The sequence below is a fragment of the Convolutriloba macropyga genome, chromosome 4, assembly GCF_964194025.1.
Source record: "Convolutriloba macropyga chromosome 4, txConMacr16.3, whole genome shotgun sequence".
NCBI classification, from domain to species: domain Eukaryota; kingdom Metazoa; phylum Xenacoelomorpha; order Acoela; family Convolutidae; genus Convolutriloba; species Convolutriloba macropyga.
This window is the reverse complement of record NC_134471.1, coordinates 28,620,770-28,692,858: the sequence shown is the minus strand read 5'-3', so window position 1 is coordinate 28,692,858 and position 72,089 is coordinate 28,620,770. Positions and strand designations below refer to the sequence as shown.

At 35.9% G+C, this 72,089-nt stretch overlaps 1 protein-coding gene across 1 annotated transcript; it reads right to left on the bottom strand.

The window, feature by feature from the left end:
* Positions 1-41,989: 41,989 nt before the first annotated feature.
* LOC142338366 (perivitellin-2 67 kDa subunit-like) lies at positions 41,990-71,773 on the bottom strand. The gene is made up of 5 exons (XM_075388078.1): positions 71,664-71,773; positions 70,988-71,214; positions 66,875-67,017; positions 46,841-46,976; positions 41,990-43,474 (listed from the first exon to the last, which is right to left on the bottom strand). The coding sequence occupies exons 1-5, from the start codon at positions 71,695-71,697 to the stop codon at positions 42,155-42,157; spliced, it is 1,860 nt and encodes a 619-aa protein (XP_075244193.1). The 5' UTR covers positions 71,698-71,773; the 3' UTR covers positions 41,990-42,154.
* Positions 71,774-72,089: the final 316 nt, after the last annotated feature.

Sequence of the window (72,089 nt, the reverse complement as noted above, 5' to 3'; positions counted from 1 at the left end):
ATAAATACGAACAAGCATTTGAGTCATAACACGTGACTGGTTTTTTGTTTTTTTTGTGAAGATGTTCAAAAACAGTTTGTTCACTTTGCTGAAATGCTGAATCAAGAAATAGCGGTTTTAGACGTTGAAGATTTTCGTTACAAAAAAACTGATTTTATTATAAAAGAGTTATCCTTTTGTTTAAAAAAATATACGGACACATTTCGTTTCCTTCCTCGAGTTTCCTACTACTCTTTTTTCGCTAGTGACGGCAGATCTCATAAGTGGTTTACTAAATTATTGCATGATTTGCCGTAGAACAGTGGCACCTATCCCTACTGGTTTCTATCACAAAGTTTTGTCGCCATGAAACTTCGGTTTCCACATGGAAAATTTTTGGCCAACGGGAAAAAGAAAACAGAATCACTTCAGTCACTCTTGCAGAAAGATGTAATGGATTTGGAAACCCTTCTGTGTCCGAAAGTTAAAGATATTAAATTTCCAATTGATACAATATTACTTTCACACTGCACTCCTTCTACTTACTAGAGAAGCAAAGGAGAAAACATTGTGCTGAATGGAAAGCACAGTTGTAGTATTTTTGGATCTCCCTGATATCCAATGATGCGTCGATTGGAGAAGGCAGCCCGTCAGTTCCTTAAGTGAATTTATCTCCAAGTTTGACAGTATGCAGTTACATATAGAATGATAATCAGTCGACAGAAAGTAGACTAGAAAATAGAATCACGGGAATAGAGTATTCTGCAAAAAAAAAGAGATTCATTGCAACATTAAGGAAATTGAGAGGCTGAAGAAAAATTGTTCCTTTCTTGAATATTTTCAAATTTACCACGTCGTTACAACAGAAAATGAGAAAACTGAAACTAAACTAAATCAAGACAGGCGTTCTTGGACGTTTTTCATTTCTCGGCTACCACGTTCCGAAGTCGTTTATTTTACTCAAATTTTTAAAATACTTTTTCTTATTGTAGTGTCTTTAACCAAGCTTGTTTTCAAAATTGATTATGAAGAATCAACATTTTGGTTTTCTTTGCCTTCGTGCAAAATTGGCTTCGCGCTTCCAAATCAAAAGCTATAAACAAAATGATATCCACTAGCAATAGGCTTTTCGTAGTTGTTTGTGGTCCGTCGTGTTGTTGGAAAAACAGAACTTATATTTCAGATGTTATTGAGAAGCACTTTCTTTCCGACCTTTAGTTCTGTTTAATACTTCTATCAACAAGAGCAGCCGAAGTTCAGCACAATAGAGCGTTAAGCGAATATTCTTTTTACTAAGTTTTCTGGATTCGAATTCATATCTCAGCTGTAAAACTGTCTGCTTGTGTTTTAAGAAATTTTCAATGACAATGAATTTTCAAAACATGCAACAGCCAGGATGCCATAGAAACATTTATGTGATTTATTTTTTTGCATAACTTATTTCAACAGAGTAAATGGTCGCGAGCAATTGATCTCAACACAACTCATAACATTTTGTTCAAATCACATAGAAACACACAGGAGATTACAAAAGTGGGAACACAAGTCAAATACACAAAAGCTATGAAGTTGCAATAAAACAACCTCTTGGACACTTACTCATTGACTTAGATTCAAAAACATCAGACTCATCGCGTTATTGACCAAATACTGAACAACCAGGTCCAAAAATTTTTGTATCTACCTTCCTTCAAAGCGATTATCACTAATTTGACAGAATAAAGAGAAAGAGCTATTTATGTTGAAGCAAATGCTCGAGCTGCCCGAGAGCAATTTCAGAAAGTTCCTCAAACAAGCACCAAATATTTTTTTGTGAGTGTTTGCTTAGTGTGATCAATGGCAAAGTTCCAGTGAAAAAGCAGTTTGCTGAAAAAATTTGGAGAAGTCATTTCAACTATTATTATCACAGGAAACAAGTTTGAAGAAAAAGTGAATTGTTTCATTCAAAAACCAGAACTCATTCGAGCGCTGGGATTGCCGTGTTATATTTAAAGATCGAATAATGCAAGCATTAGAGTTTGTTCTGGTCCCCAAAAAATGTTCCTTCTGAAAAACCAACGAAGAAGGAAATATTTCTTAATACAATTTACCAGCAAAATGCAACTCAGTTACAATTCCTGCAAAGGATTAATCCAAATTTCGAGCGAAACATTGAGAAAAAATACAAGAAAAAAGTAGAAGTGCAGACACTAACATTGATTGATCGATCAAGAGCAAAGAGTAGCCGCAACGCAGCAAGTGATGCAGACGATGTAAAAACCGACTCGTTTTTTAGTGGTGACAGTGAAACGGAAATAGTGATAAAAAAGGAAGTATTCGGCATTTGACTCAATAATTGGTGGTTGAAAACAAAGCCAAAAAGGCTGCAATTATCCTAACTAACATTTCATTTCAAATAGAGTTTCTATTAGTGAAGATAATAACATAGTCTGCACTGACTACGAGCCTCGAGGAGTAGAGGTAACCACTTTTTTAAACAAAATACAACAACCTACAAAAAATTTAGAAACCTAATTATTCCAAAAGCTTTATTGAAGTTGATATATCAGCCGTTTTGGTTCAAAATACCCGCGCAAAAAAAGTTTTGGGTCGTTTTTATAGTGAAGATGAAAACAAAACCGTATCAAAACAACCGAAACAAAAAAACAGCAAGAAGGAAAACGATCTGCACGCAAGGAAAAAAAACACCCAGCCAAGAAAAAAACACCTAGCCAAAAGTAAAAAGAAGACAGCAGAAGAGGCACGTATAAAAGACTGGGATTCCTGCTGACGATGTGAGGAAACTTTACAAGCTCTATTTAAGCGGTCCTGCGTCATTTCGAAGCGCAAAGAGATTTCAAATTTTGAATAAGTTAACAATGAAGAAAATTAAAACGTATCTGTAAACGAAATTATCTTTCACCAAATACCGTTCACGTCGCCTCGGGTTTCCAAGGCTTAAAGTTGATGTTAACGACATTAGTGAGATCTGGTCCGTAGATCTAGCATATGTTGATAAACTTGCAGAAACAACAGTAGTGGAAGATATCTGATTGGGGCTGTTGACTGTTTGTCAAGATATCTCAGGTTTTAGCCACCGAAATATGCCAACGAGACAGCACAGACCTTCAAAAAGATGATCAAGCATAAAAAACTGAAGTTTGGGTTGATGGTGGTACAGATTTCTCAGGGTTGAGCCGCTGAGATACGCCACCGAGACGGCACAGGCCTTCAAAAAGATGGCCAAGCATAAAAAACTGAAGTTTGGGTTGATGGTGGTACAGAGTTTTCAGGGTTGAGCCACTGAGATATGCCACCGAGACAGCACAGGCCTTCAAAAAGATGGTCAAGCATAAAAAACTGAAGTTTGGGTTGATGATGGTACAGATTTCTCAGGGTTGAGCCGCTGAGATACGCCACCGAGACAGCACAGGCCTTCAAAAAGATGCTCAAGCATAAAAAACTGAAGTTTGGGTCGATGGTGGTACAGAGTTTTCAGGGTTGAGCCACCGAAATATGCCAACGAGACAGCACAGACCTTCAAAAAGATGATCAAGCATAAAAAACTGAAGTTTGGGTTGATGGTGGTACAGATTTCTCAGGGTTGAGCCGCTGAGATACGCCAACGAGACAGCACAGACCTTCAAAAAGATGATCAAGCATAAAAAACTGAAGTTTGGGTTGATGGTGGTACAGATTTCTCAAGGTTGAGCCGCTGAGATACCCCACCGAGACAGTACAGGCCTTTAAAAAGATGATCAAGCATAAAAAACTGAAGTTTGGGTTGATGATGGTACAGATTTCTCAGGGTTGAGCCGCTGAGATATGCCACCGAGACAGCACAGGCCTTCAAAAAGATGGTCAAGCAAAAAAAAACTGAAGTTTGGGTTGATGGTGGTACAGATTTCTCAGCGTTGAGCCGCTGAGATACGCCACCGAGACAGCACAGGCCTTCAAAAAGATGGTCAAGCATAAAAAACTGAAGTTTGGGTTGATGGTGGTACAGAGTTTTCAGGGTTGAGCCACTGCGATATGCCACCGAGACAGCACAGGCCTTCAAAAAGATGATCAAGAATAAAAAACTGAAAAGGTTGGGGCTGAGGATGGTACAGAGTTCCTTGGTGCCTTCAACGCCCTATGCACCGAACACGGAATTCAATTACACGTAGAGTTCACTGAGAAAAAGTCTGCTTTTGAGGTAATAATTATACGCTCTTTGAAAAATGTAATCTACAGAAACTTAGAAAAAAAGTTGACTGATTCACATCTAGGCAATTTGGATGCATTTGTTAAAACAATCAATTCTAATGTAAATGGAACGATAAAACTTGCACCAAACAAAGTCACAAAGAAAGACGTTCCAAGGTTTCTGTCTTTTTCTGGAAAAATAGCAGTTCCTCAAAAATCCAAACTTTTGTTGGTGATTTTGTGCGCATTTTCAAAAAAGAGGACTCGTTCGGGAATGGCTACAGACAGTCGTTTACTGACGAGGTTTTTTGAAATCGCATCTATCCCAACATGGCTTCCTCCCTCGTATTCTCCTATTGATGCAGACAAAGAATTTATCCAGAGTAAATTCTATCAGCCTTGACTTCAACTAGTACAAGAGTCTCCTCTGAAAAATGGGAAGTGAAAGATTCGAAGACGAGCTTACGGTACATGTTATTTCTAGAGCTTCGATGAAGATCTTTGATCAAAACACACTAGCTTCGTTCCGAAACTTTTTAGCTGATGAATTTCAACTGTCTGGCGACTGGAGAGTAGCTCCTATTGAAATTATTTTTCCGACTAAAGTTCAGCATGTTGTGAATGGATTTTTGATATCATATAGTCTTACATTTTACGAGGACTCAAAAAAATCTCATCTGTAGCCAATGTCTTTTCTCAACGTTACAGTGAAGACAAATTCTCTTTCATGACTGGAAACTTTAACACTGTTGCTCAACTTCTGTTTACTATCAAGCAACCAGTTGGACTACCCAATTTTTTTGCAAAATCAAGATCGCTTGAGAATACAAAAAACTTTTTGATAAAAATGAGGGAATCACTTTTTTTAGTGTAGAAATACCCAGTATTGTGAGTTTTACCGGAATTCCAGATAAACACGTTGTACATATTGGGTACCAAATGAACAAAGCTACATCAAATAAATTAATGAAGAGCAAGGAGACAAAGCTTATTTTGGAGAATATCATGCATTATTATTGAGTATCAGTATGTTGGTGACGCTAAGGCTCCATTATTACGGGTCCTTGATTCGAAACAACGTCTGAAAACGGTAGCGTGTGTGAACTTGAACCAACGCATAGAATAGTTCAATTAGAAACGAAAACGCTATTTGAATACAATTCAATCAAATTATAAAGCTACGTACCGAAACAGGTCAATTTCTGGGACTGATAGTTTTGACGTTACAGTTCAAAAAGTTTGGTGAGTAAAACAAAGGAATCGTACTACTCCGATCAAGCATCTTCGTTGCCTTATTTTTCTGGACAACATATACAAAAAAGAAGCGGTTTTGGAGCTTTAGGAGCTTTAGCAAGTGGCATAGGTCAAATTTCCTCACCGCTTGCACAAAAATTCATTCAACCCGCGGCAAAACGAGAAGGAAAAGACAAAGCGTACCAGAGTTAGTGGAAGTTGTCAGCAAAAAAAATCTGCAAAGCAGGCGCTGAAAAACACTATTTGAAATGCAGTCAAAAAGCAAACAGGAGGATTCTTAGCAGTGCAAATGAGAAGACAAAAACAAATGAATTGGAGACAGTCTAGAAGTTCTGGTTCAAAAGCTAGAAAAAGTACGAATATGAGAAAAGCATTCATTTTATAATATAACAGCCAAAACAAGTCGGTCGGATTTCTTTGCTAAATGATGTTAAAGATGATCAGTAATATGTTACAAGAGAGGTGAAAGATAGTTCCCTGGATTTATTTGAAATATCAGCGCTTCTTGTAACTTTTGATGGCAGCTTTTGTCAACATCCCTAACGGACTTATGCTTGAGTTTGCGGTTGTTGGAGACAGAAATAGTTTTTTTACCCACAAAACATTTTTTGGAAATCAAATGCATTACAGTCAAGCTCCTGCAGCCGATTTGAAACATGACGCTGTAGCTGCAGCAGCATTTACTTCTGCAAAATTTTTTTATTTTCGCTCTTTTTTGACAGCGCGGTATCTGTCAACGGATTAAAAATTTCAATTCCAAATGGAAATTTTGCTCAAAAAAGCATCACTGAAGCTGAATTACTCATAACAAAGATGCAAAAGACACTTGCTTGGCTTGCCAAGGTTACTCACGCGAAGTTAATCCTGGGGCAATTCCAGCAGCCGAAGTTCACAGACAATAAGCTTTGGTTAGACAATCTGCCAAATGGACTTCTTATGGAAACGGAGCTGTAAAGTTTTTTACTTGCGATCAGCATATTTTGAGTTGTGTGACGCAGCGAAGTTCTTTTCGACAATCAGAAGATGATTTTGCTGCAATTTCTGACGATGATGCAAAATCCTACCGAGTAGAAATTATAGAAGCTATTTTTTATGTGAGAAAAATGACGTTGAACAATGGCGTAGTTTCTGCAATTGAAAAACTTTACTAAGAAGTCCATCATTCTCTCCGTATTTGGAGACCATGACTAAATCGTTTCTTGCTTTCACTGGCTTGTAAAGCTGGAAACAGTGGGTTCTTTTCAGCATGGAGCCAATTCGACGTCTTGTTATATGCCTTAGCAAAAATGAAGCCTTCTTAGGAAGCAAACCACTCAATCCTTTACACTTTTGTAAATTTAATCTGGAGCATATTTGTAATTACCGAAATGGACTTCTTCTTGCAGACAGTCCGATAAACAAAACAGATGAAAAACGCTTATATTTCAACACAATGTCAGATTTAGACTATATTGACAATGGTCATGCAAATAAATTGTCTGAATACCCGAGCCATTTTATTATGGTGTTTGATCTCACTAGCACTCATTAGACATAGCATGATTTTTTTACCCTAAATTTACCAATTCTTCTATTTCAATTGAACTAAAGTTTTCAGCTGCCTTGCCAGGTAATATAAAAATTTTCATTATTGGTGAGAAAGCGAGCATTATTTTTATCGATTTGGCTCGGGTTTCGAAAAATCACAATCCGACAAACTGATGGACGAGGATGAAATAAACAGCCTGGTCCAATTATGTAAATTTCTAAAATAAAAATTTTGTGATGTCTTTGCATGTGATAATTTTTCCTTGAATTTACCTCAGAACAGATTCATTTTTGTGAATGTATCCAGCTGTGATTCTGTTGAATTGCATTGGACACCTTTGTGTAGGAAGAATGCAATTACATATTTGCTGATCCGCTCAGACAGAAACTAATATCATACAATAGTTTGTACAATAGACTGGCCAAATTTTTATGAATTGTTTAGAAATCAACAAAGACAAACACAAGACTCCATTTTGGGTGGCTTAATTTATGTTAATGTTGCTCATCACATTTATAACAAAAAAGAAGTTGTTAAAATGAATGATACTGATGAGATTCGATTTGCGCTTCACATGATGCTCTAACTCTAGTAAAACTCTGCTTAGTTGAGTAATTTTTTTATTTTATTTTTTTTCTACTCTAGGAAAACAAACAAAATATCAGAATCAACAAGAAAATTACCATTTCCACTCAAAAACGTGTTCACTATGTGGCAGAAAGCACCTGAGTGCGGCCCAGGCAAGATATTTTTGAATCTCTTTAAAGATTGACTTGCAAAGCTGTCAATATGAGTTTGTTGGTTATTGGACTTCATAGTACAATTTTGCAATGACTTTTGATGGACTTGAAACTGTGAGCTGGTTCTATGCTGTAATCGTCTTTGACTGTCGTCATTCAGCTTCACGTTGTTGTTGTTGACCTTCTGATTAGCAGCTACGTTAGAGAAGTTTTGCAACAGTCTCTGAAATGAGTGGGAGTCTTCTCAATTTGGAAAATTTCTCCATTCATTTCTAGGGTTTTTGAATTGGCAAACAAAATCTTGAAAGTCGTGTAGAGACAAGACAATGGATCTTTTTAACTTTGATTTGTCTGAAGACTTTGTCACGTCTGATGTATCAACCAAAACACGGTAATGGTTAGTTTTGAAAGTGCAAAAAAAGTTTTCAAAATGAACACACACAGCATAATTTTTTCAACAATTAACTCCGGTTTTCATCACAAAATGAAAAGTTGAACACCTTCCGAAATTGTTTGAAGTAACTCGACGACCGTTCAAACATTGCTTCAAACACTCTGATTAAACTGCGAAAGCAGCTGAAGATGAGGACAGTGATTAGTATCCAGACTCTTTTTCCGCTTTAGTTTAGGCCTTTAGCGATCGGTTCTTTAGCAACAGACTTCTCTTTTTCCCATTTAACTCTAGCAACGAACTTGGTATCCTGCCATTTTTTTCATCAAGTTCGTCTAATTACTCTTTTGTAAGGAATATTCCCTGTTCAGTTTCATGTTCATTGTCTTTTCTCTTTAAAAAAGTTTTAAAAAAACAAACGTCCCGACGTTTTAATAGGTTTTGAGAGTAACTCTTATCAACCTCTTTTCTGTTTTGGACATATCAATATAGCAATCACTGCACTCTTTTTTTTTCCTACTGTGAAAGGCATTTGTGTCAAATTAGCTAGGAAGTTTTTGTTGTAGAACGTAGTCAATTGTTAGAGAAGGTTTAATTTTTTCAAATGTCCAGTATTTATTCCCAAAACGGTACTGATAAGGGTGTTTCACCTGATTTACATATATCATTTTCTGCAGAGTTCCGTGTAAATTCCTTATAAGGTACTTATCGCGGCGCTATATTTAGAACAACAAGAGCAGTTTCGGGGTGGGTCAACATAGCTTTGCTAACCCAAACACAACCAAATACACACACAAATACACACTGGTAATTATTTATCCATGAGTTTTAGCGAAGATGACTGATAAGAGGGGTACTAATTGTTATGTTTGGCTGTCATGGTAATTGCATCGTACAGGGAACCACAGTGTGATCTCAATAACCAGCAACGTGCTCCCCACCTCGGGCACTCGGCATGCCTGGGTTACACGTGTGTGGTCTGCTTATCCGACTCGAAATCTATTGCAAATTAATGAAAAACACCTGGCGTTCAATTAATTTTTGTTAATACATGTACAGTTTCAAGGCTTCTGCCTAACTAAATCTGTTATAGACAAAGCAATAAAGCACAATTTTTGAAAGCACGCATGAAACGACAACAGAAAATGAAAGCAGAAGAACTGAGGCCGGTTCAAGATTCATAGCAACTACAGCAATACAGGACAACTCCCAACAAGACGCGAAAAGTCACTCTCGCCGCAAGAAATTGAAGTTCCATTGGACCCTGTGAAAAACTCTTCGATTAAAAATTCTCAGTGAAACTCTGAATTCGAGGTTGTTAAAAATCGCTTCATTAGAAAAATCAAAATTTGTTTCTATGAAAATCCATTTGTTGAGTCAATTTATTTGGTAATTTGTTGTTTCAATTGTGTAAAGGTGAATAAATTTTTCTCGTGTACAAAATAAAAACCTAACATGATTAAAAATGTTTTAATTTTTGAAGTTTTCGAAGGACTAAAGCCAAGTTGAAATAAGTTTTTTTCGAAAAACTATAAAAATAGACAATTATTTGCAAAGTTTTTGTTGTAGAACGTAGTCAACTGTTAGAGAAGGTTTATTTTTTTCAAATGTCCAGTATTTATTCCCAAAACGGTACTGATAAGGGTGTTTCACCTGATTTACATATGTCATTTTCTGCAGAGTTCCGTGTAAATTCCTTATAAGGTACTTATCGCGGCGCTATATTTAGAACAACAAGAGCAGTTTCGGGGTGGGTCAACATAGCTTTGCTAACCCAAACACAACCAAATACACTCACAAATACACACTGGTAATTGTCCATGAGTTTTAGCGAAGATGACTGATAAGAGGGCTACTAAATGTTATGTTTGGCTGTCATAGTAATTGCATCGTACAGGGAACCACAGTGTGATCTCAATAAACAGCAACGCGCTCCCCACCTCGGGCACTCGGCATGCCTGGGTTACACGTGTGTGGTCTGCTTATCCGACTCGAAATCTATTGCAAATTAATGAAGAACACCTGGAGTTCAATTAGTTTTGTTAATATATGTACAGTTTCAAGGCTTCTGCCTAACTAAATCTGTTATAGACAAAGCAATAAAGCACATATGTTTTTAACCAAAGTTCAAGGCAAAAATATTTGGCCTTTGTGTGTGCCGGGGGTAGATAAGAAAGAAAGAGAGAGAGAGAGAGAGAGAGAGAGAGAGAGAGAGAGACAGGTCACTGGAACCATTCTTAACTCATAAACTCTATGGGGTTAAATCTTTATTCCACGCTATATATTATTTCCCTTCAATTTTGAAACAGCAGTTCTTTAACATTGTTGAAAATCACTGTCTGAGCAGAAGTTAAAATTTATGAACAAATAACTTATCGAAAATTTCCTCACGCATCAGCTAAACACAACGTAAAATCTTTTTTTTCTTTTTCAACTATCAAAAACTTTTGAAGAAAAACAATTTCTTTATCTCCAAAAAGCGCAAAGCATTCCAAAACTTTTTAAGAAAATTCTTTTTGCTTCTTATCTCTTCATATGTCTTCAGACTCAGAAAAAGCAATGACTCTCCATATCCTCAGAGACCAAAAAAAGGTCTGTGATCGAAAAACTCCTAACAAACGTTTTACGAAAACTTGTGGTTTTTCAACAAAACAGAACAAATGAGAAAGAAGAGAGTTGGACAACACTTGAACACTTCTTTCGACCAAAAATCATCAATAACTTAATTGCAACCTTCCCGGAAAAAAAGGAGAGTGAAGATTGCGATGGAACTTCAGGCGGGTTTGTTCTACCTTCGTTGTTAACATATCCTCCTTATCCTTATGACGTTGTGACACTCCCAAAAGAAACTCGAACCATTCTATGCAATTACGACTGTTACTGTGTGCCCTTTTTCGAGAACCAGTTGGGAGTAGTTCGGGCCTGTAATGACCTAGCCGATTTAGGGGGCCTTATACATTCATCCGAGTCACCACCACCAACACCAGGATGCGTTTCAACGGCAACTTCTGGTCCTAGTGCCACTGCGAATCCCGGGAGCACACCGTCTCTGTTTCCCATTTTGCAGAGAAGAAACTTGCATGGAATTTTGGCTCAGTACCAACTGAAAGTCGAATGATGCAGAATTTGTCTGCGACCGACTTCAGAACGCCATCCCGCTCAGGTTCAACGACGCCAACAACAATTTTTGAAAGCATGCATGAAACGACAACAGAAAATGAAAGCAGAAGAACTGAGGCCGGTTCAAGATTGGTAGCAACTACAACAATACAGGACAACCCCCTCCGAGACGCGAAAAGTCACTCTCGCCCCCAGAAATTGAAGTTCCATTGGACCCTGTGAAAAACTCTTCGATTAAAAATTCTGAGTGAAACTCTGAATTTGAGGTTGTTAAAAATCGCTTCATGAGAAAAATCAAAGTTTGTGTTCTATGAAAATCCATTTGTTGAGACAATTTATTTGGTAATTTGTTGTTTCAATTGTGTAAAGGTGAATAAACTTTTCTCGTGTACAAAATAAAAACCTAAAATGATTAAAAATGTTTTAATTTTTGAAATTTTTGAAGGACTAAAGCCAAGTTGAAATAAGTTTTCGAAAAACTTTAAAAATAGACATTATTTGCAAACGGAGAAGCACTTAAAAACGTAGTTTCATAGAGCACAATATGGTCTACAGAATAGGCAGAATAGGCCTTGAACAACTTTAATGAGGAGTGGTGTCTTTGTCACTTTTTGAATTTTTTTTTAACAAATTGTTCAACAAAATTGACAAATTTTGGAACAAAAACAAAAAAAGTTGAAAACAAAAAATTTGGATATTTTTGTGAGGAGACATTTTGCTCAGCGCAAAGTGTTATACAAAATAACTCTAAACAAAAAACTAATAGGAGCACAATTTCCGGGTCACAGAGAACAAAATCTATGTTCAGTCATACTTTTTTGTCTTATGTTTTAAATTATGTGAAACAACATGTTCGAAATTTTTGGTCCCCATAAACTTTGTCATATCTGTAACAGAAAAATTGTTATTTGTAAAAAAGCGAAACTTTTGAGTAAACTAAAAATTTTGAAAAAAACTTTTTTTCTTTCAGATAAATTGAAAGAGTGTAATTTTTTAACGTCGCAATGTTATACCTATGTTTTTCACTACATTTTGAAGGTGTTACTTAAAAAAAATTAAAGCAAAAGCACATTTTTTCAAAAAAGTCAATTCTTCAGAATAAATGATGAAAATCAATGTTGTGAATGTTTTGCTGAAAAATGCTCAGAATGTGTTTTCTTACAACCTTGTAACAGAAATAAAAGGTTATGATGATGTTGGCCAAAGAATCCCTGGAACACGGTTTTTGCAAACAGCTGTTTTCAATGTGGCTAGCAGATGTTTTGAAAAATTGTCATCCCGAGGTTTTTTTCAAAGTTCTGTAAAAACTATTTTCCATAAAATCTCACGCTGTGAAAATTTGATCACAAGCATGATGAATCTAGCTCTTCACCGAGTATGGCTTCCATTAAAAAATGCAAAAAAAATTTAAAAAATCATTTTTTTTCCAATTTTTCAAATTTTTTTCTTTTCAACAATTTTTCAACCCTCAATTGATTCTGCTATAACATTCAGTAATCATTGCTGAGACTTGTCATAAAAAAATTATAATTAATTTGGTTAAAAAAAGGATATAATCCACAAAAAGATATATTCGGTTGCACTAGAACACCAATAATGCTATTTAACCACAACGGGCTTGCTGTGCCTCTCATGCTATTTTTGCAACGCCAAATTCACTTTTCGCACCATCCGCAATCATCACCAGAAGAACTTGCATCCTGATGGAGCCGCACTGCCCGTGTACCGCTGTGAACACTGTGTTTTCACTTCAAGAGGTCTGCGAAATCTCGAAAGACGTTTTGGAAACCGACATAACCCTTAAGAACAATGTTGTCAAAGAGTACAAAAGAGATCAACATGGACTGCCCTCGAGAACTAATTAAACAAGCAGAAGACCAACAGAGCCCGCTTTTCAAGGAACACTTCAAATTTTCACTATTGATGGAACTGAGGAAGACGAGGATCTCATGGCGTTCATGTTGAACAATAAAGATACCATAGCTGACCTTAAAAACAGCAAAGCTTCGAGTACGGCCAAAAAATTGAGTTTGTTGCCCCTCTGGATCTCTACAAAGAAAACAACGAAAAAGACAACGGAGAACAAGCTATCGAAATCTTTGCTTGCTCTGAAAGGAATACAGTGTACATGGACGAACTCTCAAACAAAAAATTTTCAAGATGTTGGGTAAGGTGTTGAAGTTACTCTTCATGTTTTCATCACAATGCCATGGATGGGTTCTACGCATAGCAAACAGACTGAAAGTCAAGATAGCCTCCTTTGCCCCCGTGCATGCATTGTCATTTAGAGCTCTACCTGGTTTCCTGAACGGATGCCGTTCATTGCTCTAGATACGAAAACATTTTGACCATAACTGCTTCGTGTAATGTTTCGTTGCCGTGTATCACATCAAAATTCGAATCAATTTACCGACAGAAGGTCGTCAGTAATCGAAAAGACAAATCAAGATACGTACAAGAACTCAGAACGACAGCCAGTCGAAGACTATCAGATGACGATGCCAATAAACAGGATCCCTAACTTCGAGGACGCCAACGCCAAACGCGTTAGTGTTTTCGGGCAATTGTTTGTTAAATAATATCACTAAAAATCAAGTATTCTCGATAAATGATTCAAAATGTGAAAACTGTATTGGTATTTATGAACCTGTTTTGTTTGCAGAATCGCGGGAACACGTTTGGTGATGATTTACGTCTCCAAAAAGCCAAACAAATCCTTCACAATGGACTTTCTTCTCCTCCACGATGAGAATGCCCATCACTACGTACTCATCTTGAATCTCGAACGATTTGTCGCATACGTCAAAGACATAGAGCACCATGCAGCGCAACGTAGATGCTGAAATTAGTGTACAAACAGAGAAATTTGTATACAAACAGAGAAACTTGTGTTTCTTTTTCGTTTGTGTACAAGCAGAGAATTTTATCAAACGTGCATTAGCCGCAATTGTTATGCAAAAAGCAGGAAACACTTACCTACAGTTCCCAAACAGGAAAGCACGCTGGTTTCTTCTATAGTTCTATACTTTGATACCCAATCATATCTTGGTCCAATTGCTACAGCACAACCTTCACCCTCTACCTCCTACACAGTAGCAATTGAAAAAATGAGACCTGTGGTTATGCCATAGCCGTCATAGAACACGGTAAAGCAACTCCTGTATACTTTGAGCACAAAAGACGAGACAACTATTTGAGCGAAATTGTAAAAACTTTGTATGTACTGGCGCGTGATATCTACCACCAAAAACGAGCTTTCAAGGGATCCTACAAGGATCAGTTCCAGCACGTGAAACTAAAACAAGATGTTGAATCTGTGGAAACGAAATAAATGAGGAAGCTGAGCTTGTTCCTGACCAATAACACTACGATGGTCATTTTCTGGGTTGGTCCTATCAACTCTGTAACACTCGTCGCAGAACATCTAACTTTACGCCAATGACTGTTCACAATATCATATGGTATGATATTCATCACATATGTCTCGCACATGCAGAGTGTGAGCCGGAAACTAAGTATGAAGTGATTCCTTCTATTGTCGAAAACTATATCTCACTCTGTCGGTGTGTTCATAAAAAACTTTGAGTCAGAGGCCGGACAACAAGTACCCATCATTGAACACATTAGATTAAATGACTCGTATAACTTCATGCCCCAATCACTCGAGCCCTTGGTAGCTGATCTGACTGACAATCGCTTTCACATTCTCCGCTCTAAGTACGAATCTTACTTCCATGGCAGTTTTCAATTTCTCTGCCCAAAAAGTTCTTAATGTTCTTTCCACATCACGTCAGAACAAATTTTTGAAAAATGCCGCCATTATCGGAATGAAAAACACATTGCATGGCGTTGAAGTCACTATCAGCTAAACCGACTACAATCATGCTCGTACAGTTTTTTCAAAATTTGGCTGTCAAAACATAGGCAACTACCACTACCCTTATCTAACCTAAAGAAACTTTGCTCATAGCATTCGTCTTTGAGGCTTTCAGAGATATCTGGTATGACACGTACTGCCTGGACTGTACACAGTATTATGGAGCATCAACCTCATCTGGAGATGCCTTCCTCAGGGTATGCAAACCCGATTTGCATTTGCTAAACCAGAGAGGGCACCTTGAATTGATAGAGAGCATGATGCACGGAGGAGTGTCTTCGATCTATGAGCAACGATTTCTGCAAGCCAGCAACTGCAATCTGCCCAACTATGATGCTTCTAAACCCTCTACATATGCGTTGACGCTAGACGCAAATAACCTTTACGGCGGCATTATGCAAAACGACCACTTGCCGCTGAAAGATTTTGCGCTAGACCCTCACATTACGCTCTATGAATTACTCAAAATTTGGTCAACAGCACTGCATGGCTACATCGTTCAGGTTGATATTGATTATCCACCCAAAATTCATGAAGCTCATCAAGATTTCCTTCTGGCGCCATTCAAGTTGAAAGTCAAAAACCTTTGCTGAGAGGTTACCGGAAAATTTTGAAGGTACAGATGCACTTACCAGTAGAGTCATCTGGGCCGAAACTTGCTCAAACGCAGTTGCCTAAAACCAGCTATACGCTACAATATCGGCTGGCACATTTCTATCATTCAACGGCTCTCAAAATCAAAAAATTTATAGGGCATTGAGGTTTGAGCAAGCCAACTGAATGCGACGCTACATGGAGCTAAATACCGGTCTCCGAATTATTGCCAGTACTGTTTTTTGGCAAAAACTTCTATTAGGGCATATATTTAAATCGTTTGGAAAAACTTGCGAGACTAAAAGGAACCGCGATCAAGTTGTGATTGTTCGTAATGCTCAAATTGTGCTGCAAAGAACGCAGAATTTTCAATTTAAATTGTTTAAAATCTTTAGAGAAGAAAGCATTGCTGCGCTAAAAATTGTAAACAAACAGATTTATTGGAATTAACCTACTATTGTACGGGCATGTGTACTTGATCTGGCCAAGCTACACATTTTTCAATTCCACTATACAATGATGAAGCCAAAAATTGATTGCAAAATTCTCCACTCGGATACTGATTCACTGCTATATCGAATCAATACAATAGACGTTTATGAACATATACGTCAACAAATTCACATTTTGCAACATTTCGATATATCTAAGTAACCACCACAGCAACCGCTTTTTTCCTAAGTGAACGAATATATCGTCCTGAAACTTCACTCCAGGCGAAAATCTACTCGGTAATTGCAATTGGTAAGTTAGTTTTCATCACACTCACACGTATTAATATACAGCTTGTTAGTTGGGAGTATTCCTAAGGTTCGAAATTTTTGTTTAGATAGTGGAGAGAAGAAATCAGCTAAAGGCGTAACAAAATTAGCACAACGGCAACTGACACATGACAGATTCAAAGAAATTCTCTCCACTGGTGGTCTGATCCGCACGCAAAACCATAGAGTAGCTTCTATCAGCCACCAACTCCATAGAGTAACCATTAATAAAGTATAGCTCAACGCTTTCGACGATAAACGATACATTCTTGACTAGGGAATCGATACGCTGCCATTTTGTCACATAAATAATGTTCACGATCGTTTCTTCGACGAAGACGACAATTTCGATAATGAATCGTTGAGTTCCTGGTCGTCGGGAGAGTTGTACGAATTGGAAAACCAGAAGTTATTTGAAACCACGGTTGAAACGAATAATGGCAACGCTGAAATTCCTGACCCCGGCTTCGTAGGAACGACCGCAATCAGAAAGTCTGATATTGATTCCGATGAAATTGCCAACCGAAATGATAAAGAAGAAGAATGCCCATAGTTTAACCCATTTATCGATTATGAAGCGATACAATCAGACTCTTAATTAGCCAACAAAGCGCTATTTTCTATCCAATTTGACGCTTTTTTATGTGTTTAATTCTGTCATCTACAACAATTTCTATAACAATTCTATTCTATATGTTGTAACGAGCAAATCAAGCATAGATTTTGCTAGGTTTTGCCACAAATAAGCAAGGCTAGTTGAAACTACTTTGGGTTTCCAGCGCAATACCAGCAATAAGCTGCCGACAAGTACATGTAGCGTAATTACCACTTTCTTAACATAAAAGATCAGCCCTACGGGCCAAGGATTTCCCTCTGCCAAAAGGATCTCAAAGGCTCCCCTGATCTTCCCGCATATATACAAAACTACTTCTACTAAAATCAGTTCAAACTCTCTTCTGTTAAAAGTCAACCAAAACTTATCCCCTACTTGAAGCTTTTCTTATTTCTATTTGCTTGTCATTCCAAGTCATTCCAAGCTTTTCTTATTTCTATTTGCTTGTCATTCCTTGTCATTCCAAGCAACAAAATTTCTTAAAGTTAACGTTAGAAATAAACTAGTAGACTGCAGAGCCAAACCCTCATTTATGGTAACCAGATTTTATATTTATTTGCTCTTTCATTTTCCCCGCGCTATGAAAAAAATGTAGTCTTGTTTACGTTAGGGAACTAAGAGCAGATAAAAAATAATAATCAAATTCCTGCATTCTCATTTTGCATTTTCGCAAAGTCTCGAATGGATCCGAAAATGATCTCTCTTGTATAATTATTTTGGTGTCTTGTATTGGAGACAAAGATTGGTAATTCTCTCATCCCGCTGAAAAATTGTGGCAATTCGATTTTTCTATTTTTTGTTTCTGGCTTCTTCTGAAATTTTGTTAGGCTTTAAAAAGTTGGTCAGGACAATTTACCCAAGTCCAATTTAACCTAGGCCGTTATACTCATTGTCAACCCATCCAAACTGTTACTGTACCCATTGCTTTTATACTTATTACCATTATAGCCAATGCACTTTGATAATTTCTTTCAAAGATCATACTTCAAATTAGCATTCGCTATTACATGTGTATTTTAACATACCTAATTGCCATGGCCACGCCTCAGTGGCCCGTGGGACTTGATAAAAAACTATATCAAACGTAGATGGATTATTGAACGAAAATATCAAAGTGCATCGGGTATAATGGCTTCGGCTTTAATGGCATACGCTCAAATTGTGAAATCTGCTTACACTGTCAATTTTTATTACTCAAAATCAATAAAAACAACACACAAAGCTATGTTTCGATATGTTCCGCTAAAATGGTCAACAAATTTCACGTGAATTCTACTTAAGTAAGATAACTAGTCGATTTCACATATTCGCAAGCATTGTTCACGACCCCTGGAGGGCATCAAATTCGCTTAGGGTCGAGCAACTCACAAGTGCTGAAGACTTTTACTTTTTTTCTAAATAGACAAGAAAGAGTGGGTTTTGAGTAGGCGCAAAAACTGTCCGGAAATCATTTTAGGTGACTCGTATAAGTTTGCGGAGACAAAATTGTACTGATGTTATATTGCAAACAAACTTATAAATTGGCACATGTTGACAATTCATAAAAAGCTGGTTAAATATGCTTCTTTATGGTCGGAAACTGGTTAAAACTTTCAAAGTTGTGTTTGAGTAGCAAAGATTTAAAGATTTGAACAGAGTACTTCTCTTTAAACTCTTTAAACTTTTTTTAGTTTTTATAGAAAAACATACACAATTGAGGGACTAAAATGATAAAAAAAAATTGTGAGATAATTGGTTGATATCATTATGGGAAAAAGACACAGAAGTTGCTAAAAGCAGCCATTTGCAAGAATTGAATATCAGATGAAGCGGGATTGAAGTTTCTGTTATTTCATACAATTCTTTGATTTCATACAATGATCATATATGGTTTCATGCTAACCATACGCGATATCTATGCGATCCCAGTTTGAAACCAGAGAATTGATATATGATACTTGAATGAAATCCAAATTTCCATATATGATTACTGTATGAAGTTAAAGAATCCATACATAATCTTTTCATCAAACAAAAAAATATGCTGAAAAAAAGTATGATCCTAGTATGAAATCATAAAAATCATCATATACCCGGGCCAGGAATTTTATCTGAAAATAAGGGGGGAAAAGTGTGCAAAGAGTGTAAAAATAAGATTTTCACAACGCTAGTTCTCAGCGTAATAAGTTTGGAAAGAGTGTAAGAGAGAAATGTAAGAATTATTTATGGAAAAAACGCAAAATTTCTTATTTTTACACTCTTCATAAATACACTCAAAGTGATTTTTTTACGCGCTTACACTCTTTTGTTATTTTTATACTCCTAAATTGTATTTTTTCTACTCACCATTGTATTATGTGTGTGTGCGTGCGTGCGTGCGTGCGTGCGTGCGTGCGTGCGTGTGTGTGTGTGTGTGTGTGTTGTGTGTGTGTGTGTTGTTCATTTTTGCGTAAGTAACAGCAAGGGCGGAAGAGCTAGGAAAAAGTAAAATTAAACACAACGTTGGAAAAATGTGTAACGTTTTATAATTGTTCCGACCCTCTTGAGGGGGGAGGAACTATATACTCAACTGGGTTTTTTTTTGTTCCGTGAATTTCCGCCGCTCGATATATTCATCGTAGAGAGTTGAGACTGGTATCATTAGAAAGCTCGTCCAGCGTAGAATATGGAATTAAAAAGATTTTTTAAATTTTCGTTTTCTACAGGGAGTTATCGAGGCTTAAACTTCTGAGAAAAGAAGAGTGAATTCACGTTGTTTTTATTCACATTTTCCGGAATTTTTGCCTAAATTTTCGTCAATTTTGCTAAAATTTGTTATAATTTTTAAGAATAGTGTCGTTGATTTTATTTTTGAAGACGAACAAGCATTTTTGATTGTTTTGATTTAATTTTTTGGTCAAAAAATCTTGATAAACATTTCAAAATTTAGCCTTTTTCATCAACAACAGCACGAAATAAGCTACTTTTGTCCACTTTGATTAAATTTGCCTACAGTACACCCCCAAACAACACTCATACAATCTTTGTAGACTCAGAGGGGGGCTATTTCTACTTCAGAGTCCGCAAAGAGTGCCTTGTAGTTAAAACTTTGCCGTTTTTTGCTAACTTTACTCGTTGATTATCAAAAATGCAAAATTTATTTTGAGTTTCAACTCAGAAATAATCTATATCTACAACATTCCAAAAATCAATTGTTCTTAACGGACAATAAGTATTAACAGGGGTAGTTTTGGGCCATTCTTGGACTGTTACAATCCAAAAAAAATCGGGTTTTAATCAGTCGGTCTTTTTTTTAAAAAAAAAAGACTTTTTTTTTAATAATAAAGAACAGAACATATCAAATCAAAGCTCAGGAGTGATAGGTCCAACCTATTCGCTTGCTAAGCAGCTCCAGGCTAATGCATTTAGTTTTTTAATTGAAAGTTTATGGTCGTTTCTTATTTAAAAATAATTGACTTTTCAATAAATAATGGCTTAATTAACTTTTCCTCTATTTTTTTCTTAATTTGTTCAACTTCCAGCTTAGTGTCAGCAAAAAAAGACTGCTTCTTCTTTCTACTGAGTTAACATTTATTCTTGGTTGCAGTTTTAAGCCTGAAATTATTGTTTTCTGGCTTTGATACTACAAGATTTTAGATTTTTGTTTGTTTTGATATTTGCCAGTTTTTCACGTTTTCTAATTTTGTCACATTATCACATTATTGACAGTTCTCATGTCACCTTATTAGCATTCAAATTAAAGCACAATTAACATATTAAAATCCTGAAAGATATAAATCATCGTTTTAATGGCCTCGACGCCTCTTTCATGAAGAAATCAATTGAATTTTTTAATTTAGTCTTAACTGTCATTTATACTTTGTCGTTTCGGTCGTATGAAATTTCCTGTATAGTGATAGCTTTCATTGGATTTTCATGGAAGAATAGAAAAACCGATATTCTGATATTAACAGATAGCTGATGGCTTTTATGACTTTCAAACCCATCGTTTTCCAAAATTAAAAAAAAAACTTTTTTAACTTCGAAATTTTGTTCTTTTTATGTTTCTTTTTGTTACCTAATCTCGTTAGTTGATTACAGGTCAAATTTGACATTATGGGTGTCAAGGGAATAAAAGGGATTGGTGTCCCAATTTTTTTTAAAGATTTTGTTATAACCTTACTGGCTTCGACACCGCTTTTTCACAAAAAAAAACTAAATTAATTTGATTTTTGTCATATTTGACGTTCTTTTTGTAGATGCAAGAAATATTCTGGATAATTACAGGTCTCGAGGGTTTCCTTTTCATGAAAAAACGACGATATTTAAATAGCTCTTTTTGTAATTAATGCCTTTCATTGAATGTAATTTTGTTTCGAAAAAAAAATTAAAAGTATTACATACTTTAGCACTTCGCTTTTTTGTCTACTTGTTACCTAGTCTTACTAATGAATGGCCACGTACTACATTATAGCTGTTTGAAGAAGGCGCAATCAATTATCTTTTGAGTGCCAAAATTTGGCTTGACGGTTTTGACAGCGTTTTCTGGCAAGTTTCAATTGAAATTTTGTTTGTTCTTTGTTGTTCTTTTTAGCCGCTCTAAAAAATGAATAAGGCCAGGTCCTAATGCCCTTCTATAGAAGCAGTGGTAATCGCAAATTTGTGGTCATATTAATTTATTCCTAATGATATTTATTACTTTGAAGTTAATTGTTTCAAAAAAATAAGTTAATTTTTTTTACTTTTCTGTTTTTGTTCTTTTTTGTATAATTGTTACCAAACCTTTTTATGGACTGGTCGCATATGTTTTCTGGTGATTTATAAGTTATTTTTGTTTAGTTTCAGGTTTATCTGACGGTATGTTGACTTTGTTATTAAGAGGGACATAAATTTTTTGATGTAATTAATGTTTGTTGTTGTTGTTGTTGTTTGATTTTGCTGTTCGTTTTGACTCGCTTTCTTAATATTGACATATTACAGCAATCTAATGCATCAATTTTTACTCCACTGAGTTATTTGTTTTGGAGGTTATTTTATCGTTCATACAGAATTTTTTGAAAAAGACTTGGGCTTTTTTGGGATTCGCAAAAAATAATTTTTGGGTTTTTCTATCTGTTCCTCATTTGGTAGACAATTATGCCAAAATTGTGGATGGGCGGGGTCGGAACCTTATGTGCCATTGCACATTACCGAGCCGCCTTGTTCCACTTAAGTTTCAACCCTGAGCAAAGAGTATAAATAAGAGTGGACAAAAGGTGTAATTAAAGTGTATTTTCCTGTTTTTAAACTCACACTCTTTTTTTTCAAATAGTTTAGGGTGGAATGAGCTTTTACACTCTTATCCCCGCTAATTATTGGCTATTTAAGTAAAACCTCGGCCCCGTAGTGATCCGATAATGAACTACACATTCAGGATCTTTGATTGATTTTTTTCTGTATCAGTAAATTAGAGCATATAGCGATTGAAGAAACCTGAAAGTAAATTTTATTTTCCATATGATGCTTGAATGACGACCACGAAATCATTCTATGAAATAAATCATCTATGATCTAGAAAGAAAGACTGTATGATGGGTGACCCGAGAACGCTAGAAACCATTTGACCGTGAAACATTCTTTTATGGAGATTCACATTGATATTTTTCTTGCTAACTTCTAAACGTTGAATTTCGCTGAGACTTTGTTACATATCAATGACATAAGTACCTCATCAATCACTTGTATTCACATAAAATTGTAATACTTGTAGACAAGAAACTATAACAGCTATCCCGGAAAGACAACTATCGTGATCCTTTTTTCAACTTCGTAAATAACGGTCTGACCAGATTCAGAAAAGTATATAAACCTCAAGTATATACAGACTTGAAAATTTCAACTGTAACTTGAAAACAATTATTTTGGTTTAAGACCTGAAATCTTTGAGGCAATGAAACTTGTTCATCTGGCTTTTCGCTTTTCTCGTGGTAGGGTTGATGATCACACCAGAAGTCATGGTTAGTAAAGTTCTCTTCATCGTAAAGCCACTTTCAATGGACTATTATCTCGCTTGATTATTGCGGGACTCTTGGATAGTCTCGCAATCATAACGCTCTCGGTTCTTCTCTTTAGAATTACGCTCAAAGTTCTGCTTTCTCTGTAATTTCATGGGCAGCATTTATTATGCGTAGGTTGACGATGAGGACTAGATGTAGTTTATCGTCTTAGACATGCTAGCCTTTGCCAGGCGCCTCTGCATCTAGAAGGCGTAGACGTGTAAATTAAAATTTTGAATCTAGTAAAACGCACACATTTCATGCTTTCATACAGTTTTCTTTGGTTTTATCATATACTCATAAAACCTTGCAGTTATTTTGTTTTGGCTATTTGATGGCTTATTAGAGGTAAAAAGTGAATTAGGTCCCAGTTTTCCTGCAAGGACCATCTATGATTCCCCGTGTGTTTCATTCAGGAATCATCTATGATTTCCTTGGTTCCATGCAAAGATTGTCTCTGGAAAATAAATGTTAAGATTTGTATGGCAAAAAAATAGATAGCTACAACCCGAGCTGTTCTTTTAGGATAAGTACGCTAATAACGATTGACCACAGCAGCGAGAGCTAACCTGCTTTTTCATCATAGTTTTTTTTTCACAACTCTAGCCTGAAGAGATAACACCAGTGCTCTCAGAACTTTTATCGCGTAAGATCTGACAAACTTCTGACAAAAACATCTTGCTAATAGCCTGTAAGTGGATGCATCTACTTATCAGATCTGATAAGAGGTGTGTCAGATCTTACACCGTAAAAATCCCTCCTAAAAGATGGTACACGATAAAAATTCGGTCTTATCAGATCTTACATAATAAAAATTCCGCCTGCCGCCAATTTTATCGCGCAAGATATTATATGATCTTGTAAGATAAACATTCGGAAAGCTATGCTCATCTTTTTGATACGATTTTTTGTTAGATCTTATACGATAAAAATCTCTAAATACCTCAAATTGAAGCCAGTTCACAGTTGCTCTCAAGCAGTCGCCACAAAACTACAACAAGTAACACTGAAGAGTCAGAGCAGTAAAGAGAAAATTATGTAATATTGTCTTTCGAGACGTATAGGAAATTATGGAAAAAGGTTTTTCAAGTATCAGGGGCTTTTCTTGAAGCGGTGATTATCACACTAGTTTGAAACCTTTTTAAGAACAAATTTATCTTGCCTTGTGCTAAACTGGGCCATAGTACCTAATTGAGACTCACAATAAAACTGCCGCCAAAATATAATCAACAAACATTTTCTTGTTTCATAATTGGTTAGTTGACTGATTTTTTTAAAAATTTCATGGGATCTTGACTACGTCATACGGCAAAATTAAAATCATTAATTATTATCAGTGTCTTGCGCGATTAAAGTTCACTTAAGGCAGAATTTTTACCGGGTAAGACTGGATAAGACCTTACATGATAAAGAATTTTGATCAGCATCTTTTCAAATCTTACACGATAAAAATTCCAGAATTTCTGGGGCATTCTGATCTTTTACTAATAAATTATCTGAACAAAATTATCAACGGACTCATATCTTTAGTTTAAATAGCTTCAGTTTCCCATAAATATTATCATCCTTTTTTCAATTAAGTTTTGGTGTTGCTGATTTGTAAACTTGTCCGTTAAAAGCAGCTCTTGTACTGATTGCAAAATGAAAAATCATGACAGTTTCCTATCGTGATACAAGGAAAAGAACCAGTTGAGATAAAGTTAATTTTTTTGTGTATTATCCATGCAAAACCATTTTGACTGAAACCACATGCAACTTAGACATCTAAAATTTGCATGAAGGCCTTTTTATAATGAGCTAATGTTTTCTGAAAAATCTTCTGGATGAAAAGTGACCGTGCAGAGGTTTCACGCTTAATACACCTTGAAATGTCGGGGGTTAGAGTGTAGTGCCCATTTCACTCTTCATTATTGGGCGTATTGAACACATAATGAAATCAAAATACAGTTTTCTAGTTACGGTAGCTTGAAGATTTTTTAAGTAAACAAATGTTTCGGAAGTTCCAAAAGTTTTAAGTAAGCAAAAGCCGAATTCGGAGAGAAGTCACTTTTTCATTTTAAGTCACTGTTGACTCAATTTTAATACAACTTTGATTTTCTTTGAGAAAACTTTGTTTTTTTTTCATATATAAAATCTTTTTATATTCTTTGAACTGGAAGTAATTAGGAGTGGATTGTTTAAAAACTTACAACCTTGTTTACGCCATTTTTACTCTATTGTATCAGTCTTCAATTCTAGTCGCCTCTTCCTAGTTTTCATTGAAAAAAAATTTTATCAGGCGGTTGCGGGAAAAACCGACGGAAAAAACCACATCATTTTAGATAGGAAATAAACTCCCACGGAAATAAACACCCATGGAATAACCCCCTTTACTATTAAAGAACTACGCATTTAGCGGTTTGGCCCAGCCACGCGGGCCATGACTATGCCTCAACGGCCCGTAGGACTTGATATGAAACTATCACAACAAACAATCGAACAAATTACCGCGAAAGAAATTCAATTTTAAAATGAGGGTCTATTTCCCTAGGGCCATTTCCCTAGGGCCCTAGTGGCTAAGAGATAAAAACCATCAGAGTTGTGACGAAAGATGGCAACTGTCGCTTCTACAAACAATAATAATAATATATAGTCCACGCTGATACAATACAAAACATTATTCCTTCTGCTGCTGAAATACAAAATGGCAGTGTATGTGAGAGAAAGGTGAACAGTGTTAATTTCTAGAAGGGTGGTGGATGATTTTACGAATTAATTATGCATTGCATGGCTGGGATGTGGTTATTAAATAAATTGGTTCAGGGTTGTCGATGCGGGATGCTTATATTAATTGAGGTATAACGAGTATTGAAATCTCTTAACTCACTATCGAGATCGAGTCGAGTTGTAAGAAAAACTTGAAAATTGATTAGCGATACGGAAATTTCTCAGTGAGTGGAAACTTGATATATCTTGATATGACCTGCAAGATCTTGACATCTTTTTGGGAACTAATTTTGCCAAGAACTTCAAACACCGACATTTTTTGGGGAATCATGATAAGATAATGGTGATATCGTGTAAATGTAAAAAAACTTTTTGATCTAGCTAAATATTGAAATAATTCGTTTGCTATTTGTTCCCTCATAGTTTGTCACGTAAAAAAAGGTGTAGAGAAAATTAAATTTGACTATCATAAATAAGAAAGGAGGGCAAATGGATCCGGAGCAATTTTGAGCATCACCTCCCTGGAAAACTGTTAATTGATATAAATAGACTAAAGTTAGACGTCAGTAAGAGTTGCAGTTTTTTCGTTCCTTTTGCTGCGAGTCCATATCGTTTGGTTTCAAGTCTCTCTCACCTTCTCTAAACTTAATGGAAAAGAACTGCAACAAAATTGTCAGTCCCCGTGAGGAGAACATCATTTAGCCAAATCCATTTATAGTTCGAGGCTACGTCCCAGACTCATCCTATCTTTTCTGGTTTTTGTTTGTTGATGGCAGTAGGATTTAACGATGTTTCACGTAGTCGGCTCTGCCAAGAAGTTTCTGACATAAATTTTACTCACTTTTTTTCAAGGAAATATTTGTCGAGCAAGAACAAGATGTTTTGACAAGGACGTCTCATCTCTCATCCTTATAGATTTTGATGACTTCTTTTGTTTATTCTTGTGATGATTATTTGGTCCTCTTGGTTGTGGACTTTGAGTGTTCGGAGATTGAATTTTAAAACTTTTTATGTCCAATAATTTTGAGGAGTTCTCAGCCCAATCAAAGGTTTATCATTTATTTGTGGTTCAAGAGAAACTCTTCCCTTGGTGGGACTCCTGTTGGCTGTTCTGTAGATGTATGGGTCCCGTTTGCGTTCATCCTAATGTATCCACAATTGCTACGCGATTAAGATATCGGCAGTGGCAACCGTGGTTCTCGTAAAAACAGGCACAAGACAAAAACTAAACTGTTACTGGAGTTTCTGCAGCAGCATTTGTATTATCACTGCAAATGTCCAGAATTGAATAGGTTTTAATGCTCAAGTTATGAAAAAAGTGACTCAGATTGAAAAGTGGGTGTTACGCGTGAAGCTGTTTGATTGCTTCTGATTCAGTAACTCTGACGAAGCAGCTATGTTTGCTCCCACTCTTTAGTTTACTTTGACAGAGATGTTTGCTTTATTAAGATTGGAGGGCAATGCTCCCACTCACAGAGCAGTTTGGATGGTATTGAAAGGATCTTATTCCGATTTCGATTTCTTTGACTAGTTTTTGTTATGTACTGTTTGTTGAAGTATTATCTATGTTGTTTGATGATGAGGATTGTGAGTTGAAATTCCTCGAGAAATTTGATTGCAGCGCAACCTTTCATACTATGTTCTTGTTCGACGGCCGTTACTGCCCGTTCCTTGGTCCATTTGATTGTGTTGATTGAGGAGGTCTGGATGCAGTGTTGATTGAGGAGGTCTGGATGCAGTGTTGATTGAGCAGGTCTGGATGTAGTGTTGATTGAGGAGGTCTGGATGTAGTGTTGATTGAGGAGGTCTGGTCAAAACAAAACCGTCCAAATATCATTTTTGGAGGAGCAAATTTATATGTTTAATCCTTAATGACAGTGGACACAGGGATTGTGAAAGTGAACTTGATGCTGATGCCCACTTACTGGTTGAATGGTTTGTCTGAGTGCTCAGCAGCAATCAAGATTTTTATCTCATGAACACAATTGACAGCTTGGACGCTCTTAATTTTTTTTTAGTGTTGTGCGACCCTCATTGATCACATTTTGTTGCCCCTGATGTGACACATCTTCAAAAACATTGACTTATGTTATCACCCGGTCATCAAGGTCGCACAACGACTTGCTCCCGTCGTCAGTTCTCGAAATGTTGGTCACCATTTTCAGCAAATTTTCTTAGAAGCATCCAATTTTTCTCTACCCATTTTCATAACGGCAGAAAACTTGAGCTAAGACTTAAAATCAGGTAGACAAAATGTCTGAAGTAGACGTCTCAGAAATCTGTTTAAGCCGACAATACTGCTGAGGTAACACAATCTGGGTTATGAACACTGCTCAATTTGTGTGAGGTGATCTCTGATTATTTGTTTCCCTTCTCAAACTTGTTGATTAGCCACTGCAAGCTTCAAGATAGAACTTGTGGCAACCGTGGTTCTCGTAAAATCAGGCACAAGACAAAAACTTAACTGTTACTGGAGTTTCTGCAGCAGCATTTGTATTATCACTGCAACTGTCCAGAATTGAATAGGTTTTAATGCTCAAGTTATGAAAAAAGTGACTCAGATTGAAAAGTGGGTGTTACGCATGAAGCTGTTTGATTGCTTCTGATTCAGTGACTCTGACGAAGCAGCTATGTTTGCTCCCACTCTTTAGTTTACTTTGACAGAGATGTTTGCTTTATTAAGATTGGAGGGCAATGCTCCAACTCACAGAGCAGTTTGGATGGTATTGAAAGGATCTTATTCCGATTTCGATTTCTTTGACTAGTTTTTGTTATGTACTGTTTGTTGAAGTATTATCTATGTTGTTTGATGATGAGGATTGTGAGTTGAAATTTCTCGAGAAATTTGATTGCAGCGCAACCTTTCATACTATGTTCTTGTTCGACGGACGTTACTGCCCGTTCCTTGGTCCATTTGATTGTGTTGATTGAGGAGGTCTGGATGCAGTGTTGATTGAGCAGGTCTGGATGTAGTGTTGATTGAGGAGGTCTGGATGCAGTGTTGATTGAGCAGGTCTGGATGTAGTGTTGATTGAGGAGGTCTGGTCAAAACAAAACCGTCCAAATATCATTTTTTGGGGAGCAAATTCATATGTTTAATCCTTAATGACAGTGGACACAGGGATTGTGAAAGTGAACTTGATGCTGATGCCCACTTACTGGTTGAATGGTTTGTCTGAGTGCTCAGCAGCAATCAAGATTTTTATCTCGTGAACACAATTGACAGCTTGGACGCTCTTAATTTTTTTTTAGTGTTGTGCGACCCTCATTGATCACATTTTGTTGCCCCTGATGTGACACATCTTCAAAAACATTGACTTATGTTATCACCCGGTCATCAAGGTCGCACAACGACTTGCTCCCGTCGTCAGTTCTCGAAATGTTGGTCACCAGTTTCAGCAAATTTTCTTAGAAGCATCCAATTTTTCTCTACCCATTTTCATAACGGCAGAAAACTTGAGGTCAGACTTAAAATCAGGTAGACAAAATGTCTGAAGTAGACGTCTCAGAAATCTGTTTAAGCCGACAATACTGCTGAGGTAACACAATCTGGGTTATGAACACTGCTCAATTTGTGTGAGGTGATCTCTGATTATTTGTTTCCCTTCTCAAACTTGTTGATTAGCCACTGCAAGCTTCAAGATAGAACTTCCCGTTGTATGAGTAAAGCAATAGAAAATTTTCGCTTTGTGGGTGAATTTATCCTGAAGTTACATTATTTGAACCTTCGACAGAGTTTGATCTTAATGAATTGCTGCTTTGAAAAAAACTGTGAAATGGATGCCATATCAAGGGACCTCATGAAAAGTAATCTGTGGCTATAATCGGGAATCGGAGTGCTTGTCATTTTTTGACGTTGCATTCAACTAGCGGTTGGAGAGTTTCTCTCAGCTGTCGGCCAAAACAATGGCAACAGTTCACATCTGTCTGATGAAACCTTCGGCGAGAATTACTTTTAAAAAAAAGAAGGCAACCAAAACAACCCGCAATTTTTTTCTGTAAAAATTTACGATGAGACCCAAGCTATCGTTGTGATTATTGCGCGTCCATAAACACACAATTCCCTAGTGATGAAAAAAATTTAAAATCTTGCAAGAATCTTGCAAGAAATTTTGCAAGGGAATGCATAGTTCTTCCATTTTTCTTGCAAGATTCTTGCAAGATTTGTATCCATCTTGCAAGATTCTTGCAAGATTTGCATCCATCTTGCAAGATTCTTGCAAGATTTTGAATCCATCTTGCAAGAATCTTGCAAGATTTTGAACTTACATTTACCTTTTTGTCCTGGTTACCTGGCCGCTTTTTTGCTGTTGGTTGAGCTGAAATAGTTAATCAACTGTCGGAAAATCTTCTGAAGTCAAGTTAAAACATGACTTTTTTGAGATTTTCCCGTATGATTTTTGTGGTTCATCCCTCCTCCTTTTTCATTCCGGGCTGGGGACCGGCAGTGGCGGAGTTACTGAATTAAACTATAGGAGTACTGATACAGTGCGGTAAAAAACCGCACTTACACAGTTCTCCAAAACAAACAAAACGACAAACACCAGATAAAATAAATCACTAAATTTAAAATAGCAAACAGGTTGTGGGAAAATTATCTCAAGTCAAGCTTAAAACCGACTCTTTTGAGATTTTCCAGTATGTTTTTGTGGTTTTTCCCAGATCGGTCGGAAATCAACTGTTTTCAGTTAGTTTTAGCTACCAAAAACACATAAATATTTTTCCGGAATTCAAAATCTTGCAAGATTCTTGCAAGATTTTTGCAAGATTCTTGCAAGATTTGAATCCGCCCATCACTAGGGTTAGTTCAATTCAGTATATCAAAAAAAATATGCACTTTGGCTAATTATCAATTTAAACTTGAGAAAAACGGCAAAATCTTTTTTCCAGAGCACTCATAGGAAGGGAAGTAAAGCTAGCCCTTTTCTGATCTGATGAAAATGTTTTCAGCATTTTTCAGGTCTGTAATTCTGTGAGAATGAAACAAACTGTGCTGAAGGATAAAATTTGAGCCATTTTTGTTTTAAAAATTAGCCATTTTTTCCGCAAAAGATGAAGTAAAACAATTCAGCAACCCGCAACTACACTTAAAGGTCAAACCAAAAACACTTGTGTTAAAAATTTTGAACCTCAATAACTACTTGAGAAAAAACGAAATTCAAAAACTCTTTTAAATTATATTTTCTGCGCTAGACGGACTTTTTGTTGATACCACTCACAAAATCTACGATAAAAATATTGATCGGCCAAAATTGACTGAGAATAAAAATCTACGTTGAGCGTATAGTCCCCCCACTCAATAAGGTGGGTTTGGAACAACTAGTTCTATCTGCTAACAATAACCAGATCTCTTAATTAAACGCATAGTTTCGAGTCTCCCGCTGAGTACATGTTAAAATTTCTCTTGTCAGTATGTCGTGTACATTCAGATTTCATTTTAGTTTTGGACATACGACGCTTCCCTGGTGCGTTAATTTGGGTATGGTCATTGTCTGGAATTTTGATGATCCATGGCTTCAGCCTGGGACGCATGCCCAGCCAGATTAAATTTCACTAATAAACTCCGTTTCTGTCTGAAAATCAAGAAATGTTAATTGAAATTTGATCAGTATGCTTTGCTTATTTCTGGTTAAAATGGAGTAAATTTATGAGGGAATGGGATATTCTTCTCAGGAAATTTGCAAAAAAACAAGTATTTATATTTTTAATTTGAACATATCGATTTGTTTTTTGTCGGTTAATTGAATGAATAAGACTCTTTTATTGTAAAATTTGAAAAACTGGGGTGGGGGGATTCCCTAAACAAGTCCCAACAATTTATAGATACTTGAATAATAAAAAACAGAGAACTAGAGTAGTGGTAACTTCGCAAGCCTAATATCCTATATAACAGAGAGGGTTATACCAGGCCCTTCTATTACTCCTGAGATTCAGATTGGAGGCAGCAGTATTTTTAAAATAGTAATTTTAAAGTTGGATTCAGAGTTCTCTAGCCTCAACTATGAGCTAAGCGTATGGAAAAAGGAAAACAATTATAAAATAGTTGGTACTGTGATTGAGAAGTATGCCAACTTCTCAATGCAACTAAGTTATACTAAGAGATCAATCTGTTACCCTAAAGACTACTAAAATTGAAGATGAAGCGAAGTTCGTCGTAGTTCACTCCACAACCCAACCAGGCGAGTATCAACCACTTGAAAAAAGAACGCAAGATCTATTGCCCATCAAGTACTTCAGTGTTACTGCAGACCGTGTTAAGTGCCTACTTGGTTCACCCGTCCATACTACATGGGTTAGTCTTACTTGCCGAGTCTTCCACGAGCAGGCAACCCTGCCCTCAGAGTGGCTTCACTTATTCAATCTCCAAAGAAGCGCGGCGATTGATACTCTTATAAACTCTTGTCTTGAATGTGTCTGCAGTCACTCTCTTGATGTCCAAGTGCCCGGAGATCGTAACTTAACCTTATTGTCATTGATGTCTGTAAAACCACTTATCTTCCTAAGTAGCTATGTTATGTTTCGAATTAAAACCAAGCTCTAACTAAAAAATTACTGGGCTTATAAATTAAAGATTGCAAAGTTACCACAGGCCTTATTCCTAACTAAATCAAAGCTAGAGTCAAACTAAGTAAATTCTACAACAAGTCTCCTAACTGTTTTCTATTTCTCTATTCGATCTCTGAGTCTACACTGACTTTATCGAATAATCCTAAGAAGTTAGAAAAATCGAACTAAGGGAAGACTATTACCGCTGAGAATAACGAAGGTTGTATAGCGAGCAAGTGAATTTAGAATAAGGAAATTGGGTTAAGAAAAAGGCTCAACAATTAGCCGTATTTATACTAGCTTATCTTTTTGTATCTTGAGATAATTGAGTCCTATGGGCTTAATTTAGCTTAATCTTTTGAGAAAAAACGTTTTAAGGGCCCTAAATGTGGCCTGATTTCTAGGGGTTTTGTATATCAACACGTATTATGTAATGTCCGACAAATGCGTTCCAGGTCATTTGTTCAAGCCTAAATCTTCAAATAATGATTTTAGCATACTTTCAAGGTGTTTCGTTTACTAAGATTATCAGGTCCGAATAATATCTTTGTTTTAAATTTATTACTAACTTAGTTTGAGAGAATCAAATCATAACTCTAATCTTGATCTGTACAAATAACTATACTTCTTTATGTTCTAATTTCGGTTTTGGTTTGTACGATTCACTGAGAAAATTTAAAGGTTACTTCAAATTTCTTTAACTTTCGTTTTCCTGTAATTCTTAAGTTTCAATTTCTACAACTTTCTTATATTTGGTTAGAATTGAGGTAATTTATCAGGGAATGGCATATTCTTCTCATGAAATTTTCAAAAAAATAACAAGTATTTGTATTTTTAAATTGAACTTATCGATTTTTTTTAACCGATTAATTGAATGAATGTGACTCTTTTATGATGTTGGCAAATTCAGCTCATATTTGCAAGCGGAAACACTTGGGTAAAGTTCCCATATGAAACGAAGATGAAAGTCTCCGTGAAATATGTCAAAATCTGATATGCCTATCATACCCTCTGGATCTTTTATCTAATATGTAACCATTTAGGAAAAATAACAAAGATTCAACATAGAATTGCAAGTGACTCACTCTCCATTTTGTTCTTTCTTTTCCATCTGCCTCGAAATAAGGTCAAACCCAATTCCAAGTGCGAATAAGACTCAAAACATACAAAAAACACAAAATAAATAACAGTACTATCCATAACATTGTCATTTTAAAATAATAAGAAGAGCAATTCTCCCATAAGTCTGCAATCTCCGAAGCGGTGAAGCTTTTCTACTCGGCCATATTTTCAGTTCTCATGATTGCTGTAAAGATCCAACTCGGAGAATCGGTTAGAACCGTTTTCGAGCGTGCAGAGTTTACTGTGGTAGTTTCCCGGCAATATCTTAAGGAAAATTAAGATATAATTAAATATAATAAATTAAAAGAATCTGAAACTTTTCTTATCATGCCATTTCTCCAAAAACTTGTTCAATCATTGTTTAATTCAAACCCTCTACCATTAAAATAATATAGATTGAGTTCGGCTCCATCAGTCTTGAGTACGGCTAGTCATCGTCCTCTTTCTCTCCTCATAAAGTGAGGGGACTTCCACGCAAGTGGGTTAGTTACCCTCTTTAAGTCTGTAACAGATCAATAGGATGTAACTATCAGGATGTGCACTTGTCAGTACACTCGTTAAGCGAAGTTAAGTGAAAACATGTAGATCTACAAGACTGTATTCTGAATCTATGCTGATTATGGGACTGCGCCGATCTCTTCTCCTTTCTTATCTGTCATCAAGGTCCGCAGGCTCTACAACCTTGTATTGAATTCTCATATAAAGATAACAAAATGGCAGTGTAATTTGGGTCGCTTAACAATACAGTAAATGTTTACTTCTTTACAATTTCTTTACGCCCAGCGATTGCATGTATCATTAAACCGCACTCCATTTCTTGGAAAAAATTGAAAAAAAAAAACGAAAACTAATTATTTTTTAAGATAATGACATCTAGGAGTTTTAAATTGACCTCAATTGACAAGTTTTTCTCTGAAAAAGCTCATTAGTTCATACTGACTGGGGTTCAACACCTACTCTTCGCAGTTGGTATCCGAATTTGAACTTTCATTACGACCCTCTTCTGTCAGCTTTGGTACAATAAGTTGTTGATTGTTGTTCGATGTGCCTTGTTCGTCCCATTGTCGTAGACTTTCCAGCTGTGTTTAGTCGTACGATTGAGTTGTCACTTTCTCTTCCAAACTGGAGGCCTTCTTTTTTGATTCTGGTTCTCCGTGTTTCTTCATTCTCTTTTTCAGTTCTAAGCTTTTTTGTGTGGAGCCCTTGTGATCCCTATTCGCCCATTAACATGAAGTTAAGGAGCCGTCGTACTCCTCATTTGTGTCGGCGTCTGTCTCTTTTTCATTCCTTTCTTGCTGATTGGTTTTCTGTTTTTTTTGGCATGGGGCGTCTTTTTGGTTGGCGATTAAATTTGTTTCCTCTTTTCTGGTACTTTGGTCCTCAAAGACTTTTGCTAAGTCTGCCTGCGCTGAGTTCTTGTCTGTGAGAGGTCTTGATTTTCGACGAATGAGTTTTTTTGCCCCGTAAGTTTATCCATATTATCCTTCGCGTATTTTTTTGTTCAAGCCACTAGTTCGACTTTGTTCTCATTTCGTGTCATTCGCTTGTCGAGTTCAGATCTTGCTTCCTTGTGTTGCTTTTTTTAACCAAGTGATGGCTATGTCTTACTTGTTCAAGACGGTGTTCTGTTGCCCCGGTTTTTTTATCGTATCGTTAGACTCTGACTTTTTTAAGATAGCTGAACCCGGCAAATTTTCGTAAATTCCTTAAAGATTTCTCTTATATTTTGGTGCACAGAATTATTCTTCTGTCAATTTTTTGACGTTGGTAGGATTTGACCACTATGTGGATTTAATCTGATAAAATTGCTTCCTTCCGTTTCCTCTCTCATTTTCGCTTTGAGTAGAAACTATACTTTCTGTGGGCAAGTTCGACGGAAATTTGCTGACCATAGGTAAAAATCTCATTGACGTTTCTGAGCTTGAGCATATATATTTGTTTTTCTAGTCTGTTATAGTCTAATCTAGAGGGGGGGCTTATATATCCTCAGATCGTGTTTTTATTTTTTTCTTCAATTCATTAAAGTAAATTTAACCAATATAACTAAAAGTTGAACATTTGATAACAAAAAAATTTGTTTTGTTAATTAACCTTTCCTCTTACTACATACATGCATATACATATATTTAAAATATTTTGTATTTTTCAACTAATCGTTTTTCAACGCAAGCAGTTTGCTTGAGAAGGTTTCAACTCGTTTATTACATTTTGATTTTTTAGAGGGTCAGTGTGAAATCCAATCATTCGAATGTTTTTTCAGCTCCCATCAATGTAGTAAGCTAATATTTATAATTAGTGTGACACACAAATTTTATTCTCAATAAGTTGAAGTACTTCAGTTCAAACTTCACAACTTCTTCAAACAATCAGATTGTTGATGATCATGGTCCCAAAGCACAGACATCTTAAAGTTCATTTAAATACAACAATCAAACTTATACATAATTTTTTTAATGTAGTTTAGGGTACAACTGCTCGAGTTGGATTCCAATTCGATCTCGAATGATCTGTCAAACCATTGAAATAATCAACCATTCAACTCATGAACCACTGAGGCAGAGAAATAATCTTAGTTGAGTTCCCGAACAAAATGACCTTTAATCTGATCGTCTCAAACCGAGGTCAGCTCTGAGCAAACTTTCAAACTTTCTATTCCTCGCTCGAAAACACCTCTGTCTTTTCCAGCCCACAATGAACTCGACGATTGTCAAAACTATAGAGCAAAACCAGCTCTGATCAGATTTCACTTGAAAAAAGATCATTCAGATGAAACTGAAATTACAAATGCTTGCTGATGTAGAGCTTTTTATGTCATTTTTCATCTTTCTAATTTGAACACATTTTTTCTGGAAGAGATTACAGTTGAGAATACTATTGTTAATTTATATGCTGATTTTGGTCTGAGATTATAACATCAATCTGCTCATTCAAAAACGGAAACTTTCGAACAATAATTTTAGCGCAAATAGTAGATGGTTTTCATGAAGGCAAAAAATACATTCTGGAGTTACTTATATTGCTCAATTTACTAATGTGTACCATGGACATTTATTGGTTGATTCAAACAAAAAAACAATGTCTGGTTGTAGATACTAAGAACGACGGGAGACATGATTTCAATCAGGATTTTGACCTGCAAGACTCGTCACTAATATATAGAACAAGCAGCCCGAATTAAGTTTTGAATTTCTCATTTAAAAATGCGTAAGAGGTCTGATGAAAATCACAACTTTTTATTAAACTCTCTAGATCGCAAAAAAACAACAGAAGTTCATTTAAAGCAAAATTACAATGATAAATATTAGGTAATGAGGTAAATAAGAAACTGATTGAAGCCAGAGTTGCAAATTGTTTGAAATGTTGCTGTCAAAACCGTGCTTGTATCAACGCGAGGATGCTACTTTTAAGCTGCATCGTTTCCACATCAAAGGAGCTGAATTCTACTTCCGACTGGCTATAAATTTATTTTATTGTTATAATAACGAACCATAATAGTGCTAGACCAAGCTATAAAATCTGATGGGCACTGAAGTAAAAATATTGTTTTGTGTATTTCACTGACAACTTGAATTCAAGTAGTGCATTAAAAATCTGTTTTCCTGATATTCTGAAGGAAGCCCAAAAAACTCAGAGAAAACAGATTAGAGACGGAACGTTTTCAAACGATATCAAATGCCTCAACGCGAGGACTTGGCACGCTTTCCGCTATGGCAGATGAAAGTGCGTTTCGATTTCAATGAAATCATTTACGAAAACTTGTCTTTGTTTCCAAAAACACAATCAAGTCTGATCTTCGTGCACTTATTTGTTTAGTAAACAAAAAAATCTTGCTTAGCTAAATAAGTTTGTGCTGACGTTTACCTTAGAATTGCTAAAACCTTCAGGTCAATGCCCTTAACCAACATTGTGAAGGAAAATTATGAAATATACAAAAATGCCTTCGAGTCGCAATAAAATTCCTCTAGGCTCAATTTGTTTGAACAAGTGACAATATTTTAGAAAAACGACGGTGAAATATTGTTCTGCCTGATATGAACAAAGGAGTTCAACAAGGAAACATTGTGGACCAATGTTTTTGATACATTACGGTAACAGTTTTGAGGTAACATAGAGCACACTGATCTCTCTGTTCATCAGTTTTTGTATCAGCCGCAACCGTATGTCACGCAAATAAAAATGTGCCAGTTAATGGTAAGTTAATAAACAACCTTATTCAAATCTATCACTATATGAAACGGAAAATATAAGAGTGGAAGCAAAGAAAAGACTGAAAAAGTAGTTTTCAAAATTGAAAAATGGCCAAATGTATTGCATGCAATTTAAACGCCACCCTGATGAAAGAGCGCAGTTCTGTAGAACTTTACCCCGACAAATTAAGATATCAAAGGCAACTAAACAAAATTATTACCGCAATTAGTACTGCAACCATTTGTGGTACACCGAAAAATCCTGTAAAAAATGAGAAAAAATGTTTTCAAATGACTTACTCTGTCAAACTTGAATTTCGCCAAACTTTCAAAGCTTTCAAAGCATCGTATTTTCTGATAGAAAAAAATAGTCAAAGAAAAAAATAGCCGCTCTCCGTACTATATATGATGCTGCTCGAGATCTTTTAGAAAACAAATTTCTCGAGCACATCTTTAAAAATCAAAAATATCTATAAACAGGTCGTTCATAACTTTTCAACTGTCAAAAAAGTTGGATGAACTTTAACGAAAACGGATGCTAAATATTGTAAAGCAGCGTCCAAATAACATCTATATGACATTGGAATGTAATTTTAGATGGCACAAGAACTCAATTTTAAAACGAAAAAGAAATGCTGAAGAGAACCAAATGCGTTTCAATAGAAAATATAATTGCAGACTTTTATTGTACCCACAATTTCTGAAAAAAATGGGAGAATTTTATGCCAAACCAACTTTTATTCAGAAAATTTTCTACTTTTTGAGGGCATCCCAGGCTAGCATATGTGGTAGCAATTTGAAGCTCTCCGCATCTGGAATTTCACTACAAAGAGGAATATTAAGAATTTGGAGTTTTTACAAAATTTTTGAAACATTTTCTGCCCCGAAATTTCAGTCAATTCAGGCCTATTTTTTAGAATCAAATTCAGCTGAAAATTTTGTCAAATATTCGAAAACTCGAATTCTTTATTGAAATTTTGAAAAATAAGTATCTTATCATTTTGTCAAAATTTCCATATGGTACAGAACAACAAAAAACTCTTCCCTAGTCTGTGTTAAACAAACGTTTCATCCAATGTTCAATTAGCATTAAATCTTTGTTTAATTTATGATAAACAGGGAGAAAATCATTTGCCATCTGTCCATTAATGGTTAAATCTTTTAAAAAAAACTGAAAATCAGAAGTATAAAGATTTCTCATATCGAAAATGAAAAGCTCAGAAAACTTTTACGCATTAGTGATAGCATGCTTTTTTCCGCATGCACAATTGAGCGATCGTCGATCAAGAATGACTCATTCTGCATTTTGTACTTTTGGATTACATTGAGATTTGAAAAAAAAGCAGATACTTTTTTTATATTTTCTGTTTTTAATCACCTTTTATGGCAGTAGTAAAAATTTTCTCTTATTTCCGTTTGTCTTTGAAAAACAACGGACACGAGTTGTTAGGAGCAGCTGCACTTATTTATTTATTTATTATTTAGTTCCAATTTCCTTTGATTTTTTGGGTTTCTTTTTGAGTGCAGCCTTTTCCTTAAAGAGCTCATCACATTCTTTGATGAATTTGAAGTCAAGTGGAAGTCAAATTTTAAGTGGCACTTCAGGTAACAGAGAGTCTAATCCCATTGAGCCAGCATAGGTCACAAAAACATTCAGCTTCAGGGCACGAACGGCTGTTACTATGATAGGAGAACAAATGAAACTTTTGCAATTTTTTTGTCCTACCGTGCCTTGACTGCTGCTTTTAGTTTTATCCCTTTTGCAATATTAAAGATTTTCAAGACTGTTACTCAAAAACGAAAATTGAAGTCAATTAGTGTTTAGTCTTAATTTAGAGAACCTTTTTTATGATTTTGATGATTATTTTGACTTTGAATATATTTGTTTTGAAAAAACTGTCGATTTTATTTTTTTCTAGCTCTCGTACCCATAGTTTTTGGCGGCTTGCCTGCTTAACAATAATAATATCAATTCGTATCAAAAAAGGCAGTGAGTTAGGAATTCCAGACTGATTTTTACTTATGAAGATTACCCGCTGAGAAATAACCGATTTATCAAAACAGAACATTTTGTTTTCAAGTTTTGTTCCGAATTATTTTTCTCTATTTTGCTGTTAATTTTCTTGTTGTTGACAGATTTGTTGAGTTTTAAATTGAAAAAATTTAGAAAAATTAGACTTCAAATGTTCCGTTATTGCTTTTATTAATTTTTTGTCGTTGTTTTTTCAGGAAAGAGTTTTTAAAATTTTATTTTTTATAAAAGTGAATTATATAATTTATTATTGATGAACATTTTGACTTTCGATACGCAAAAAAACACTTAAGGGTTTTGAAATGCTCTCTACGAAAATATACCGTCCTCCTTTCTTTTACTTTGATGATGATTCTATCAAAATTGTTAATATCTTTTCAGAGTTTGATTCCTTTTAGATTTGGTGCTCATATAAAAGTTATGTTCCGTATCGAGCTGTTGATACCAAAAACTCTGCAAACAACTTTCACTATGTTTTCATGTGCCTCAGTTAGTTACTTTATTGAAGTTCCCAGTTTCATATTATAAGCTACCGAAACGCTCTTACTAATTCAGTAATGTCACCTAGAATGTGTGAAAAAAAATCTTTCATGCTCAGCTGATTATTATTCGAAATTCATATTGTTTATGGCTACTGCTTTGTATTTTCTTAAAAACTGTTCTATCCATATTAGAATGTTTTGGATTAAGTGAGATGTTACCTGTTTTGAAAAACCAAACCAAATTTGCAAACTTTGGCCGCTCTTCAGCTCTGCGTAGTAGTTTTTGTTGTAAATAATTTATCATGTGGTGTTGGTGAATCTTTAGTGTTCTTAGCGCAATCTGTCCATTACTAAAATGTTTGATTACTTTGAAACCACAAAATTCATATAGTACATTCAAACTTTCTATTTCAATTATATATCCCCATTTGCTTTATCATTAACAAAACACGTCAATAGGCATGAAATCAATCATTTTGTCAGAAATGCAATTTCTTTTTTTTGCTTGATTTGTTTTTTACAGTCTTGTCCAACTGTGTCTATGAACCTCTCAAACAGATTATTTCATGTTGCTCGCTTTGCCCCTTTATTGTACAACTGCCTAAATGCATTTTGATTTCTACGTGCTAATTATTTCTTTCGTTTTATCAAAACACAGTTTAAAAGAAAATGCCAAAAAACCATGAAAACATAGATAATTTGAGACAAATTTGACCCATATCGAAGATGTGAGCCATTTAATAAAAAAACCTATAACAATTAAGTAACAAAAATGTTACAATTTCTAGTGCTTTGCTTTTCTGAAACAAGCTACCGTTTCCCTAATGATTTTTAGGTTATTTTCGGACTACCTAGATAAAGCTTGAAAAATTATCATTTCATCAAGGTTATTGTATCTTCTACAGCCACAATTACCAATTTTTTGGACTAAAACGGTCTTTTTGAGAAATTTAGTGAGTATGAAAAACAGTTATTTTGGAATCAGAAGCCATCTATTTTACAATTGAATTGTTAAATTTTAATTTTTCAAAAAAAGATATAAAAAGAGTGATCAAGCTCAAACAAAATTGTCAATAATGCTGAAGAATTCAAACCTAATATGTCCATGTTTAGCTAAAACACGTGTTAGGAAAACTCTTTTGCTAGTATTATCGTTATTTAAGTGCTACTAATCACGTCGAAATTAAAGGATGCTCAGGTTTTTTGGTTCTTCTGAAAACTCAATTTTTTCCCTGTTGTTTGTTTCCAACTTCAGCTAAATAAATTTATCTTTTTCGTAACAGTTTTATCAATCTATATTTGCTGCTAAAACAAACTTTTCTGAAATATCATTTTCAATATATTGATATATGCTTTCAAAGGCGAATATGAACAAGCGCGGCTTCATCTTAACATGAAAAAACAAAAAAAACAGACCAAACCTCAGTGTTTTTGTAAAGACTTTATTTAAAAATACAACAATGAACAATTGCTCAATTAGTGAGATTGTTGTGAGGGGGAGGAGAGAATACCCATATGCTCAATTCAGTTGCATTTACATTTTAAAAAATTAAATTCACTATAAGCTACTTTACCGTATGCTGCTGCAGTTGCGTCCCTTTGGAATATGTCAAAAAGATACCGCAAAAAAAGTTTTTTAGGTGTTGAAGGCAGTACTTTAATAAACCTGTATTCTAATAATTTAATTCATAATGCAATAGATCTCTTGAAATAAGATTTTTTTAATAACTTTTGTTTTGCATTTGCAGTGATTTTTTTAAGTATATGTTCAATACGTAATATTCACCGAGTTCTTCACAACTAATCCACAGTCATCAGATTTTATTTTGAAAAATAGGATAGGAAAGATTACTTAGTCACATTAGTTCTATTTGCTTGCCAAGATTCAAAATAGGTGTAAAAATTGAGAAGATTGCTGAGTTCAAGATTACAATTTTATTTAATGACAAAACTGCAAATTAACTGATTGATAGTTCTATATAATATTCCAAATGCAAGGGTTACTTAATGTGGCAAATGAGAGCCACTCTACAACTTAAATGAAATTACGCTGTCGGGTAATTCAAACGGGTGTGTCAAATATTCCCCACTGGATGAAATTCTCAACATAGTTGTAGAAATGATTGTAATAGCTGTCGTCCATGAAAAAATCGGTGTATTCATTCATAAATCCACACACAGCTTGCATTCCTGGCTCGTTGAAAGCTGCATGCCTATTATAAGTTCTGTACCGATAGCAGAGTCGGCTGTTCAGAAACCAAGTTGGGGCCAGTTCTGGGTTTGAAATGTCCACCTTCCATGCCAGTTTGCAGCCCCCTGTTCTAAAATCAGTCTGGTCATGGTACGCAGGCGAATACTCGTTGAAGTCTACACAGATCTCCTTACGCATAGCCAAAGTCCCGTTGCCGCATTGCTGTGAATCACCAGTAGCTTCAAACTTTAAACAAAGCTTAACAGAGTTCGAAAACCACTGTTCGGTCTTGGCGACGTTGAACAGACCCCAAGACATATGGCAACCTCCCTTCTTCCGGGACCAGTCCTGATACAAACTGGTAAACTCATTCACAGGCGCACATGTTGGGTTTTGACCACTGCAAAAACCTCCGGGAACGTCATTGTGGTACCGGAAGCAAATTTGGGTTCCAGGCCACCAATTAGGTTTGTCCAAATTGTACTTCAGCGCTTTGTCTAAATGCTCTGAGAATTTCTCGTCAGCTACGTGGTCCTCTTTTATCATTGCTAATTCTTTTTGGATGCTTTTGAGACTGTCAACGTTTCCACCTCCGTCCGAGTATTTGTGGATTCCATTTTTGGTTCTCAGTTCCAGATCAGTGGCAAATGCTTTCAGAATGTGATCGGAAACAGCTTGCTTCATTGAGGCCTTAAGATTTTGGTATTCAATTAGTTCATAGATTGGAACTAATTTGCCGCTGAATATCCAAGGCACGCCAATTGCGCTTTTGATCCAGTCTTTCCAAGAGTTTGAGGAAAACAACTCGCTGTTTCCTCCAAAAATCTCAACAGTTTGAACAGTTTCGGAAGTGAAGTTCTCGTTCAGTTCACCAAATGAATCATCCTCTTTTCCGAGGGCTGATTTTGAAAACCACTTTGAAAACCATTTCACACTTTCGGCCTGTATGTAATCGAAGCTCTTTTGCTGGGCGAATTCCCGATTGACCGAGAACTGATTTCTGACGAAGGGTCCGAACTTTGCGGAGGAAAAGAAATGGGTTCCAAAGGTGTCGATGAATTCTTGATAGGCTTCACGGTCTGAGTCATAGTCTGGATTCAGTGTTTCCAAAAATCTAGTTGCGTGACTACCCAGCTGAAGTTCGTGGGTCGGGAGGAGCATAGCTTCGGTGCTTGAGAACGAAGCGCTGACCTAAAATGGAAAATCAAGCACGATTCTTACACAATAACTAAATAAGCATCCTTTAATAAATGATTCATCATAAAATATACATTTTGTGGAGAAAAAAATAAAATTAATTAATAAATTGGTAACTCAAACCTGCCAGGTAAATTAGGTAATAATTAGAATGATCGCAGTCAAAAAAATTTAAGCCATTGTTTAGATTTTTCCCTAATTACGCGCAATTATGTCGATGCTCCGTTTAGACATGGAGAAAGCGCTGCTTAATTGTTCCGACTCTCTTGAGGGGGGAGGAACTATATACTCAAATGGGTTTTTTTTGCTCAGTCAATTTTGGCCGATCGATATATTCACCGTAGAGAGTTGAGACTGGTATCATTTGAAAGCTTGTCCAGCGTAGAATATGGAATTAAAAAGATTTTTTTTGAGTTTCGTTTTTTACAGGGAGTTATCGAGGTTTAAACTTTTGAGAAAATAGAGTGAATTCCGTTGATTTTATTCACAGTTTCCGGAATTTTCGCCAATTTTCGACTACAATTTCGCCAATTTTGCTAAATTTTGTTATTTTTTTAAAAAAAATGTTTATTGATTTTATTGCTAAAGACAAAAAAAATATTCTAAGCTCTTTCTATTGTTTTTGTCAAAAATTCTGGCTAAATTTTTCAAAAATCAGAGTTCTTCATCAAAAACAGCACGAAATAAGTTTCTTCGGTCCACTTTGATTAAATTTGCAGGAAGTACACACCCAAACACCACCTATACGTTGTTTTTAGACTCATATGGGGGCCATTTCTCCTTCAACTTCGGTTGGGAGTGCTCCGTAAAAAAAACTTTGCCGTTTTTTGCTAACTTTACTCGTTCCTTATCAAAAACGCGGCATTTATTTTTGATTTTGTAACTAACATAATATCTTTATCTATAACATTCGAAAAATTAAGTGTTACTAATTGACAAACAGCATTAGCAAGGCTAGTTTTGGACCAATCGTGGACTGTTACAATCCAAAGATATTTCGGATTGTAATCAGTCGGTCTTTTTATAGAAAAAAAATCGATCTTTTTTATATTATTTAAATAAAAGAAAATTTCAAATCAAAGATCATTATTAATAGGTCCTATTGACTTCCTAATTAGCTCCAAATTATTATTATTTCTAGTTTATTACTTGACAGCTATTGGTCGTTTTGACTTTTAAAAAATTTTGGTTTTTAAATAAATAATGGCTTTTTGAACTTTGCCTCCATGTTTCAATTAATTTGGTCAACTTGTAGATTAGTGTCAGCAATGAAAGAATGTTTCGTCTTTCTACGGAAATCAAATTCAATCAATATTGCGGTTTTACGCTTTAAGTTATGGTTTTCTTGCATTGATGCTACTAGATATAAAATTTTATTTTATTTTTAGGTGTTTGCCCATTTTTTCACATTTTCTAAATTTGTCACATTATCACGCTATTGATAGTTCATAAATCAAATTATTGGCGTTCAAAATAAAGCAAAATTAATAATAGTCTGATCTTTGAAGATGTAGATTATGGTTTTAACGGCTTCGACACTGATTTTTCTAGAAGAATTTCGAAGAATTTTTTTTATCTTTTTACTTTGTCTTTTAGTCGTACAATAACACGGTAATGGTTATTTTCCTGTACAATAACACGGCTTCATTGGTATTCATGAAAAAAAAGATGAGCAGATATTTGGATAATAGTAGATAACTAATGGCTTTCATGACTCTGAAAAGAATTGTTTTCCAAAAAAAACACGTTTTAACTTCACAATTTTGTTCATTTTTTTTCTGTTTGTTAACTAGTCTCGTTAATTACAGGCCAAATATGACATTTTTGTTGTCAAAGGAAGGTGTCAAAAGGGATTGGTGTCACAAAATCTAAGGTTTTTTAAAAATTCGTTATTAATTTACTGGCTTCGAAACGGGTTTTCCAAAAAAAAAGTAAATTAATTTTTGATCTAAGTCATTTTTGACGTTCTTTTTGTTGACGTAAGACATATTCTAGATAATTGCAGGTCTCACGGATTTTCCTTTGTAGAAAAAACGAACCTATTTAATTAATTCATTTTTTAATTAATGGCTTTGATCTCTTTGGATCTTTTTTTTGAAAAAAAACTAGTATTACCTAATTTTGCCTTTTTCTTTTTGTCTACTTGTTACTTAGTTTCATTAATTAAAGGTCGTACAATAATTGATCGGTGTTCACCGAGGCTGCAATCAAACATGTTTTGAGGGCCAAAGTATGGCTTTACGGCTTCGAAAGCGTTTTCTGTCAAGTATTAACTGATTTTTTGTTTGTTCTCTATTTGTTGTTATTTTGTAACCGCATTAAGAATTGAATACCGACAATCCTTGATTCCCGTATGTAGAAGCATTGGAACTTTTAAACCTATGGGACCTTTTACTTGATTTCCAATTGATTTCATTACTTTGAAACTATTGTTTTTTAAAAAAAAATGATTGAATTTTTCAACTTGTTTTCAACTGTTTTAACAGCTTTTGGTTTTTATTTTCTAATTGTTACCGAGCCTTATTATTGACTGGTCCCACATTTTTTGCAAGTTATTTTGTTTCGTTTCAGTTTCACCTGACACTATTTTGACTTTGATATTAAGTTTTGTTTTTAAAACGGACATAAAATTTTTGATGTGATTAATGTTTGTTGTTGTTGTTGTTGTTGTTTAATTTTGCTGTTCGTCTTGTTCCACTTTCTTAATATTGGCATATCTCATCAATCTAATGCATCATTTTATTTACTCCAGAGAGTTATTTGCTTTGGAGGCTATCTTTTCATTCATACACAAATCTTTTTTGAAAATTAATTGAGTTTTTGGGTTTTTCTATCTGTTCCTCATTTGGTAGAGAATTATGCCAAAATTGTGGATGAGCGGGTTCGGAACCTTATGTGTGATCGCACATTACCGAGCCTCCTTGTTGACATCTAAATTTGAAATGTTGTAAGAAAACCGTTTTCGCTCGCCTCAATTCGACCATTGCAATCATTTTGAAAAAAAATCTGCAGCCTATTTCAACCTGAGTCAAAAGATATGATGTCACAGCAAACTTATCCAAAGCGTGTTAATTAACTCCTTAGTTAGACATCTCTTTATAGAATCTTAGTTAATCGCAAAATTTCGATTCAGTTCAAATCATGAACAGATCAAATGGTCTTTTCGACACCTCTTTAAATTGCAACCCACACAATTGGTTTTCAATGTTGCAGGATAATCCTCATGACCGGTCTGATCTTGTAATTTGGTAATTATGGTTATTTTCTCATCCAATGTTGTCTGTCGTTCCTAGCAGCACAACATTGTACAGCAGTTCGATAGCTAGTATTAGAAATATGAAAGTTTTAGCTTGTTCTAACCTGAGTAATAATTTGTGATTGTTTTCCTTCAATAGATTCGAGAAGTGATGCGTAGGATGCAGAAAGTGCAAACATCCCATTTTCATAGTTCACTCCCATCACAGAAGCCAGGTAATTTTTTACATCTTCCGAAGACCTAAATGATTTTAATTTCAGACCTTAAAGCATCAAATGCAGCCATTCAGTTTTTTGATAACGAAAAGTGTGTCGGCCTGAGCTAACTTTTCCGCAGATTTTCCCAACGTATTCCCAATTTCCCAATAGTTCAAAGTTGGCATTTAATTCTAACTACAGCTCCAATATATTTCGTTCAAAAAAGAAGAAACATAACTGAGGCAGGTTTTTCGTCAGTCAAAATTTTAACTCTTTAATTACTCATTATGACGGTGCTAAATTTCAGTTGAGTGAAAAACACTTTTGTAAATTTATACGGCACGCTTTCAATATTTTGAAATTCACAAAATAGATTCTGCTCATTCCAGTTCAGTTGCTTGCTTGAATACTCAAATAAATTAAAAAAGAATAAGCGTTATAAAAAAGAATAAGCAAAAAAGAGAGTTATCATATGGCGACAGAGATGTTGAACGCTTACTTCTATTGAAAAGGAGAAAAATTTGCAACTCATAGAACTAGCCAATAACGGAAAAACTCACAATCTTTGAATCATCAGAAAAACAAACACTGGAATTAACCTTTATTTTATCTCACAAGACAATCAAACTGGCATCAAAAGAATCCGTATTACAGAAAACTCAGAACTTCACATGTTCATTCAAAATTACAGAGTTAAAGCACATACCAACTTTGCCCATTCAAAAATATATGAGCAACCAACCTATTTTTTGCTAGCAAAGAAAAAAATACCACGCAAGCTATTACAATACTTCTATGACACTGTTGAGAGGCTATCGACCTAGAATCCGTTTGTATTTTCCAACGACGAAACAATCGATAGAAAGGTCAGTCAAAAACTTGCAGAGAAGAACAAAAAAGACCAAGCAAACAACCTAAACTGCAAACTCTGTGACATAGCTAAACTGGAGAAGCGTAAAAAGAGCTCGTTTCGTAAAAACAATTCATTAACAAGCAGATTAAACAAAATGACAGATTCAAGTCTGCCTCACGTACTTCTGAAAAGATTTTCTGGACTACCAAACGAAAACAGGCCTGAATTTGAAGGACAACTGAGAGCAAGCATTGCTGTACATAGAATTCCTGAAGCAAACCACCAACGTGCAGAATATCTTCACCTACATTTGGCCCGTGATGCACTCAAAAATTCACTTTGACTCGCTAAAAACACAAGAAACAACCTAGACAACTCTCATGAACACTTACGCAACCAATAATCTGGAGAGGACCGAAAAACAAACTTTGAGCTCGACCTGCAATCAAGAAAGTTTGATCCGGTGAAAGAGCATCCAGATCACCTCCTCATATATCTGTAACGCTTCGCCAATCTGGCAATTGTGGATGATCATGCAGCTCACATATACCACACCGACGAAAGAACGAGACGAATAAAAGAACAATTCAAGAAAGTCACGCCCTTAAAGTACAAAAAAAGTGTTGTTGAAAGAGAACGACAATATCACAGTAAACGAATTGTGCGCTATCATCAAAAGACGAGTCCGAATTGATCAGATAAACCCCGAAGCACAATATACCACGTCATTAAACACATTAAATGAATCAGGAACCCTGCAATGGCCCAAGCCATAGAAAGAATAATGGGTGTAGGAATAGCAACAATGAAAATAGCACAGCCAGAGCATCAGCGCATGGAGAGTAATCAGCACGTTCGTAAACGAAGAAGAAATAACTACAGAGACTACAATTACAACAGACAAACAAGCATAAATATTGGAATCCGAAGAGGCCTAGGATACAGTAACAACAACAACAGCAGAAGACGTGACCGCAAAATCTTTCAGAGAGCTCCAGAAATTATTCGAGAAGTTCAAATTTCCAACGAAAGGATTGAAGAAATGGACGTAACGAGAGATGTCCTACCACAATGAGAACATTTTGCAGAAAATTTGCTAAAAATGACTTTACTGCCAGCGATTGTCTAGAACGTCAGCCAGAATACCGCGATGGAAATATGCCATCCGATCAGCAATCAAAAAACTAATTTACCTGTTTTTTTTTCAAAATATATTTCCGATAGCACAAAAAACAGCGAAATGTATTTATAATACATCTGCAGTTCAAAATGTTAATAATGAAAGCAATAGTGGACACTGGAGCAATCAGCAGCTCCATATAAAAAACAAATTGATAAACTAAGCAGAAAATTCTACCAAAAACCAGAAAAAAACAAATCTCCAAAACAAACATTTCTATGGCTTTTTTTCACCAATCAACCATTTTATTTACAGTCCAACTGACATGCAAAATTGGCCACTTGCAATTTGAGGAACAGTTCATGGTGTTTGAAACACTTTCCGCCATCCTTCTTGGCTTTCCATTTTTTGACAAAAATGAGATAATTATTGATGCCCACAAGAATCTTCTTCAAATTCCAGATTTCACTTTTCAGCAAACCTTGTGCACAACAATAAACAAAACCGCCTCAACAACGGGGAAAAGGTCCTGCTACAAACCAAAATAACTTATACGCTCTCACCAGGAGATCAAAAGTTTCTGGAACTGATCCCATTAGAGGACTGTGATGCAAAAATAGAAATTGAACTAGTAGAGCCTACTGTCGAACTTGAAAAATTGGGCTCTTGTCTAGCAACCAAGCTTAGAAAATTTAAAGCGAAACAATCTAATGGCACTACTTGCACTACCACACTACTTACAATTAATACAAGAGAAGTTCCACTTCAAATTAGACAATGTTCTCTAGTAGAAAAATAGAGAAAAATAGAGAAATCATCACACCAGAGCAAGCACGTTTTCTGATACCACTTGAGCCAAAACTTTTTCAATCAGGTGACTCAAAAAAACAATAAAACAAATAAAAAGATTATAGAGAAAACAGCAAAAGGCGAAATATATTAAATAACAATAAAACCCGAGAATGGGTTCTGGTTTCCCACCCCAGAAGTTAATCCCGACAAATCCCAGATGAGTGCAATTGAAAATTACGTAAATGAAGAACACGTCGTATTCAAAAATCTTGGAGCAGTTCAGTCAGTCTCGAAAGACAAGAAAGATAGGAAAACTGAATTAATTTAAATGGAGCTACAGCGTTCTCTCTGACAAAGATAAAGGAAGAACAGAACAGCTTCTAGTAAAATTCAATGACATCTTCACAAGTCACCGCCTTAACATTAGATAAACTCACAAATTCTCAGTCAAATTAACACCAGACACAAACAGACCTGTTTACTCTAAAACTCAAAGAATTTCAATCCATCTCAAAGACGATTTGTTAGTTGAACCAGCACTTCTCCAATACTGCAGAGTCATTTCAACGCTCCCGTTCAGCAGTTTTTCTCCTCCTCCAATTTTTGCTAAACGCAAGCCAAAGGGCAAGCTGAGACTTTTAGTAGATCTCAGAAAAATAAGCCATTTCATTAAAAATGACTACAAAAGACAACAGATCAGTGAAAAAGTTCTTTCAAACAAAACTCATTCCGCCAACACTTTGGAATGCTCTCGATCACGTACTCAACTTCGACATCATAGAGTGACATTTACCCGGAAAAGCTAATTTAGCAGCAGATTATATGCCGAGAACACACATAAGCCCGAAAGAGAAGCTCGAGCTCTGTATCACTTCATGCGTACTGATGCACGAAATCCAAATAAACACAACAGCAGTTACACTTGACAACTCAGTCAGCTATCTGAGCAGCTCAGAACAAGATGAGACCCCAAAAATTATGAAAATATCTTCACTTGAAAGTAAACAACCGAACCGGGAAGATTCTAAGAATGTTCAAGCTGACGTTCAAGTGCAAATTCTTGCACATGCAACGCAAAAAGTAAACATTATGCATTAACAAAACCCATTGGATGAAGTAATCTCTCACGGGCACGGACTTTTAGACCTGCATACCGAACAACAACAAGGCGAAAATATCAAACGGGTACTGCTCTGGTTTGATAGAAGTTCAAAAACTACAGGACAGTATCTATCCAGTGACCTAAAAAAGTTTCTCAATTAGTTCCCAAGACTAGCAATAATAGAAGGCGTCCTTAACCGGAACTTCTACTACTACATAGAAAATCAATTCAATAAACAATTGTGTTTGGAGTGACACAATATAGTCTCACTGACAAAAGCAGAGTTCTGAAAACAAGTTTACTTCCCGAACATCACTGAACGCCTAACAGAACATATCAAAAACTGTCTCAAATGCTTGCAAAAGAAAACAAGCACCAACGTCGACACTGAAACTTCCATTACAACCACATTCGTTGCTACAAAACTCTACAACTGTCCTCTTACTTATAGATTTGTTTGTAAAAACACCTCACCATACACGTACATTATATCAGGTGCTGATGACTTCTCAAAGTACTTTTTCGCTATCCATCTTAAAAAAGACGACGCTGACATCATAGCACGAGCCCTTGTTTTAATTTTTTTGAGACACTCTTACAGTCTTTCATGGTCACATGTGATTTGCAAACTGCGTTTCTATCCGAAAAATTGAGTGAACTAGCAAATTTAGCAAACCTATTTCAGGTTGCGCGTAAACATCGCATACTGAAACATGCGCAAACCATTGGCTGACTTGAAAGAAACTTCGCACCGCTGAAAAATTTTGTGAGTCAGCGGAAACCAAACTTCGTCAGAATGGCACAGATACGTTGACATTGTAGTTTTAATACAAAACAGATTCTCAGCAGCTTTTGTTTGCACGCCGTCTGACATCTTTCGCGGCAGAACGTTGATAGATTCTTTGGACCTGAGACTTCAAAACACAAAACTAAGAGACTCTCATCCTAAATACGACAGCATTTAAAGGTTACAAGATAAACACATGTTACAAGAAAAACTACGGAGCTTTTCTCCAGCGTATAAGACAAACTCATCTCGTCTTATCTGAAATAGAAAAAGTACTAAGACAAAAAAGCAAACGTTACTTGACTAAAACCTAAATCAAACTGCTTAATCGTTGACGCAAAAAGCACAACACAAGAAGCAATGATGAACAAACAGCAAAGCAGGTAGATTCCGTTATACAGAGTAAAAAAAGTGTTCAATCTACCTTGTACGCAAGGCTAACACAACTTACACGGAATTTATTCATCGAATGAGACTTCAACCTGTGAAACTACAATACTGAGTAGAAGGTCTCGAACGTGTAGACCCCAGAAACTTTGAAGTAGATCCCTCCATACCAGAAGAGAAGAGGGAAACACAGCTCAATGCAACTCATAGAACTAGCCATTAACTGAAAAATTCACAATCTTTGAATCATCAGAAAAACAAACACTGGAATTAACCTTTATTTTATCTCACAAAAAAATCAAACTGGCATCAAAAAAATCCGTATTACAGAAAACTCAGAACTTCACAAGTTCATTCAAAATTACAGAATTAAAGCACATACCAACTTTACCCATTCAAAAAATATGAGCAACCAACCTATTTTTTGCTAGCAAAGAAAAAAATACCACGCAAGCTATTACAATACTTTTATGACACTGTTGGAAGGCTATCGACCTAGAATCCGTCTGTATTCTCCAACGACGAAACAATCGATAGAAAGGTCAGTCAAAAACTTGCAGAGAAGAACAAAAAAGACCAAGCAAACAGCCTAAACTGCAAACTCTGTGACATAGCTAAACTGGAGAAGCGTAAAAAGAGCTCGTTTCGTAAAAACAATTCATTAACAAGCAGATTAAACAAAATGACAGATTCAAGTCTGCCTCACGTACTTCTGAAAAGATTTTCTGGACTACCAAACGAAAACAGGCCTGAATTTGAAGGACAACTGAGAGCAAGCATTGCTGTACATAGAATTCCTGAAGCAAACCACCAACGTGCAGAATATCTTCACCTACACTTGGCCCGTGATGCTCTCAACAATTCACTTTGACTCGCCAAAAACACAAGAAACAACCTAGACAACTCTCATGAACACTTACGCAACCAATAATCTGGAGAGGACCGAAAAACAAACTTTGAGCTCGACCTGCAATCAAGAAAGTTTGATCCGGTGAAAGAGCATCCAGATCACCTCCTCATATATCTGTAACGCTTCGCCAATCTGGCAATTGTGGATGATCATGCAGCTCACATATACCACACCGACGAAAGAACGAGACGAATAAAAGAACAATTCAAGAAAGTCACGCCCTTAAAGTACAAAAAAAGTGTTGTTGAAAGAGAACGACAATATCACAGTAAACGAATTGTGCGCTATCATCAAAAGACGAGTCCGAATTGATCAGATAAACCCCGAAGCACAATATACCACGTCATTAAACACATTAAATGAATCAGGAACCCTGCAATGGCCCAAGCCATAGAAAGAATAATGGGTGTAGGAATAGCAACAATGAAAATAGCACAGCCAGAGCATCAGCGCATGGAGAGTAATCAGCACGTTCGTAAACGAAGAAGAAATAACTACAGAGACTACAATTACAACAGACAAACAAGCATAAATATTGGAATCCGAAGAGGCCTAGGATACAGTAACAACAACAACAGCAGAAGACGTGACCGCAAAATCTTTCAGAGAGCTCCAGAAATTATTCGAGAAGTTCAAATTTCCAACGAAAGGATTGAAGAAATGGACGTAACGAGAGATGTCCTACCACAATGAGAACATTTTGCAGAAACTTTGCTAAAAATGACTTTACTGCCAGCGATTGTCTAGAACGTCAGCCAGAATACCGCGATGGAAATATGCCATCCGATCAGCAATCAAAAAACTAATTTACCTGTTTTTTTTCAAAATATATTTCCGATAGCACAAAAAACAGCGAAATGTATTTATAATACATCTGCAGTTCAAAATGTTAATAATGAAAGCAATAGTGGACACTGGAGCAATCAGCAGCTCCATATAAAAAACAAATTGATAAACTAAGCAGAAAATTCTACCAAAAACCAGAAAAAAAACAAATCTCCAAAACAAACATTTCTATGGCTTTTTTTCACCAATCAACCATTTTATTTACAGTCCAACTGACATGCAAAATTGGCCACTTGCAATTTGAGGAACAGTTCATGGTGTTTGAAACACTTTCCGCCATCCTTCTTGGCTTTCCATTTTTTGACAAAAATGATATAATTATTGATGCCCACAAGAATCTTCTTCAAATTCCGGATTTCACTTTTCAGCTCAACCTTGTGCACATAAAATGCAACAACAAACAAAAACGTCTCAACAACGGGGAAAAGGTCCTGCTACAAACCAAAATAACTTATACGCTCTCACCAGGAGATCAAAAGTTTCTGGAACTGATCCCATTAGAGGACTGTGATGCAAAAATAGAAATTGAACTAGTAGAGCCTACTGTCGAAAAATTGGGCTCTTGTCTAGCAACCAAGCTTAGCAAACTTAAAGCGAAACAAACTAATGGCACTACTTGCACTACCACACTACTTACAATAAAAACAACAGAAGTTCCACTTCAAATTAGACAATGTTCTCTAGTAGAAAAATAGAGAAAAATAGAGAAATCATCACACCAGAGCAAGCACGTTTCCTGATACCCCTTGAGCCAAAACTTTTCCAATCAGGTGACTCAAAAAAACAATAAAACAAATAAAAAGATTATAGAGAAAACAGCAAAAGGCGAAATATATTAAATAACAATAAAACCCGAGAATGCGTTCTGGTTTCCCACCCAGAAGTTAATCCCGACAAATCCCAGATGAGTGCAGTTGAAAAACACGTAAATGAAGAACTCGTCATATTCAAAAATCTTGAAGCAGTTCAGTCACTCTCGAAAGACGAAGATAGGAAAGCTGAATTCATTTAAATGGAGCTACAGCCTTCTCTCTGACAAAGATAAAGGATGAACAGAACAGCTTCTAGTAAAATTCAATGACATCTTCACAAGTCACCGCCTTAACATTAGATAAACTCACAAATTCTCAGTCAAATTAACACCAGACACAAACAGACCTGCATACTCTAAAACTCAAAGAATTTCAATCCATCTCAAAGACGATTTGTTAGTTGAACTAGCGCTTCTCCAATACTGCAGAGTCATATCAACGCTCCCGTTCAGCCGTTTTTCTCCTCCAATTTTTGCTAAACGTAAGCCAAAGGGCAAGCTGAGAATTTTAGTAGATCTCAGAAAAATAAGCCATTTCATTAAAAATGACTACATAAGACAACAGATCAGTGAAAAGTTCTTTCAAACAAAACTCATTCCGCCAACACTTTGGAATGCTCTCGATCACGTACTCAACTTCGACATCATAGAGTGACATTTACCCGGAAAAGCTAATTTAGCAGCGGATTATATGCCGAGAACACACATAAGCCCGAAAGAGAAGCTCGAGCTCTGTATCACTTCATGCGTACTGATGCACGAAATCCAAATCAACACAACAGCAGTTACACTTGACAACTCAGTCAGTTATCTGAGCAGCTCAGAACATGATGGGACCCCAAAAATTATGAAAAGGTCTTCACTTGAAAGTAAACAACCGAACCTGGAAGATTCTAAGAATGTTCAATCTGAAGTTCAAGTGCAAATTCTTGCACATGCAACGCAAAAAGTGAACATTATGAATTAACAAAACCCATTGGATGAATTAATCTCTCACGGGCACGGACTTTTAGACCTGCATACCGAACAACAACAAGGCGAAGATATCAAACGGGTACTGCGCTGGTTTGATAGAAGTTCCAAAACTACAGGATAGTATCTATCCAGTGACCTAAAAAAGTTTCTCAATTAGTTCCCAAGACTAGCAATAATAGAAGGCGTCCTTAACCGGAACTTCTACTACTACACAGAAAATCAATTCAATAAACAATTGTGTTTGGAGTGACACAATATAGTCTCACTGACAAAAGCAGAGTTCTGAAAACAAGTTCACTTCCTGAACATCACTGAACGCCTAACAGAATATATCAAAAACTGTCTCAATTGCTTGCAAAGAAAACAAGCACCAACTTCGACACTGAAACTTCCGTTACAACCACATTCGTTGCTACAAAACTCTACAACTGTCCTCTTACTTATAGATTTGTTTGTAAAAACACCTCACCATACACGTACACTGTATCAGGTACTGATGACTTCTCAAAGTACCTTTTAGCTATCCATCTTATAAAAGACGACGCAGACATCATAGAACGAGCCCTTGTTTCAATTTTTCTGAGACACTCTTACAGTCTTTCATGGTCACATGTGATTTGCGAACTGCGTTTCTATCCGAAAAATTGAGTGAACTAGCAAATTTAGCAAACCTATTTCAGGTTGCGCGTAAACATCGCATACTGAAACATGCGCAAACCATTGGCTGACTTGAAAGAAACTTCGCACCGCTGAAAAATTTTGTGAGTCAGCGGAAACCAAACTTCGTCGGAATGGCACAGATACGTTGACATTGTAGTTTTAATACAAAACAGATTCTCACCAGCTTTTGTTTGCACGCCGTCTGACATCTTTCGCGGCAGAACGTTGATAGATTCTTTGGACCTGAGACTTCAAAACACAAAACTAAGAGACTCTCATCCTAAATACGACAGCATTTAAAGGTTACAAGATAAACACATGTTACAAGAAAAACTACGGAGCTTTTCTCCAGCGTATAAGACAAACTCATCTCGTCTTATCTGAAATAGAAAAAGTACTAAGACAAAAAAGCAAACGTTACATGACTAAAACCTAAATCAAACTGCTTAATCGTTGACGCAAAAAGCACAACACAAGAAGCAATGATGAACAAACAGCAAAGCAGGTAGATTCCACTATACAGAGTAAAAAAGTGTTCAATCTACCTTGTACGCAAGGCTAACACAACTTACACGGAATTTATTCATCGAATGAGACTTCAACCTGTGAAACTACAATACTGAGTAGAAGGTCTCTAACACGTAGACCCCAGGAACTTTGAAGTAGATCCCTCCATACCAGAAGAAGAGAGGGAAACACAGCTCTCCGACAATGAAATCAGGCACCACATTAACGCTGACAAACAAAACGAGATGTCCGGTCAGTTTCGTTTAACTTAAACTTTTGAATAGCGTATTTTTTCTGAAGACCCGCCAACACAATTTAATGATTTGACACATGAAGCAACTTTTGACCAAGATACGTCCTTTGTGGAAACTTCAGTTCTAAGCGCAAATACGCAAGAAACACCAGAATCAATTGATACAGGGGATTACGTCTTGTACTCCAATTTCTCACCATCCGATACCCGTCTCGGCTCAAACCGACAAAACAATCTTCGCACAAACCATCATCTGGCATTGGCCCGATAAATTCGCTATATAATTACAAAACCCTCAGAAAAGGAAAACCAAGAAGAGGTAAATGTAATCACTTACTTCCCAACGAATACTTCCCAGACCCAAATTTGACATTTGATGCAACAGAAACTGATCACGATGAGAGAATTTCAGACTCACAATCAACAAGCTCGCAGTCGGGAAATCAGAGCCTCACTGACTTTACGTTTGATTCATCTGAAAATTTAGGAGACTTGATTGATGACGCTGATAACCCCGTCTGCACGCCCCCACAATTGAGGCAAAACCTTCTATCAGACCATTTTAATCAACGACATTAACCAAAACAAAACAACCTCATGCAATAATGTCCAAGTGCCGAGCTCTGAAGAGAACAATGAACACTTCTTCATAGGGGACAAAATTTCACAAATCGAAAATAACGAGAGCAATAGTGTTACTGCCAAACTCGAAGAACATCTTCTCCACTTCCTCAAGGAGTATCCAACAGAAAACTAGTGGACATTAGCCCAGTGCTTCAAAACAGACGAAGAATTGTTTCGCTAACACTTCACCTTTGGGAGATCAAAAGCAACATTCATCAAACGTTTGGCTTCGAAGATGACAGCCAAGAGGAATTACGCACCATTTCTCTATTAAACATACATAAAACAATCGTATACTAAACAATGAAAACACTCCAATAAAGGAAAACCGTATGATAATTTAAAAAAAAGACATCCCAAATCATGTTCAACAACTTTCTACCTTAACATCAGTCGCCCAAAAACTCGATATCATTTTCACAAACAAACCCATTTACCAAAATGCTCCCCATCGTATTTTTTGCACTACAACTTTTACCATTGACTAAAACGAAACGGCCATCGTTGGCAACAAAAGGTGGAGTTTTCTTCAGCTTTCATCAGAAAATTCTACTTACTGAAAAATTTATCAAAACTGAAATCCTGGTCCCCTATCCAATATACAATAAAACAGATGAAGACAAACTGGTCAACCTGACAAAAGGAGATTGACAAAATGTGGACTTCAGAGAAATATGAATGCCCATTCAACTTCACTATATGAAGGAATCGACAGCAGCCTCCACAGGATAGCGCAACCAACAATGACTGAAAATGAACAGGCCCAACATATCATAAACATCAAAATGGAATTGTACAAATTACCATGAGCAAACTGTCAAGCTTCTACAACACTGCAAAGACAACCCCGCGGGGTAGCTGCCGCTGCAGCAGCCGCTATACTGCTTGGAATTGGAATTTGAACAGGCGATAGATTGCTATGCTTCATCAAATCAGTGTTTGGAGATTGCGACAAAAGATCGGATAAAAACCAGAATAACCTCAGACAAGCAATGGCTTATCCTCAATCCCTAACTGATAATGTGGATCAAATAACAATTCAAAACAATGAAAATTTTATGTTGTATCAGGTGGAACGAAAGCCATCGAAAAAGACCACAACAAAATTCTTAAAACAAAAAATAGGAACTGGGAACTTGCTGAAGGACAATTCAGGGCGCTGCGACAAGACGTACATCATATGAAAAATTGCATCCAACACTTATACGTAAGAGAACAAATCAGTCACATAGTCTGGTACTTAGCAATACTTTTCATGCAATACTTGCTAACATCAAAACGTACAAATGGGCCCAGGTTTTGAAAGAATATACTGAAAGCATTGACGCCTATCATGAATCAGCTGTTACCTATGTCACTAGTTCCATGGGAGCAGTTAAATGAAATTTTTACGACTGTTCTTTTGCAATAAAATTGACAACAGGATCGATTATCTCTAGCCGCACCAGTCCATGAAGTTCTCTCCTATTATGAGAACAAACTAGTCGAAGCGACCGTGGCAGGTCTTATACTTATTAATGCCATTCAAATGGCCTTCAAATTATGAATAATTTCAGTTATGAACGTAATGCTTGCCAATCCGATCCCAATGCCGGACGAGGATGCGGCTAAAGCTTTAGTTTGTTGACTTGAAGCCAAATACATTGCCGTGTCAGACGATGGGAAAGAACCAGCGTTTATCGATGAAGACTTAAATTGTATCGGATCCCAAAAGTACGCAATATAAACCAACGCCGTTTCTACAGAACAAACTCATCAGTCCTGCATGGCTACCTTAATTTGCCACGACGACGAGTTACTTGCATTGCAACGCTGCCAAATGGATAGAGTAGATTATCCGTTTACTGAAAAAGCATGCAATCTCGGCTTCGGTTGTGGATTAATCGTTGGTTAACCCAAAGACGATTATACACCCATCGAAAACGCTGGTAATGGTAGCAGTTCATTGACAAAAATTGAGCATCCTGGGTACAGAGTGTGTATCATCACACTGGGATGTGGAAAAAAGCTTAGAGGACCAAATGTTCATCTTCGCTCAGTAATCACTGCTTGTGACACAGTACCGGCAATACGTTTAGCTTTCAGCTACTGGATTGAATAAGTACGCTCTTCAGACTACTGCCCCCCTTGGATGAACAACCAAACTTCTCATCAAGATCTGAGGCACAAATCCAAACTCTTCTGGAAATTCAACCAGAATTCAAACAAATGGAAACACGACAAAAAAACTGCAAACCAATAGAACAAATGGCCGAACTAATTGTAGAAAAAATCAAAGCATTGAAGCCTGAATATGAACAAGAATTCAAAGATTACTTTCCAAGGAAAACGTCTCTCCTTATCGGATTTTTATCCATCATGATTAGCGTATTATTACATCAACTTATTCTCATCTTTTACCAAATTGGGCAAAATTTCACAGAATTTTCCTTTTCCGTATGAAATAGGAAGGAAGACGAAAAAAAACAAGAAAAGTACAAGTTGTTGCATTGAATGACTACGAGTACCTAAAAGAACATCATCCAGAACACTTCTTGCACAAATGCTCATTAGTATTTCCACTCAAAGTCGAAACTGAGTTTGAAAAGCAAAACAAAGAAATCATAAACCAACCTCGCACTCCTTACACACTCCCAAGAAATTGCATCCGGAGACTGAAACGTAACGAAGGCCGAGAATCAAAATCTATCATGTGAAGAGGCCTGTCCCGGGCCAAGCTATCTATACACATATACCAGAACAACCACCGATATCGCATTACGGAGCGTATCCTTTCAGAACAATCAATACAGGAAACGCTCAAAAAACCTGACCTGGACTTGAACCCTCAACATCAGCATGAGAGTACAGAGGGCTTACACCTGCACTAAGTAGGACGGCCAGGAGATCGGCAAAAATTGCTTTTAAAGAACAGAAAAATGAAGCTTAAATTTTTTAACCTTCCCCCTCTCCACCCCCTTAATCTTACCCTAGCTTACCCTTACAATTATTTCCCCTGTCACCAGATTTTTTCACATCCTAGAAGCACCTAGAACCGCAGGGAGTCGAACCCGGAACCTCAGTTCAGTGGCCAGAGACACTAACCACTGAACTAAGTCACTTGTTAAAAGTTACTAATTCTACTCACTTCATTTTGCCGAGACTTAAAAATTTTGCTTCAGTAATGAGGAAGAAAAAAAAAGAAAGATTGAAAAAATTATTATTATTAAATAAGTTTTCTACGAGTTCTGAGTATACCAGAGAGACCCATTTCCCCTCTGGAAAGTACTCTACACTTATAGTTGGGGAAACAAATTTCATACTTGTGAAAATAATTGAGTATTAAAGCAAAAATTTTATTACGCGAGTTTTTTTTGAAAAAAAAAACGAAAAAAAACGGTGCGTAGCATTTCCAATTAAACCTCCATTTATGATGGCGGGAATTTGCTCCCTATTTTTCATCCGGAAGTGAAGATTAGTGTCAAAAAATTTTAATGACGTTCGAGAGAACGGGTCAGTCCAATACCAATCTCAACAGGAAAATTATAATTCAACTGGCAGAGGGCAAAAAAGGGAGGGAAAATAAATAAAGTCAGAAAAGGAACTGTCCATCAATCACTTTGACAGCATTTGAGGAATCACTAATCAACCCCACCAAGAAAATTTTGCAGCAAATCCCAACTAATCGCATGTCAATTTTTCCCTCACTCCCTGCACAACAATATTTATCATTCAAAATAGCCTCCGTCCGCTACGTACTAGCAACTTCTTTCACTGTGAAATACTGAACCGTCAAATCTTTTCACAGATTACTTAGCAAAGAAAAACTGAAAATTACTGCAAATAGCTTAAATATTTTGATAAATCTAATAATTTACTTTTCGTATTGTTCTGTCACATTTTACCATAATGAAACGCGTCTATCACTATAGAAGGCAAGTTGAGTCTCGAACTAATAAAACATTGAAAAGCCAACCAGCTTGTATTACAGAGTACAAAATTGCCTATTTTGTAGCCCGTGAAGCAATAATTAGTGCCAATAAGCAACAGGACAATGTTGTCAACAATATTTAAACAATTTATTCTGTACTCCTTAAAGTGAATGAGACATCAGCATCGTGGCAACAATCTTACAATGCATACAATCAAGAACTCAATATACTAATGTCATTTTTTATCTTAAATCTAAAGGAAAACCAGTTGCAGTAGATCCATCGCTACGAACATTTCTGAAAGTCCCGAAAACCCTGACCCTATATAAGACCACGGTTCTGCTGAAATTAATTTTTATTAATGTTTTTTCTCCATCAACAATTCCATTCTCGGATGATTCTATGTGAACTTCGTACAACTCTAATAACTGCATCTTTATTCTAATAAAAAATCTATTTTCTTCTTATCCACAAATCCCAACTTTCATCACAATTGAACAATCAGAACACATCCTTCCGTACGTTTCTCCAATTACAAACCAATTTCCACATTCCCAATTTATGCTAATCTTCTTACTGGCTTTGATTAAAGCTTTCAGTCTTTTGTGAATATTTCATATTCCCCTGCAAAAACCTATTCTTCTGTAATAAATTCCTGGATAAAATCCAAACAAAAAATTACCTCGGAACCAGATTATCCAAATGTTTCTTCCTTTTTAAACTTCCTACAAAACAATACAGAATTATTATTAGAGGGAGACTTCGATTTTGTTCGACCCATTTTTTTTATTCCGGTACACTTTATAAAAAAATTCTTACTTTTTCCAAATTTTTTCATACCACAACTTTTGTTTTAAGATCGGAATCCAGTACCGTTATTGTTTTTTCAAAGAGTATGTTAAATTACCGAATGGAACCTTTGTTATTTTAGCCCAATCACATTCTGGTCTTCCTACCAAGAAATGGTTTTTTACACGACTTGGTAATACTATTACTCTGTTTACCATTTTATTACAATATCCAGAGGACCAGAATTGAAACACCAACACTGGGACCACATCGAACTTATTAACGAACTTTCGGCATTTGACTCATGAGTCACAATTAATTTATTGTAATTTCTTTTGAACTTCTTAATTCATTCACAGGCAGCGCCCCCTCTTCTTAGTTCTCATTCTAAACCAATTTAAAACTTTTTTCTCTGACCCCGAAAATTTACTCGTGAGTCAAAACTCATGAGCCCATTGAGCAAGCACTCCTAACAAACCAATTTAATATTATTCAAACCAAACCCAACCAATATCAACAATTTTTAACATCCTAACATCTTATCCAATCGAAAAGCACGCTGTTGAAAGTCGAAAACATAGCTTTTTACACTGTATACGACTATGACAACTGACAACAACAACTCCGAACACTCATGAAATATCAATTTTGTTGCGGAACAAATTCAAACTAATGGGACATGACCCTTAACGATTGCTCAAAACAAATAAAAAACGATCCTTTCAACTTGAAAAAAAAATGGAAAGAAAACCAGCAGAAAAGTTCATGTAAAAGTTGAAGAACTCACTCATTCCATTGAAGGATCCTTTGGAGGAGGGAAGGAACACAAAATATTGCCCTCATTCTCTTTCGACTTGTTCTTCTTCTCTTGTTTCCCACCACACCTTCTTCGAATACCTCATTATTTACCAATTAAATTAAAAATTATACCGCTTTTGACAAAACTTGCACATGCTCAGTTAAATCACTATTACCACTTATTGATAATTCACGTCCCTTAGCCCAATTTTTTACCACCTCTTTTAAATCCGACCTTACAATCTTTTTAACACTCCTTTACGCATACACAAGCAAACGATCCCAAAGTTCGATCAAAAACAACTTGATTTGATTAATCACGCCCCTCCCAACCAGCTACCAACGATACGCAATTTGTGAAAGTTAACACAGCATGCCCACACACCAACGGCTGACACAACACATTGTCTTGTATTGGAGTAAGAAAACAAATATCTTTTCCCAAACCACTTGCAGACGGACACCTTGCTATTAAACTCAAAAAATGTAAAAGCAGCCATAACATGATTCAATTCCTTTGAAATCTGATAACTGCCACCTATCAGAAACAACTTTTCCCTGGATGGTGTTATTGAAATACTACCATTCTCCCCAAAATATTTATGTGCCGCCGTCCACCATTCCTTCCATTGGACCATTGCATCTCCCCTGGTAATAAACAAATCATCAGACAAAACACCATTTATCAAACCATCCACACAAAAAAAAATCCTATTGAATTACACAAACCAGAATACGACCCAACTTCTTGGTGCAACCCGCTATCACCATTCTTCAACTTTAAATTACCAATATTGTATAAATCGTCTTGATGTTTACCGCGCCTGAAGCCTTTTATCAAACATTCTTGTAATCCAACAATTTTTTCATTACTTCTTGCTAACGGCAGTTTCGGCCAACTATTTTCTACGATCAGCACACTTCTCTCTTTTACGTTAAATTTATTCTTTATTGAGTCCCAACTATTAATACCACGCCCATCAACTGCCTCTACTTTTTTCCACCCGAGACTTGTTAATTTCTCCCGATCGTAATACTCGCGTCTGAGATCGTATATTTCACCGAGAAAATCTAGCCTGCCACGTGTTGTTCTAAACCCGATAATTTTTGATAAAAAAAAACAAAACTTAAAGGAAAAAAATTTACTCATTTTTGCTCGCTTTTTAAATCGTAAACCATTACTCGTAATTAACGAAACTTTCAGCGTCTACATTTTAATAGAATAGAAAACCAAAAATTTCAATAAAATATACCTAATAGTTGGTTTGACCGCTTTACAGGAAACGTAATCTGAATAACCTAATCAATAGAGCAGTCAATCAATATATTCTCAACTTACTATTTCTCCCAAGTATTCATTACTGCAATATCAATGTCAAGCCTGGGCAGTTACTTCACTACTTATACCCGCTCACCCTAACACCAAAGGGGGATGTCATCGCTTGACAGATCACTGCTTCTTTAAAACCTAAAAATGCAAACAAACCCGAAAAAGGCTATCAAACAATTGTCACACTAATACAGATCTAATGAACGGCCTCCAACTCTAACATTACTCAACAGAATAGAAAACACTCATCACTTCAGTCATTCAGTACTAAATTAATTATTACAGAAAACAGTGCGCATGAATTGCACTACCAGCTTGACCCCCCACAAATCTTCACATTCGACGGGACGCTCACCCAGCTCTTTAATATGGGGTTTCCAGAAACTCCCATATACCGAACATGTGCAGATAACATCCGTTGGGCAGGGAGAGCCAACCAATCTCGATCTTCTACAAAAAATGCCCTAATAGCATGGAGGAGTCCGCTTATTCCTCGCCTCAGGAAAGTTGTGAGCGGTCAGGAACACTTAAATCACCTGTCAAAGCACATGGTCATACGAAATATCCAACTATTTTTCTACCTTTTCTAAAAATCTGCACTCCCCTATTGTTTTATCGCATGCATACTATGCCTGCCAAGACCAGCACGAACATCTTTGCTCAACCTGGAAATAACCCACAATAAAAATGTTCTATCCCTCCATCATCAATTGGACAAATATGGCTCCGAAATGGCACGAAACTCGCATCAAATTGGCCAATGCGGAATGTAGTTTTCATGTCACAACACAGAGCATCCGCGTTCCCCAGCTCAATTTATTCAAATACATCAGATGAGAAAATAAGAGGACCAATCAGAGCAAAAAGAAAGAAAACTATCAGCATTTTGATCAGGAAAACTCAATGAAAACTTTGAACAAACAACTATGTTTGCTGCTTTCCAATTATACTTAAGACATTCAGTAAATGCCTCGACTTTGACAGTAGCACTAACCGAGACTTACTTGACGCAGCACGCTGAGCAACCCTGTTTGTCCATAATCATAAGAAAAAAGGTTCGAAGCCCATCGCCTCCGCTTTTTCTAAAGAGCCGTAATATGACGAAGCCAAATTTTGATTGGTTGAAAAACATTTTTGTAATTTCATACTGCACGCTGTCAATATTTTGAAGTTCACAGAATAGATTCTGCTCATTCCAGTTCAGTTGCTTGCTTGAATACTTAAATAAAAACCTTACAGCAGAAGAGAGCGTTTTTACCGAACCCGCGCTCCGAATAGCCCTTAGCAAAAAACCGCAATTAAAGGCCTCTATTAAAAAGGAAACTGCAACGATAACTCAGTCTTCATACAATCTAACACTTCGTGCTAGCACCTACATAACCGCTTTAAAAAGATAGAAAAAGAATAAGCAAAAGAAGAGAGTTATCATGCGCATCTTGAAGAAAAACAAAAAAGATCTATCTGTGTCTTCTAGAATCTAATTTTGACTCATATGACAAAATTTTCAACTTTAGAGTTTCGAACGAAACTGAAAAAGAGAGTTAAAAATTAAATTGCGAGGGAAGTTAATGTTCATAAAATGCCGTGCAACTCTAGCAGCGGCTGTTTTAAAATTTCAATTTGGAGCTCGTCTTTTTTGGAACATGAGTTCAATAATTTTTAAAGTATTTGTTACGTCACTCTGCTTGAACTCACTGACAAATTCTGGCCTTTGTAAAACTTGCTTAAATCACGCAATTTGCCAGTTTGAAAACGCCAAAAGTTTATGGAAATCAACTTCTGGCTATGTTCAAAGGTATTTCTGTCATCTTAAGATCTAGCACTACCGACTTCCGACATTTTAAAACTTTCATGTGCGAGTTTTAAGATACTTGAGATCAGTATTCTAAAGTGAAATTTTGAGCCGTTATAGCTACGCTAAAGTGAATTAGTCAGAGTTTTTACTTTTAGACTTTTTTAAATTGACTTTTTTGCGAAGCAAAGTTTGTCTTGAGCTGATATTAAAGCAAGCAAGAGACATTTTTCCTCGTAATTACCAAACTAAAGCTTTGAAATGATTTAAACTGAACACCATTAGATTGTACCGTGTAAACAATGAACACTTGGTACCTTAAAATTCCTTTCCGAGTAACGATTCCTAAATTCTGAGCGCACTTTGGATGATCCTAATGAAAATTAGTACATAAGTAGTACTTGTACATGATTTCAGTGTCTGAAGGGTGAAAAAATAGTTGTCCCACTTTTTCACCCCCATCGTCTAATCCTATATTAATTAGGTAGATATTTAGTACAGCTAACTTGTAAAATATACTTAGGGCCACTATACTTAGAGTTTGGGCAACCTTAGCTTTGATGATAACTATAAAACGCCACTATTGCAAACTATTAAAATTATAGCAAAAAAATTTACAATCAAGAGTGTTTTTGTTATGAAACTGTCCATAAAGACACCAAAAAGGTGTAAACTGTTCGATTGAATAACATACATGAACGTGTTGACATCTCGGCTGTCCGATTCCCCTGGTATGTTTGATATGGTCCAGATTTGTTCAGGCACCTGGTATTCTTCACCATTGTACTCATTAGTCCACAGCTGTCCATTCCCACATGTGAAGTTGATCACAGGACCCTGCGAATTCAGCTCTGTGACCGAACTTCAAGTTCTTTTTCATGTGCAAGTTAATCAGTTTATATTTTTGCCGCTTTATTCTTTTATCGGAGTCTATGACAAACGTTGTAAGTGTTCAAAACACCGCTCAATCAATTAAATTTGACTGTGTCGACCATGATTCTACGGACTGAAAGCAGAATAAATGGCCTCATAGGTCAAAAACTTTTTACAGAATGCAAAAACAATTGAATAGCGGAAAGACTTCCGATATGCAAATATGAATATATATATTATTTGGGTTGTCCTTACCAGTTCAGCAGGACAAAACACGCACAAAAAACAGCAGGAAACCATTATTTTTTCTATAGATCTAATAGCCACAGAGATCAACTTTTAATTTATAGTCTTAATTTAAATGTTTGTTTCAGTTGCTAAGTCTCAAATTATTGTTCTAACACGACGCACTTTGGTCGGGGAGGAAACTATATGCTCAATTGTTTTTTTCAGTCAATTTTTACCGATCGATATATTCATTGCATAGAATTGTGAGTGGTATCATTACAAAGCTTGTTAAGTGTAGAATATCAATCTTTTTTTTGAATTTTACATTTTCGAAGGAGTTTATGAGGTTTAAAGTTTTGTTCACGTTAGCCTCCCATCCATTGTTTTGTTCACATTTTTTGTAATGTTTGCTGGAAATTTGATCAATTCTGCTAAAAATATGACACGATAGTCTTATGGTTTTGCGTTTAACCTTTTGAGAATTGAGCATTTTATTCAATTACTTTTGAGGTGAGAGTTTTTGGCTGTTATGATTTTTTAAAAACTTGTTTCAAAAAATTAACGGTTTTTAGATTTGCCACATATTATGTTTTTTGTGTCAACCTGACGCGTAGTCTCAATAAAGACAGTGGTCACATAATTTTTCCAAGTGAATTAAATTTTAGTTTTCTGTGCTGTTTATTTATTATTGCTTTTTGGCTTTGATGATAAGAGTTTTCATAGATATTTAATTTTTGACAACTTCAAATTTTGATATTTTTTTGTGCCATTTTGTCATATAATCACACTATGACAAGGCTTTCACAGCGGTTTCTTGTATTTCTTTATTTTTTAGTCGTATGATTTTTTGGGTAAAGATAGATCTCAGTGTCTTCCTAAGGAAATAAAAATAAAACTGTTTAATTTTTTCAGTTGATTGCTAATGGTTTTTACGAGTTCGACTTTAATTGTATTCAAACGTATTTGAAAAATTGCTCTATTTGTTTCACACAAAAAGTTGAATTGTGTAGCTTAGAATTCTGGTAATGCTATTTTGATTTTAATATTAAGTTTTTCTGGAAAAAAATAGATACATAACGATTTTTGTTATTAGTCAATTAATACTTGTTTTTATAACAACAATAACAATTAATTAAAACTTGTTTTTATTTGGTTCTGATCTTTGCGTTGTCTTTTATTCTTGTTAACGGTAGATGTTCTAATTAGACATTATTTAATTTGTTTAAATGCTTGAGTTCAAAGCCATTTTTTAAATAGATTGCCAATTATTTTCGAAAAGCATGACTTTTTAAAAAATTTTTATCTCTGCCCCATTTGGTAGACAATTAAGTCAAAACTGCTTTTTCAGGATGGTCGGAACATTATATGCGAATGCAGATTACCGAGCCGCCTTTTCTGTTTACATGTTCAACGGGTTGAAAGCACATTATGGTGAGAAACGTAAGAAAATCAAGTTTGTAAGGCAGAATGACCCCTGGTGTTGAAATAACTTGTGTCATGTACCAACCATATTGACCAGAGCCTATGGTCTTTTGTTACACTTGCACACTCGGATGATAAGGTTTTGCAAACTGACCCGCAAAAATTTTCTCGCGTGAGATCACACAATTTCTTTCCTGTGATAGTGAACTTGCTCGAGTTTTTGGTTAATAAAGGCAATTAAGGTGTCTATACTTGAAAAAATGAATACTTGTGGGATTATGTTATACAAAGTTTCTGTTACAAGATCAAAAACATCAAGCAAAATTATGAGCAAAATGGATTTTTCCATCCAAATTTTCATTTTACCAGGTGCAGGTGCTACTGTTATGAAAATGAATCATAATAGATTCAAGCCAGCATCTTTTGTATACAAAATTAGCGAGCACTTAACATAGCACCTGCACCTGGTATAATGCAAACTTGGATGGAAAGAATCATTTTGCTAGTAATTTTGCTGGTTGCTTTTGTTCTTGTAACAAAAACTATGTAAAATTTAATCCCGCATGTAATTTTTTCTCATGTGAAAACACACGATTTGCATCTATTACACAAAAAATCTAGTTGAATATCACAGGAAAGATATGGTGTGATCTCACGCGAGAGAATTTTTGCGGGAGAGTTTGCAACTTCTCATGCGAGTGCAGTATGCAAGTGTAACGAATCGGCGACAAGCTCTACTCAATTTGATTGGTACCTGACACACACTATCGTAACACCAGGGTTCATTTTGCCTTAAGGAATTGTTTGTGTGTGTCTGTGCAAGGTCACAGGGAGGAAAATGCTTAGCACTAGTGAAAATAGAGAACAAAATCTATAAATTTTCTGGCTAGCCAATTGCAATGACGGAAATATCACTCTCTATTCTGGTTGGTCATTTGATTGCGTGGTAATGCATAAAAGCAAATTTCTTATCTTTTAAATAGGTGACGTCTTTACAAATAGACGTACCAAAATGTAGAAATTTCAACGAATGTGATTGGTTGAGAAATTTAGAACACTGTACCTTTACGCGTTCAATTAGCCTAAATTGGACACAGCCTAATGCTAGATTATAATTTTTACCGCATCTGGCCATGCCTCGCGGGCCATGGCCATGCCTCAGCGGCCCGTGGGACTTGATATGAATCTATCACAACCGAACTTGAGACCAGTTTTCCCCCAAAAAATTATAATTTTGCCTTTTCGGCTTATCACAATTTCTGAACTATTTTACGTTAACGCGCGTATCCTATTTTTAAACATGGAGAATTTGTTGAGCAATCAGCCAATCAGAAAACATTATTCCCATTTTCTCGATTGTGATTGGCCAGCAATAAAATTTCTATATTTTGGTACGTCTGTCATTTTCACTAGCGCCTTTTAAATAGTATGTGCATATGTTAACATAAGTAAAAATCAAAAATGCGTTCAGCCGAAAATTGATCCCAGATTCAATTGTGAAAGATACATGAATTCCCACCCACCGGCACCTTAGACATGGCCATAGCCCGCAAAGCTTGTTAGAATTGTAATTAGAATTGTAATTAGCTTGTTCCAAACCAGTTAGAATTGTAATTAGAATCGATAGAAAGTTTTGGGTTGTTATTTGTTGAGGCGTCGCCGTTATGCTGGACGCAAATAGGTTGCGAAAAGACTATGACTGTTGCTCAACTCATGAGATCTCTAATTTTCAGATAACATAAATTTTGTGGCCCTAGAATATTCCTCGACCCCAAACATGATTCTGGCGTTTTGACCAAAAAATTCAATAACACAAGTTAGTTTGAACTGTTGCAAAATCACGAGTGAGGAATCTCTTGCCCTGAGTCTGTTTGCGTTCATTTTGAGAGCACTTCTTAGTCCTAAAGAACCCCTAATGAAAGAAAAAGTTTATTAATGGTATGTCATAGTTTGGAAAAATGGATATGGAAACGACTGATAAATTCGACGCTTTCATGGCTAATGGGACGACTATTGTTTTTTGAGTAGTCCATTCCATCAAGTAATGAGACAAAAATAGCACAATTGGGACAAAAACTGTAATAGATCTCCCTGGTCTTGTTTGTCCAAGTTGTTTGTAAATTTTTGTGCAACAACGAAATATATTCTTGCCTTCTTTTTGGCTAGTCCATCTGAAGACATTATTTTTCTTCTTTTTTGCGTCTTTTCATAAGACGAAGTGCATAGTGTAGTGGGAGTTCAGCAACTAAAATATTTCGAACACAACTCAATATACGAGCCTGACCTTGAACCCGCCGCCGTGTCCAGTGCCTACTCCCGATGGTACTTTGAACAGGTCAAGGGAAGTGATGTCCACGCCACTTGACAGTCTGGCCAGTCCCCCTGGCAGAATGGTGCAGATGGGGGAGGGGAAGGATGAAGAGGGGTTTAGAGAGTTTTCACTCTTCTGCAGGTGACTAGTGCTGGATTGTGTTATCCAACTGGGTTGCGACAACAACTGGCCAAATAACGCTGAAAATAGAATTTTCCTCTTTTTAAAAGTTTAGTTGCGAGTTTCCACATTATGTAAACTTAAACTTTTCACAGGTATATTTATTTAGTTCGTTTGTTATTTTCTTTACATTTTCAGACACGCCGAGCAACTTCAGTCTCATAATTATGCCGTTGTAAATTCAAAAAGTCTTCGCAGAGTCGTTCATTAGTTGTGACAGTCGTTAATAACTAATTAATTTTAGTTTAAAAATCATCATTTGCACCGAACAGCTGAAGTTATAATTTGTGTCATTAAATTACTCAAAATTTTAAAAGAATAAAAAAACTAAAGCAAACAAGTTGTCACTATCAGTTATTGTTTTGGTTACATCGATTATGTTATTGTTCTGATGATAAACAAACTTGTGAAAAAAAATTAAGATAAAACAAAAATTATGGATGAAGATTATCTGAACTTATTAACTTACCGACGAAAATAATTCCAACTTGTGCCAAAATCATTCTTGAGCTATCAATTAACTCGATACCGAAAACACAAATGAGAATGAATTTTGGGTTAACATTTGGTTGACATTCGAAATAATGTTTTGACTGAACGCTTCTCAAATATTAACAATTCTTATCTAAAATATCAGCGAATATGTTAAATTTTAGATAATATCAAGCATCCGATTAAACTTTTAATTAAATATGAAGCCAGATCCTGTGCTGCTAGTAAAAGTGAAATTAAGAGATCGTTGTCATAACATATTGATGAATAATAATCATTACCGTGTTGATATTAACTCAAACATTTGCATTTACTGAACAAGCAGGCTAGCTAGTTTGTATTTTTACAGCATTGTTCATGAATTTAATAAAAAAAATTAATAGCTAATTTCAGGTTATCAAAT

Coding starts and splice junctions, on each gene's coding strand:
- LOC142338366 (XM_075388078.1), bottom strand. CDS start 71,697: ATGATTTTGGCACAAGTTGGAATTATTTTCGTCG. Junction 46,977..66,874: donor CGAGATGTCAACACGTTCAT/GTATGTTATTCA, acceptor AAAATCATTTAG/GTCTTCGGAAGATGTAAAAA. Junction 43,475..46,840: donor AATCACAAATTATTACTCAG/GTTAGAACAAGC, acceptor TTTCCATTTTAG/GTCAGCGCTTCGTTCTCAAG.